The sequence below is a fragment of the Tamandua tetradactyla genome, chromosome 4 (assembly GCF_023851605.1).
Source record: "Tamandua tetradactyla isolate mTamTet1 chromosome 4, mTamTet1.pri, whole genome shotgun sequence".
NCBI classification, from domain to species: Eukaryota; Metazoa; Chordata; class Mammalia; order Pilosa; family Myrmecophagidae; genus Tamandua; species Tamandua tetradactyla.
Window position 1 is genome coordinate 114,144,883 of NC_135330.1, and position 72,089 is coordinate 114,216,971.

General features: G+C 40.2%; 1 long non-coding RNA gene across 2 annotated transcripts; it reads right to left on the reverse strand.

The window, feature by feature from the left end:
- Positions 1–9,333: 9,333 nt before the first annotated feature.
- LOC143679290 (uncharacterized) lies at positions 9,334–28,056 on the reverse strand. 2 transcript variants are annotated; one of them, XR_013173630.1, is made up of 7 exons: positions 27,738–28,056; positions 27,185–27,273; positions 26,892–27,029; positions 14,297–14,342; positions 13,204–13,516; positions 13,048–13,117; positions 9,334–9,474 (listed from the first exon to the last, which is right to left on the reverse strand). It is a non-coding gene; the product is annotated as an uncharacterized LOC143679290 (long non-coding RNA). The 2 variants fall into 2 exon arrangements; XR_013173631.1 differs by having other exon boundaries at positions 27,173–27,273.
- Between the last annotated feature and the right edge of the window lie 44,033 nt (positions 28,057–72,089).

A 72,089-nucleotide genomic window follows, 5' to 3' on the forward strand; every position in this document is an offset into this window, starting at 1 on the left:
GATCTGCATTTCTCTTATAGCCAATGGGAATGAGCATCTTTTCATGTGCTTTTTAGCTATTTGTATTTGCTCTTCAGAAAAATGTGTATTAATATCTTTAGCCAGCTTTATAGTTAGTTTGCTTGTCCTTTTGTTATTGAGTTGTATGATTTCTTTATGGATACAGGATATCAAACCTTTATCTGATGTGTGATTTCCAAATATTTTCTCCCATTGAGTTGGCTGCCTCTTCACCTTTTTAATAGTCTTTTGAGGCACAAAAGCATTTGATTTTGAGGAGGTCCCATTTATCTATCTTTTATTTGCTGCTTGTGATTTGGGTGTAAAGTTTAGGAAGCTACTTCCTATTACTAGACCTTTTTTTTTATTTTATTATTTTATTTTTTTACATGGGTAGGCACCGGAAATTGAACCTGGGTCCTCTGGCATCACAGGCAAGCATTCCTGCCTGCTGAGCCACCGTTGCCAGCCCCTATTACTAGATCTTGAAGATGTTTTCTCACATTTTCTTCTGGGAGCTTTATGGTACTGGTTCTTATAATTGTGCATTTGATCCAATTTGGGTTAATTTTTGTATAGGGTGTAAGATAAAGGTCCTCTTTCATTCTTCAGGCTATTGCTATCCATGCCCATTCATTGAAAAGAATACTTTGTACCACTTTAGTAGATTTGGGGGCCTTGTTGAAGATCAGTTGACCATAGATTTGGTGGTCTACTTCTGCACTCTAAGTTTGATTCCACTGGTCAATACTTCTTTCTTTGTGCCAGAAACCATGCTGTTTCGACCACTGTGACTTTATAATAAGTTTTAAAATCAGGGAGTGTTAATCCTCCCACTTCATTCTTCTTTTTTAGAATGCTTTTAACTATTCAGAATTTCTTTCTCTTCCACATGAATTTGGTAACTAGCTTTTCCAAGTCTTCAAAGTTGATGGAATTTTACTGGTATTGCATTGAATCTGTAGATCAATTTGTATAAAATTGGCATCTTAACTACATTTAACCTTCCTATCCTTTAGCTTGGAATGTCTTTCCACCTATTTAGATCTTCTTTGATTTCTTTTTAGCAATGTTATGTAGTTCTCTGTGTTCAAGTTCTTTAAATCCGTAGTTAAGTTCATTCCTAGATACATGATTCTTTTAGTCGCTATTTGGAATGGAATTTTTTTCCTTATTGACTCCTCGGTTAGGTCAATTGTGTAGAGTGATATTATTGATTTTTGCACATTAACTTCATAACCTACCACCTTGCTGAATTTGTTTATTAGCTCAAGTAACTTTGTTGCAGATTTCTCAGGATTTTCAAGTATGGTATCATGTCATCTGCAAATAATGAAAGTTTTACTTCTTCCTTTCCAATTTGGATGTCTTTTATTTATTTTTTTCCCTGCCTGATTGCTTTCATTAGAACTTCTACTACAATTTTGAATAATAGTGGTGACAGAGTGCATCCTTGTCTCATTTCTGATTTTAGGGTGAAAGCTTTCAGCCTCTCACCATTGAGTACAATGCTGGCTATGGGGTTTTCAAATATGCCTTTTATCATGCTAAGAAAGTTACCTTTGATTCCCACCTTTTGAAGTGTTTTATCAGAAAAGGATGTTGAATTTTGTGAATGCTTTTTTAGCATCAATCGAGATGATCATATGATTTTTCGCTTTCAATTTGTTAATGCACTGTATTACATTAACTGATTTTCTTCTGTTGAACCATCCTTGCATTCCTGGTATGAACCCCACTTGATCGTGGTGTATAATTCTTTTAATGTGGTGTTGGATTTGATTTGCTAATATTTGTTGAGAATGTTTGCATCTATGTTCATTAAGGAGATTGGTCTGTAGTTTTCCTTTCTGGTAACATCTTTACCCAGTTTTGATATTAAAGTGATGTCAGCTTCATAAAATGAGTTAGGTACTGTTCTTTTTTTCCTCAATTGTTTTGAAATTTTTGAGTAGGATTGGTGTTAGTTCTTTTTGGAATACTGGATAAAATTCCCCTGTGAAGATGTCTGGCCCTGGGCTTTTCTCTGTAGGAAGATTTTTGATGACCGATAGACTATCTTTACTTGTCATTGGTTTGCTGAGATATTCTACTTCTTCTTGAGTCAGTACAGCTTATTCTTGTGTTTTCAGGAATTTGTCCATTTCATCTAAGCTGTCTAGTTGGTAGGCATATAGTTGCTCATAGAATCCTGTTGTGATTTTTATTTTTAATTTCTTCAGGGTTGTGGTAACCACCCCTCTCTCATTTCTGATTTTTTTTAATCTTCAACCTCTCTCTTATTTCTTTGTCAGCCTTGCTAGTGGCCCATCAATTTTACTGATTTTCTCAAAACAGTCAACTTTTGGTTTTATTGATTCTTTCTAATGTTCTTTTGTTCTCCCATTCATTTAACTCTGCTTTAATCTTTGTTATTTCTCTTTATCTATTTGCTTTGGAGTTAGCTTGCTGTTCTTTCTCAAGTTCCTCCAGGGGAGCCAATAAATCTTCAATTTTTGTTCTTTCTTCTTTTTTAATATAAGCATTTAGGGCAATAAATTTCCCTCTCAGCACAGCCTTTGTCAAATCCCATAAGTTCCGATATGTTGTATTCTCATTTTCACTCATTTCCAGAAATTACTGATTTTTCTAATAAATTTCTGCTTTACCCACTCATTGGTTTAGAGTGTGTTATTTAATCTCCACATATTTGTGAAAGTTCTTGTTCTTTGGTGGTTATTATTTCCAGCTTCATTCTTGTGATCCGAGAAAATGCTTTGAATAATTACAATGTTTTTAAATTTATAAAGGCTTGTTTGTGCCCCAGCATATCATATATTCTGGAGAATATTCCATGAGCGCTAAAAAAGAATGTATAGTCTGGTGTTTTAGGGGTGTATCGATCTATATATGTCTGTTAGATCTAATTCATGTATCAAACTGTTTAAGTTCTCTATTTCCTTGTTGATACTCTGTCTGGTTGTTCTGTCTATAGAGGAGAGTGGTGTATTGAAGTCTCCTATTATTATTGTTGAACTATCTATTGCTCCCTTCAGAGTTGCCAATGTCTGATGTCCTTTGGAGCTCCTTGATTGGGAGTACAGACATTTATGATTGTTATTTCTTCTTGGTTAACTGTCCCTTTTACTAATATATAGTACCCTTCTTTGACTCTTAAGATGTCTTTACATTTAAAGCCTATTTTGTCTGATATTAGTATAGCTACTCATGCTGTCTTTTGGTTACAGCTTGTGTGAAACATCTTTTTCCAACCTTTCACTTTCAATCTATTTGTATCCTTGTGTCTAAGATGAGTCTCTTGTAAGCAGCATATAGCTGGATTATACTTCTTATTTCATTCTGCCAATCTATATAATTTAATATGTAGGCTTAGTCCATTAACATTCAAAGATATTACTGTAAAGGCATGTCTTGAATCCACCATCTTGTCCTTTGGATTTTATTTGTCATATCTATATGTTCTTTTCCCTCTTTCTCTTTTTATCCTTTAGGTTACCCTTCTTGGTACTCTTCAATTCCTTGCCCTCCTCCAGACCGCTCTCTCCTGTCTTTTGTTTTTTTTTTCGGTCAGCAGAACTCCCTTTAGTATTTCTTGTAGAGCTGATCTCTTGTGATATACTCTCTCAGCCTTTATTTGTCTGTGAAAATTTTAATCTCTCCCTCTGTTTTGAAGGACAATTTGGCTGAGTACAGAATTCTTGGCTGGAAGTCTTTCTCTTTCAGGATTTTAAATATATCATACCACTGCCTTCTCACCTCCATAATGCCAGTTGAGTAGTCTGAACTCAGTTTTATGTGGTTTCCTTTGTATATAGTAGATTGTTTTCCTCTTCCTGCTTTCAGGATTTTCTGCTTCTCTTCAACATTTGACAGACTATTAATATGTGTCTTTGGGTAGGCTTATTTGGATTTATTCTATTTGGAGTTCATTTGGCTTCTTTGATTTGCATTTTTATGTCTTTTATAAAGGTTGGGAAGTTTTCCCCCATTATATTCTCCACTAATCTTCTTAGCCTTTTACACTTCTCTTCTCTTTTTGGTACATCAATGATTTTTATATTTTTGTGCTTTGTTTTGTCCATTATTTCCCTGATTTCCAATTCAAAATTTTCCATCTCTTTTGTCATTTGCTCTTTTGTGTTTTCAAAATTAATTGTCCTGTCTTTTAGTTCATTTATTCTTTCTTTGCCTTTAATCTTTTTAGCCCTTTACACTTCTCTTCTCCTTTTGGTGCATAAATGATTTTTTATATTTTTGTGCTTTGTTTTGTCCATTATTTCCCTGAGTTCCAATTCAAAATTTTCCATCTTTTTTGTCATTTGTTCTCTTGTGTGTTCAAAATTAGTTGTCCTGTCTTCTAGTTCATTTATTCTTTCTTCTGCCTCTTCAAATCTTCTGTTGTGTATCTTTAGTATGTCTTTGATTTGGTCTACAGCATCTTTAATCTCTGTGCTATGTGTTATTTTTCTACTTATCCTTTCAAATTCCTCTTTATGCTCTTCTAGTGTCTTCTTGCTCTCCTTTATGTCATTAGTTATCCCACTGACTTTATTTAGTAAGATCATATGAACATCTTTAATTAGTTGTTCCAAATTCTGTGTCTCCTCCAGTGCTATAATTTGGTCATTAGATTGAGCTGTATCTGTCTGCATCTTCATATTGTTAGTGATCTTCTGTTGCCTTTGTGGTATGTTAATATCTTGATAGGGTTACTTTGTATGCTAATTTCCTTCTGTAGTCTATAGCTTTATACTTGCAGGATGGGTATGTAACAGGATGTGGGGCCTTGGGAGAGGCACAACAGTGCAGTGATGGGTTGTAGTATAGGTATAAGCATAGGACTATACGCTGTGGTCTGTGATCATTGGGTGTGGGTCATGGGGCTGTGGACACGCAGTGTGGGGGCCTTGGCAATGAGGTGCAGCTCAGGAAACCTCAGAGTACAGAGCAGGGTGCCGTGTGGGGAGGACATAGAGGCAGATGGGGAGGCTGAGCAAATAGCTAGGGCAGGTATGCGGGCAGGATGCAGGTGGGCACATGAAACATGTGAGTCATGGGTGTTAGGGTGTGAGGCACAGAGCACTGCAGTAAGGCACAGGGAAGTTAGGGTGTGGGTGTGTCCTTGCACAGGGAGAATGGTTCAGGGAGCCTAGGATGCAGATGCACAAGTGTGTATGTGGGAGCACAGGTCACGGAGGTTGTGAGATGTGTGTCAGGGGTGGGTGATGATGGGTGGGTGAGGCCCTGGCACAGGTCTTTTGCAGGGGTGAAGTGGGGTAGGGGTGCCCACTTGTGCAGGGCAGAGGCTATGTGGGACAGATGTGCCTGAGAGCACCTGCCAGATGCAGGAGAAGGACACTCATGCTGTGGGAGGGGGGGCAAGGGTGTGCACGTGTGCAGGGCAGAGTAGGGTGGGTGCAGGGGTCAAGAGGTTCATGCATGGATATGTGGGTGCCCTCCAGGGAGGATATGGCTATGTAGTATGTGGCTCTGGGGACAGGGCCCTGGTGTGCACGTGCACAGAGCTCAGGGACTGTGCCTGCTTGGACTGGGCGTGGGTGTGGCCTGGATGTGCAGGTCAGCTCTTGTTCAGAGCTGAGGGTCCGTGGCATGAATGGCAGAGTGTGCTTGCATGCGTCTGGGGGGCCAGATGCTGATGTGCATGTGCACAGAGCTCAAGGGTTGCTGGGCTGGGTTGAGAGACTGCATGGGCTGGGTGCAGGAGTGCCAGCTACCTGCTGGAATGCGATATGTGATACATGAAACAGCTTTTATAAAGCGGAGATTTATTAAGTTGCAAGTTTACAATCCTAAGGCTGTGAAAATGTCCCAGTTAAAGCAAGTCTATAAAAATGTCCAAATTAAGGCACCAACAAGAGATTAACTTCACTTAAGAAAGGCCGATGACGTTCAGGTTTTTCTCTCAACTGGAAAGGCACATGGCAAACATGGTGATGTCTGCTAGCTTTCTCTTCAGGCTTCTTGTTTCATGAACCTCTCCTAGGGGCGTTTTCCTTCCTCATCTCCAAAGGTCTCTGGTTGCATGGGCTCTCATGGATCATGTGGCTCTGTTGCCAAATGCTTCCCCTTTTAAAGGATTCCAGTAAACTAATCAAGGCCCACCTGGAATGGGGGGAGGCACATCTCCCTCTAACCAAAGGTTAATACCCACAATTGGATGTGTCACATCTCTGTGACGATCATCTAATCAAGTTCCCAACCTGAATAGGGTTTAAAAGAAATGACTGCTTCCACAAGATTGGATTAGGATTAAGACATGGCTTTTCTAGGGTACATAAATCCTTTCAAACCTGCACAAATGGTAATGCCAATGATTCAGTGTCTGAAATCTGGTTGCACAGTAGGGCAGGCATAAGGAAGAGAGTGTAATTGCTACTTTTTAATTCTTACTTTCCTCTTGTTGCATATATGAATTCTGAAACATTATCTAAATAAATTTTCCATCCTCGCAAAGATAAGTTAAATAGTTTCTGAGATCATTTTGGTCTCCAGCAGGCTGCCAGCCCCTCCTCTTATTTAGTACTGAGCTTTTGGGGCCAGCCTAGGGGGGAATTCCTTTATTTTTACTCTAGGGGTTACGTGGGAGTGAATCTTGCAGGCCAGAGAATAGGACTGCTCTGTGACCAAAATAAAAGAGAAAGACTTGTTTTGGAAAGAAGCTTTGGGAGGTGATGAATTCCTTTGCACCAGGTAATGGGGAAATGTTGGGCCCTCTAGTAAACACATAAATGGGTTACTTCCTGGAGCAGGAAGCACTTAAAAGTTGTGAGAATTCCCTGGCTTTTATGTGTCCTGATTTAGCCCTTTCTAAAGACTATCCTGTATACCCACATTCTCCCGAAACCTTGAAGCTTTAAAAATTTAGTCCCATTGTCGTTGTTCTGTGTTTCTCAGATACTTTATATCTCGGCCCAGGGAGCTATCAAATGAGGAATCCCTGCTTTTCTCAAGCAAGTTGGCTCCTGGAAATCTTGTCTCTTCAGTCCTGCTCCTGCTTCTTTGACCCCTTTTACAGGTCAGTAAACTCTAGGACTGATAGTATTAGAAAGTGAATGAAGGTAGATCTATCAGGACAGTTCAATTGGGAGTATTTCTTACAACCTTGATCAGTTTATTCATATTTTATGTTTTACAAGTTTCCTCCTCTCTCTAGTGAAGCCCCACAGTTTGGGTTTATCATTTGGCTTAGACCAGTGTGTGGTTTTTTAAAATAACTTCTCTTGAGAGAATAAATGATGGAGAGAACTTGTTAACAAGGTCCTGGTTTCTCTTGCAACAAAATAGCTCAACCCTGCATGCTTTTATGTGCAGGCAGCTTGGTGGACGAAGCCCTTCCCACCATAGGTTATTGGTGCTTGCTGAGGAATGACACTGTGGTCTGTAATTTGCAAGCCTTTCTGGCATCCACGTCCATCTGAGGTTAGACCTTGTCCAGCCGGGCAGGGGGCGGGTTTATGTGTGCTGGCAGCCCCTGGGCTCACACATGATTCAATAAGGAATCGTTTACCCAGTGGACGTAAAAGATATTCCAAGTGAATAAATTTTAAATAATTGGCATGGATTGGCTAGTAGCTAGGAAATGGGCTTTGAGATTAAGATACCCAATGGTGAAAGGTGTTTTTTGTTTTTTTAGCTATTTACTGTAGATAATGAAAAGGTAGAGTTTGCCCTCTAAGTGTCTATTCTCCTTCCAAATAGCTGTATCCAAAACTGTTCCTTCCCATTCTCCTCCCCTCCCTGCACTGTTAAAACAGAAACCGGGATGGATTTCTGAATACATGTAAAATTTGTACAAAATATCTTCTATGGAAATGATTTGTCATCTGTAAGCTTAATACCTGGGAGAAGTCTTGAGTAAGTGTAATCCCCATCCTTCGCGTTGGGGGTTTATTGTTTTGTACAAATGAATCTGATCTTTAAAGTTAAATATATATACATATATATGTATTTAGTAATATAATTTAGTAATTATATATACATGAAACCATTGGACAACAAGCTCAGCAGGTATAAAAATGGCCTGACTGGTGTCAGCCTATGCGAACAATAAGAATTACAAACCCTAGCTGAGAAAAAAGAAAAAAAAGGAAGAGGGAGAGAGAAGCAAAATATTTAAGTATTCCCCGAGCCAGGCAATGAATCAGCCGCGTGGCCTACAGGTTGTTGACACAGTTGGCTGGAGGTATCTTAAAGAGACGGGTTTGAAGCCCCAATTGTACAACTGCTTCAGTTGGTGTTTTTTGTTAGTACAAAGGGTCAGAAGGAAGCATGGCTTTGCAGATCTGCCCCACTCCATGACTTCATAGCCGTGTGACATTGGCCACCCACCAACCTCAGGCCTCAATTTTCTCATTCGTAAGAGTGGATAATGAAACCACTTCATGAGGGAGTTGTGAGGACTGAACATATAAGCATTTGTAAATTGCTTGGCACACGGCTAAGAATTCCAAAAACTCTGACCATGTGCAATGAATTATTTTAATTCACTTTATCTTTTATGTTTCCAAAGCATTTTTTCAAGTGGTCATTAACTCCTCATTGTATTTTTCTGTCATTATTTGCTTCCATGACGTCTTCTTGGTCATACACCCTGGGGGACGCTTGCTTAACAAAGTTTTCTACTGAATGAATAAAATTAAAATTCCAAAATCCACGGTAGTAAATGTCTAGTTATTGCAAGTGTGCTAGAAATTACAAGTGAGGTTGAACAGTTGCTCACTTCCAGCTCTTCAGCATCTAATCAATCAAGAAATATTTGTGGGTTTGCTTATATGGGAGACACTGGCCGAAAGTGTTAGAAAAGCATGCTCTTTGGAATCTGGCAGACCAGGGTTTCAATCTCAGCTTTGTTGTTTATCAGCTGTGTGACCTTGGGTACATTTGATAACCTCCCTAAATTTCAGTTTCTACATCCATCAAAGGGGTCTAATGAGTAGCACCTGCCTCATTTGATTATTGTGAAGATTAACTAGAATAAATGCAGCAAAACACTTAGTCCAGTGCCTGGCATATAGTAAGTGCTCAATAAATATCATCTAGTGCTATCTTGAAAATGTAGTTGCTGACATATTGCTTTGGAAAGGAACTGAGCTAGCAGTTCTGAGAAATATAAGAATGTCTATAACATGGTCTCTGCCCTTAAGGATACTGTAGTTTTCTTAGGAAGATAAAACAAATAAACATGAGTAAATGGAAAATATGTGTCTACCTATTGTAAGTATTATGAGTCAAATAGACAGAAATTCTCAAGTCCTTGGAAATAGATCAGTAAGGCAGGGTTTTTTTTTGCATAGCAGGTGAGAACTCTGCCTGCTGAGCCATGGTGGCCCGCCCAGTAAGGCAGTTTTATTTTTTTGTCATCTTCTGTCCACTTCCTCCTCTGTTCCCTTTCTTGATAACCACCATTTATGGCTGACCAATAGCTTTTCACCTTCTTCTTCTCCTTTCATACTTCTAAGATACAAAATAAAAAGTTCAGATCAATAGTCACAAACTCAAATGGCTTCACAGACCAGGCAAGTAATGCAAATGTGTGTAGCAACAGGGAATGGTGGGGATTGTGGCTAAATAAAAGATGAAAAGCAATCTCATACATTTAAAAATGTTGTGTTGATTCAACACAATCCAAACTACAGGTCACCAGCTTACAATCTTCGGCACAGTGTCTAGCTTATTATATAGTCTAAACAGTCTGGAAAACAGTGATTGAAGATACAAATAATAAATAACTGATAGATATTGAATGCATACTAAATGTCAAGAATTGTGCTAAGTAATTTACATTTAATTCTCAAAGCAAGCAAGGGACTATTTTTGTTCATTATTACAGCTAAGGAAACTGAGGCTTAAAGAGGTTGAATACCTTGTCCAAGTTTATAAAACTTTAAGTGGCAGGGCCATGATTTGACTCAGGCAGGTCTTTTTTGATGGTAAATTCCATATTTTTACTATTACACAAAAATTGAATTTTCTAAGAGGATAAGATCAGAGAAGGTTCCAAGAATTTGAGCTCCAAGTTGAAAGAAGGATAGAATGGGCATAGCAGCAAAAGTTCTTTATGTCACATTGTCCTTACAAGCTGCAGGATTTTTTGCTTTTGGCAATAATAATTGCAATCTCCTTTAAAATTAGATCAACTAAATATTTACTACTCTGGTCTCTTTTTCTCTCTGATCTTACCTCAATGATCTTAAAATATATAATACAGTAATAATAGCCTGGAAAAGAATACAAAGTTAGAGAAAGTGGCCTTGGTTGAACCTTGCCATATATATCCCAGGAGATTCCCAGGATAACTAACAAGCAGCTGTATTTTCTGATCTTTTACTTCATTAATATACATGACATGTTTGCTAGAAGTCATGTAGGAAATTGCCACTGTCTTGGATGGAAATTGGAGACAAGAGTGTAAATAGCCAGCTACCTTATCTTCCTAGCTTTCTATAAAATGTATCACCATAGTTATCTAGATGCTTTTGTAATGTTTCCAAGAATCTTTTGCTAAGGGCTTATTACACTGAGAGCAGAATAAGCAGAAAAAAGAAAAAAAGAGAAAAGTCTCAAGTTTTCCCGGAGCAGACTTCTACATGGAGCAATGCAGCCTGATTCATTCAGCAGGTCCTGCTGCTCTCCTGCAGATATCCTCTCTCAAAAGCACCCCTGGACAAAGATCCTGGAATGAGCTGAGACTCTGCATGAAAGGACTGAGAAAAACCCTAGAATGAGCTGAGAATTAACATCAAGAGACTGAGAGAACCTTCTCGACTAAAAGGGGGAAGAGTAAAATGAGGCAAAGTGTCAATGGCTGAGAGATTCCAAACAGAGTCAAGAGGTTATCCTGGAGGTTATTCTTGCGCATTAAGTAGATATCACCTTGTGGTTCAAGATGTAGTGGAGAGGCTGGAGGGAAGTGCCTGAAAATGTAGAGCTGTGTTCCAGTAGCCATGTTTCTGGATGATGATTGAACAATGATATAGCTCTCACAATGAGGCTCTGTGAATGTGAAAACCTTATGTCTGATGCTCCTTTTAGCTACTATATCAACAGAAGAGTAGAACATATGGAATAAAAATAAATAACAGGGGGAACAGATGTTAAAATAAATTCAGTTTGAAATAGTGGTAGGTGAAGGCGAGGGGTAAGGGGTATGGTACATATAGGTTTTTTTTTCTCTCTCTATTATCGTTTTATTTCTTTTTCTGTTGTCTTTTTATTTCTTTTTCTAAATCGATGCAAATGTACTAAGAAATGATGAATATGCAACTATGTGATGATATTAAGAATTACTGATTGTATATGTAGAATGGAATGATTTCTAAATGTTTTGTTAGTTAATTTTTTTTAATGAATTAAAAAAAAAAAAAGCACCCCTGGAGGAATACCACGGGCACCTGGCAATAAGCCAGCCTACCCCAGCAGACGGCTATTAGGTACACACCAAACATGCAGAAGACATACACAGCCATGGTGAATGTTACAGACATGTACGATGGTGGCTCCTTATCTCAAGGGGGTTACAGTCTAGAGAGGAAGATGCATTATATCTAGCCATCCAACCATGCACCTGTCTATCCATCTACAGATATATAATAGATGAAGACAGTATCCAAAAGGGATAAGAATATGTGTGCAGCTTTTAAGGCTTTTATATTGACAGTCACCTTAACTAACAGCTATTAAGGATATACATTTCCAAGACCATTTATTTTGGTCTTGTTAGACAGTAACAAAGAAAGTAAAACAAAACTATACTACATGTGATAAAATTGCATGGAACTGAGTTCTCGCTTGTCATACCAGAGACCCGGGTTTGATTCCTGGTGCCTTCCCATGCAAAAAAAATATGTATATATATATATATTGCATAGAACTGTCTGCAAGCATACATATGCACACACACATACACGTACACACATGAATGACTGTAGGTAAAACTGGTGAAATCTGGGCAGGCTACAGTGGTTCAACAGGCAAGAATGCTCGCCTGCCATGCCAGAAGACCCGGGTTCGATCCCCGGTCCCTGCCCATGTAAAAAAAACAACAAAAACCGGTGAAATCTGAATAAGCCCTATGCATTGTGCCAATGTTAGCTTTCTAATTTTGATATTATCCTGTAGTTATGTAAGGGGTTACCATTAGGGAAAATTGGGTGAAGGGTGCACAAGACCTCTCTGTATTTTTAAAAGTATAACGTCTAGTGAGTCTATAGTTATTTCAAAACAAAAAGTTAAAAATGAAAAAAAAAATCATACAAGAAAATAATGAAGTCAATCTCTACATATTGGTATAGAAAAATCTCTAAGACATTTGATAGGAAAAAATAATAATAAAATTATAGAAAAATATATGCAGTAAAATAGGTTTATATTAAAAAGCATAAACTAGAATTGCATATTCATATATACATATATATATATACTAACATATTTTATGCAAACAAATTAGAAAAACATCTTAAATGGAACACACTAAACTGGTAATAATGGAAGGGGATATGAAAGAGGGGGTAGAATTGGTAAAGTGGGTTTCAATTTATCTGATTATTTGGAGTTTTAAAAATTAGCTTGTATGCCTGCATTACTTATAGAATGAACAAAGGAAAAATGAAGTTCCAAAAACCCTTGAAAATGTGAGATTGCAAAGAAACAGATTGGTTAAGAGAGACTTTTGATGATTTCTTGTGTTTAGGAATAAATAAAACACAAACTTTCACTCACTAAAAGGAGGATCAAACTGTGTAATTCAGACAAAAGTTCCAAATACCTAGATGGTTTTGTGGTCAACTCTATGAGTTTCAGCTTTAAAAATATCCTTCAAATGTTATTTACTTCTTAAGAACTATGACTGCAATTCAGATGGCTGCCACAACGGGTTCTATATTGGCTAATTTTGCATAAAAAGAGCAAGATATAAAGAGAAACAAACACCTAAGTACAACTGACTACCTTAGCCCATAACATTAATAGTTAATTACCATTGCTTAAACCCAACATTGGCTCTCTATGAGAGTTGAGCAGAAAGCTTACCTAAATCTTTTATCCGAGTCAAAAATCTTTGGACATAAACATCGATCTATGTCTCCAGCAATGTGAAACTCTAGAAAGAACAGGTGAAGCTTTTGAATCTTCCATAATAAGAATTTTGCCTCATGATTTGTAACTTATCAGAGGAAATGAATTTACCTTCTGAACATTCCTAATTACTTTGGGGTGTTCATATTTATTGCCCCTCCAAATTCTTCTTACAGGAAGAAGTGCCACATGATTTGCTTAGCTCGAAAGAGGCCATCTGGTTGTCTCTTTGTCCTTGTTGACAGTCCTGGCAGTGGTCACATTCTAACTAGACTTGTCTGATGATAACCCTTATTGATTTTTTTCTGAGCTTTTCCAAGTATAGACATTTGGTTAAGGCTGCTAACTTAGGATTGTTTGGTGATCCATGCCAGCTTCCAGACATTTTAGGAGAGATCTCAAAGTGGATCAGAACCTTTATCACCTGAAAATTTTAAAGCATGCACTTATATGAGCAGTTTATCTTATTCCTGCAAAGGATAGGCCAAGCCTACTTAAAATTATGCTCAAGAGTCACCCCTAGAGAGCCTCTTTTGTTGCTCAGATGTGGCCTCTCTCTCTATGCCAACACACGGGTGAAGTCACTGCTCTCCCCTCTATGTGGGACATGACTCGCAGGGGTGTAAACCTCCTGGCAACGTGGGACAGAAATCCTAGAATTTCCTCAAGAAATTGAGGAAAACTTCTCGACCAAAAGGTGGAAGAGAGAAATGAAACAGAATAAAGTGTCAGTGGCTGAGAGATTCCAATCAGAATCGAGAGGTTATCCTGGAGGTTATTCATTTAAATATCACCTTTTTAGTTTATGGTGTATTGGAGTGGCTATAGGGAAGTGCCTGAAACTATTGAGCTGTGTTCCAGTAGCCTAAATTCTTGAAGATGATTGTACAACTGTATAGCTTTCGCAATGTGACTGTGTGATTGTGAAAAACTTGTGTCTAATGCTCCTTTTATTTAGGGTATGGACTGACGAGTAAAAAATATGGATGAAAAATAAATAAATAATAGGGAGTATAAGGGGTAAAATAAATTGGGTAGATGAAAATACTATTGATCAATGAAAGGAAGGGGTAAGGGGTATGGGACATATGAGTATTTTCTTTTCTCTTTTTATTTCTTTTTCTGGAGTGATGCAAAATGATCTGGAGGATAAAAAATGATCACGGTGGGGGGTACAACGGTAGCTCAGTGGTAGAATTCTCACCTGCTATGTAGGAGACCCGAGTTCGATTCCTGGCCCATGCACCTCCCTAAAACAAACAAACAAACAAAAATTCAAAAAATGGTGCTGTAATAACAGGATACTCACATGGAAAAAAGAATGAAATGTGACCCTGACATACAGCATACCAAAATAAAAATCATGGTATCAGTACACAACTATATGATGATACTGTCAGCCACTGATTGTACACCATGTATGGACTGTATGTGTGTGAAGATTTGCCAATAAAAATATTTGAAAAAGAAATTGAGAAGTAGTGCAAAACAAACAGAAAATAAAATGTGGAACCAAAAAAAGAAAAGAACAGTTTCTAAAAACAACTCTGCAGGTGGTTCTCTCATCACCCTTCTAACGTGCAGTTTGTGTATATGTAAGTGTATGTAAAACTAACTCTAGATATATGTACCAGAGAAGGATCAAGTCTGATGTAGCCAGACAGAAAATAAACAGAATGAGAAGGCTGGAGAAATTTTCTTGATTTGGAAAATCTTTGCCTTTTCAGACTCATTTTCCATGTTTTTTTTCCATTGGCATTAGGTAGAATTGAGATGGCATTAATAGCTAACTGCACTGAATGTCTTAAGTCTTAAAACAAAAACTTTTCTGTGTTCTACATTCACAGTATTTATCAAACCACAGTCTGTTTATATTGGAGGAAAAGTTCAAGTTTTGTGTTCCACTGACAAAACCACCTCTCTGGCATTCTTGGGGTCACTAACATAAGAATGTTGACTTCACCTCATTACCTCGGGAATGTTTTTTTTTAAGTATATGAATGAGACATGAACCCAAAATAAAATGAGTTTCTTTGATTTTTGCATAAACTCTCCAAATCAATATGGAGAAATAACTTCTTTCATAATTTCTGCCAATTAATTCACCCCCATACTGCAAACCAAAGATTCCAGAATAAGTGAAAGAGAGCGTGAGTGATTCAGACAGAATGTCTTCACCCACGAGACTCCACTGCAATGGTTTTTGGTTACCACTGGTATTTCCCTTTGTATGGACGGTGCCATTTACCTGAGAGACTGATGGGGGAATAGACGATGTTGCTTTCCCAGCAGCCCCTGCAGTCACAGTCCTTGGCTTTAGAAATGAGGGAAGCAAACCTGCCTCGGGACAGTGGAACCCACGACCCCATGCTTTTTCTTATCAAATCCTCTCACTGGCTCCCCACACATACAGAGCAGATTCCACAAGAAAGCATCTGCCCCTGTCTGCCTCTTTAGCCTCACCTATCACCACTCTTTACCCTAAACCAAACAGAGCTATTCCAGTTCCCCATAAGTGACACGTGTATTTTTGGTGGAAGGAGGGAGACGGGAAGGGTTGTGCTCATTTCTTATTCATGTTGTTTTCCCTCTTTGGATTGTTCTTCTCCTCTCCCATTGCAAAAAAAAAAAAAAAAAAAAGTCAGATCACATTCATCCCTTTTAAGGCCAAAGAACCTTTCTCAGATACTTCAACTGGGAGAAATGTCTCTTATTTTTCTTAAAGATATGCACCCTTCCTGCAGCACTTACTGCTTCTGTCTCATAATCAGATTATTTGTTGACGTATAGATCTGTCACTTATTGGTGTTTGTGTGCCGAACTGTATTTAGCAGAGATTTTGCAGGGACTCCCGTGACTATTTACTGACTCAAATCTCACATGCACCATGTCCAGAATGAAGCTCAGCATCTCTTCCCACCACTCTCACCCTGAATTTTTCCTCCTGAGTTTCCTGTTTCCTATTGTGGTGATGGAAGCCCCATGTGTTTCACTGACCATGCCAGAAAACTGAACCTCATCCTTTATCTTCTCTCCCTCAAATACCATCTAATCAATAATCAACTCCTGTCACCCTCTCCACTTTACGCCCCTGTTCTTTCCTGCCACAGTGCTGTGACTTTGGTATAGCCATTATGGTCTCTCATGGGGATTATAACAGCATTTCTATCTGGTCCATCTGTCCCTTTTCTTGCCTTCCTTCCATCTCCACCTAAATCCATTTTCCACACTCTCTAAAATATAGGTCTGATTATGCCACTCTTTTGCTTATGGTTCTCAGAATCTAGACTAAACTTCCTTAATTTTATACATAAAGCCCTTTATAATCTGACCCCTTCTTTCCTTTACCATTCATATATCACTCCTCAACTTCCCCCATCCAAAGTCCAAATTCTGCCTACACTGGGTGCATAGATTTCCGGAAAGACTCTTTAGGATTTCTACAGATGTTTCATTCAAATGTATGTTTTAAATATATTTTGGTTATTAAAAATTATAAGAAAAAGGTATACATTTTAATGTATTGTACACTGTACGGCTAGGTATTGAGGGACATCAATGCAATAATTTAGGCTGTCTGGGTAATTCTTTAGTACAGAACTTCTACCTTATATATGAATATACTTTATATATACTTGAAGTTTTGTAACTGTGTCATTGACTGGAAGAGATGGCAGTTTTTCACTGACTTTTTTTGTTTTTTTAAACTAGACCATGAGTACTGGTCTGCTTAAGTAAAAAGTGTGTATTATTATTGTAGAGCTCAGTTAATCATCAGACTCAGCTAAGGCTCATGGGATTGGCATATGCCTCACTACATGTCAAAGCATCCTATTTTATTAGATATTTTAGCACTTACTGTAACATTGGGGTGTTTGTGGCTGACTTAATCATGATTAATCCAAGCCATTGTTAAATATTGTGATTAAATTTTGAAACAAATCTCAGCTTCCTTCTCAAGGTTTTGGATTTATTCTTTCAAAGAGTTTACTATATTCAAAAGGAGAGCTGGTAAAAAACAGAAAAGCAAGATATGCCATTTGCATCTACTTCTATGTGCAAATCAGGGTTTTCTAGTTCCTTTGAAACGAATCAACAAATAATAAAAGGCTGAAACATAACCCAAAACACAAATGAAATAAATCATTTGGATGCAGAGATTGATATGAAGCAAAACATAACAGCTCATTTCAGTATTTATGTCCATCAAAGCTGTCTTGCTATTCTTACTGATTGATTTCATAATAAGTAATAAAATAATACAATACCATATTTGTTTTATATAGTTGGACTTCAAGATAAACTTTCTTTAAAAAGTCTGGTTTTGGGGGTGCAAGCGGTAGAATTCTCTCCTGCCATGCGGGAGCCCTGGGTTTGGTTCCCAGCCCATGCACTTCCCCCAAACAAACAAACAAGCAAGCAAACAAACAAAAATTCAACAAATGGTGCTGCAATAATGGGATACTGACATGGAAAAATAATGAAATGTGACCCCGCCATATAGCATAAAAAAAAGAACAAAAAAGTCTGGTTTCAGTGTTTTTTTTTTAAAGTGAGACTCATTGGTGCGTCAACACAGACTTTACTTTCTCTCAATCCCAGCAAGGTGTTTATATACTGTGTCCTTCTAGTGTGGATGAGAAAAGAAGCACCGCACATTTATGGCCCCATTTTCTGCTCCAGCCTGGATCATCTCTGATTCAAGTAGAGAATGTTAAGTTCTCAGAGCAGCTAAGGCATGGCCAGATGCCCAGCTGATGTCCCGTCTGGCTCTGCCCGTTCATTTCCCCATTGCTTACATCGCTTACCAGGGTACACCTTTGAGAAAACTTGGGTGCTGGAGCGCAGCCTTTTACTGCACTTGTCACCCAGTCCTCACAAAACACACCCACTATTGCGTTATTTCCCAATACTTCAAAGAACAGCACTTCTCTGCAGAACAAATGAACTGCAAAAACAGTCAGATTTTTTTTTTTTAGGATAAAGCATCCCACCGTCTAGTGGAATTATAGAATTTCCAGAATTCTAGGCTCTTCCTTGACCAGCAAGAAAATATGCATGTATTTTTGCTGAATTCTGTCTCCCTACGGAAGGCATGCTTGGCACTTGCAAGCAGCTAGCCTGGTCAGGTGCTGCTGTGGTCTCCTTGGTCCATAAAGACACACGTGGTGAGAAAGCTAATTCCACCGGGTTAAACTCCAACAAAACCAACTCACTGCTGGCCAGACTGGCTTTAAGAAATATGAGTTTGTCCTTGTCCTTTTGACCAGCATATGGATTGGAGGCCTGAGGGCTTTAATAATCATTCCATGAACAGAGCTGATGGTTTGGCTTGAGCTCCAGAGCCAGGGAAGTGAGACTTTATCTTTCTCTGATAAGATCACCACAAGCCTCATCAGGTAAGGATAGTGGCTCCAGCAGCAGATGGGGGGGAGGGGGTATAAAGGAGTCCCTCCCTTTACTCAAAATGCTCATGCGAAGCCCACGCATTTTACACAACAAAGCCCAGGGACTTCCCCACCCAAGGAACACAAGCTTCCTTCCTAAATGGGGATTTATTTATTTACTTCTTTCAAGGGCCTTGTAATTGGCAAACCTTTCCCCTAACTAAAATGCTGATCTCTTTCAAGATAAGGCACTTCTTTACCTCAGGTTTCTGCTTCTCCGGTTTTCCATTACCTTTAGTTTTATTAACTTGGTGGCCAGGTGTGGGGGGGAGGGGGGCGGGTGGCAGCCATGGAACAGGGTATCCCGCCCATCTAGGAATGTGGTGCCACCTAGAAATTTGGTCCTTTCCAACAGATTCACCCCTGTCTCCCATCCCATCCCCGTCTGAAAAAAGGAGACCAGGAAACACCTTAGGAGACCCTGAAGTTGCTCTATTTTATCCCTCTTGTAGAGGGGGTCCTTTCCTCTGGCTCTTGATTTGGCTCCACTTTGGCAGGTCTGTGGCTAAGGGGAGATTGGGTGGGGTCTGGGGGAGAAGTGGGGGCCAAGGGATGCTGTAGTGGGGTCAGTACTCACATGCCCTAAAGGTGACAAGCCTGTCAGTATCTCTCTGTGGTGCAGCCTCTTTCTGAGAGGTTTTGCCCACCCCTCCTCCCCATCTAGTGTCCCTCCCTCTCCCTGGCCGCCCTGCCCTGTTCTTTGACGTCTAGTAACAAAAAAATGATTTCCTGATTACAAAGGCTTGGTCCCAACGGTCCCAATGCCAGCCTAGATGTGCACGGGGCTTCATTAAAATTCATGGCATCAACTGTTGCTTCCTGGATTTCAAAGTTCCCTTCTGGGTGCATTTATCTAAAGAGAGTGCTGGCTGCACTGCACTGACAGCTTATTGGCTGTTTCTTCTTTTGCTTTTTTTTTTTTTAACCAGTGGAATTGTTGAGAACAGAAAATTCGAGACTCCAGTCAGCCAGGGGGTAATGTGCCTGTCCACTTTACATGGGGGACACTGGGGGCCCCAGAAGGGAAGCGGCCAAAGGCCAGACACAGAGAAGAAAACTGGATCACAGAATTTCTGAGACTCGAGTCTGCTGCCTTCGTGAGGCAATGAGCCGCCTTCTGGTTCTTGATCTTTGAGCCTTCACAAAGCTCAAAGCTGATGAGCTCATGCTTGCAATAAGCGCAAGCTTTTAATTGGAGTATAATTAATAATCGTCTGATAAGTGAATAACCATAGCAAGGATGATGTAATCCCTTTCCCCCTTTTCATTGGGTAGTGGCCTTATGAGGTGACATGTCAGGGTGTTCGATTCGATGAGTGGTCCATGGAACTATCATGGAGAAGTCATAACAGCCGTACATCTGCTGGCGGGCCTGGGGTGGGCCTGGCCCCAGGGTGCTCAGGGTGCAGAACAACGTGGCAATGTCCAGTGGGCACAGAGCGGTGCAGGTGGGGGGAGAGCTCAAACTGTCTCAGGACTCATGGACTAGGACACCTGCTTGCTTCTCACCAGCTGGCTGCAAGCGTGCAGGCCTGGGAGCGTCTTGAGGCTCACAGTTGCTAATTTTTCCTCCTCCTCTGCCTCCATTTCATTTTTTTTTTTAATTTTTAAATTTTATTTTTTTAAATACCAAAAAACACCGAACAAACACAAACATTCTTAACTTTTGATCGTTCCATTCTACATATATAATCAGTAATTCACAATATCATCACTTAGTTGCATATTCATCATCATGATCATTTCTTGGAACATTTGCATCTATTCAGAAAAAGAAATAAAACGAAAACAGAAAAAAATTCATGCATACCATACCCCTTACCCCTCCCTTTCATTGATCACTAGCATTTCAAACTAAATTTATCTTAACATTTGTTCCTCCTATTATTTATTTTTATTCCATATGTTCTACTCGTCTGTTGACAAGGTAGATAAAAGGAGCATCAGACACGAGGTTTTCACAATCACACAGTCACATTGTGAAAGCTATATCATTATACAACCATCTTCAAGAAACATGGCTACTGGAACACAGCTCTACATTTTCAGGCAGTTCCCTCCAGCCTATCCATTACATCTTGAATAACAAGGTGGTATCTACTTAACGAGTAAGAATAACTTCCAGGATAACTTCTGGACTCTGTTTGGAATCTCTCAGCCATTGACACTTTGTCTCATTTCACTCTTCTCCCTTTTGGTTGAGAAGGTTTTCTCAATCCCTTGGTGCTGAGTCTCAGCTCATTCTAGGATTTCTGTCCCACATTGCCAGGAAGGTCCACACCCCTGGGAGTCATGTCCCATGTAGGCAGGGGGAGGGTGGTGAGTTTGCTTATTGTGTTGTGCCTCCATTTCTTGATAGACCTTCTTTCCTAGAAAGAGAACAGAACAGGCTGATGTTCCTACACCACTGATCCCATCAGAGGGGGAGAGGTGGACCCCTGTTAATAGGAGTCATGAGCATCTGATGAGAATGGAGAAGCAGTCAATTCTTTGGGGAAAAAATCGAATCTCTTGGATTCTTGGAATTCTCATAGTTTAGTCTATAAGACAGAGTCCCCAAGCATACACATGCTTTAAAGAGGTGGTTAGAATGGGAGTAACAAAAATAAAAATTATTCAGGTGGCATCATTCACTTCCGCCCTAATGCTTCTTGGGCCAAAGAACTGAGATAGGCTGAATGGAACCCTCAGCTAGGAAAGATCTTTATTATTCTTATTTTACCTTTCATTCACAAACAATTTACAGCTTACAAAATACCTTTCATAGAGTCTGATCTCATTTGCACCTTAAAATTTGTCTGTGAGTTTGGCCAAGTTTATAAACTCCTATTTGCAGATGAGGAAACTGAAGTCCAAAGAAGCTAAGTGACCTACACAGAAAGTGGCAGAGTCAGCACCAAACCTGCCTTCCTACTAAAACAATACAACTTGCTTCATGGTGGACAGATTCCATAGTCTTCTCTCTTCTGGGAGCATCAAGTATTTGATTTCTTAAGTAGATACTAAATGCCCACTCTGTGTTGGGTACTGTGCATTGGGGAGGCAGCAGTGAACGTGAAAATACTTCTGGCTAGCTAATGCACAACAAGGGAATTTATTGGAAAGATCAGAGGATATCTCATGGAATCTAAGTAAGTTTTGTGTCTCCCGAAGCCTTGGGAAGTCCAAGAACCAAGAATTGGCAACCGGAGCGAGGAAATCTTCTCTTTCAGGCTAGGGTTTGGCCTAGACCAGGGTTTCTGCCTCCAAGTTCAAATCCCCAGCAGAGACACCTCCAGCAGGGCAGAATCATAGAGAGCAGACATCATCACTGGGCAGGCATCCTTGGGTTCTGGGGAGGTTTCAAGAAATCAATGGGTGCTGGAAAGCTGTACCGAAGAGTGGATTTTATTGTACAACATGCCTACCCAAGACCCTGGATGTACTTGAGGGAGGAGCGGGCAGGTAGGAATGAATGCTCCCCAAACTTAGTTATTGCCTGTTGAAGACCCTTCTCCCCTTTTAGTTTTTTCTCTCAATTTGCTCTCTTTCAGTAAAATTTCTGAAACAAAAATTTAAACGAAACAGTCTTTCATAGATACATTCTGAAACATATATGGGTGATAGGGTAAAATGTCTGGATTTTCATTAACATATTCCAAGTTAAAGGGGAGTTGGGAGCATAGGAATGGATAAAATAAGAACGGCAGTTGTTGAAGCTGGATGAGGGGCACACAGGGGTGCATTTTATGGGGGTTCATTGTACTATTCTCTCTACTTTTCTTTATTTTTGGAAATGTCTATAATGAAAATCTAGAAAAATGCAAAGGGATCACGCTGTTCATGGATGCCCCTTTATAGGCCCTTTTTCAATGAATGTGGTGCTCTGTATAGATTTTGTTGGCAATTCCATGCTCATCTTGTCATCTCCATTATTTGATTTTTCTTGAAGGCCAGAACTGTATCATCAACTTTACAGGCATACATTAAGGGTCTCTTTGGACTGAGCAATGCCTATTTGTTCAAGGTGAGCCAAGAGCCCTGGTATTTGGGGGTGCTTGCTTGGTATTCCTTCATGATCAGCGCTTTGCACAGGGCTCCACAGAATGTTCTGGGACTTGGATTTCTCTGCTTGTCCTGCTGACCCTTCTGTGCTGGGCCTTCTGAGATGGGACCACACCATCGGGAGAAGTGACTAGAGGCTGCATTCAGGAAGCTCCCAGGGTACTTTGCACCTGCGAGTGGTATTTCTTCCCTGGCAGCTGACCGTTGCCAAGTGGTTGATTGCTCTGGGGCCAGGCCAGGCTCTAAAACACATTTAGGAATCACCTTTATTTTTGACCCAATAGGAACGAAGGAAAAGAGAGAGGGCAGGTCGCGTGGGCCCCAGGTCAGCAGGGTTCAGCCGGGACAGACGGCTGGCAGCAGGTGTCCAGCTGTCTTTATCTCTAGCAGTTCCATTAACTCTTGGCAAGTTGCACTGGCTTTCGGCATTCGTGACATGCCGCTGTTGACACAACGAACATTACCTCATGTTCTTAGGCCTTTATATGTTCTCTGGGTGCTGTGGTGAAGGCAAAGTCGCAGGATTCATTTCCTCTATGTGCTGGGTTTGTCTGTGACAGAGAAACCGGTTAGTCCCTTTTCTCTCCCAGCCCCCAAGCCCTCCCACCAAAAACAGGCTGCCATCATTTGTCCTTTCTGGATTGATGTCGAGCACTTAATGTAATTGCCTTACAGGAAAAAAAAAAAGGATGAAAGAAAGAGAAAAACAGCTGAAGATGTATAGTGAGCCACGTCATGTCCACATATTTCAAAACCTGCCAGACTTCTTTTTAAATGCTCCTTTACAGGGTGAGAAATTCATTGTGTCCTGGCTGGGTGTCTTGTAACACAGGGTAAGTTGACATCCCATCTTACTCCAGAAACACAGCCAATGGCTCAATTCCTTCCTAGTCCGCCCTTCTCCATTCTCAACTGTTCACCCCACAACTTCCCAGTTGGCCCTCCTCCAGTGGGCTTCCACTTTTGATTTGGCAACTTACTCTGTGATTCTCATTTGCTGTGTGTGAAGAAATCATTAGTTAAACAGTTAACAGTCCACACCCCACCCTGGTAACAATTGGAAACTTGGTGTGCTGGTTTGAAAGGATGTATGTACCTTAGAAAAGCCATGTTTTAATCCTGATCCCATTTTGTAAAGGCAGTCATTTCTTCTAATCCCTACTCGGTACTGTATGTTTGAAACTTTAAATAGATCATCTCCCTGGAGATGTGATTCAATCAAGAGTGGTTGGTAAGCTGGATTAGGTGGAGACACATCTATTCTAGGTGGGTCTTGGTTACTTTACTGGAATCCTATAAAAAGAGGAAATATTTTGGAGAAAGGAGATTCAGAGAAGAATGGCATAGCTACGAAAAGCAAAGAGTCCACCAGCCAGTGTTGGAGATGAAGAAGGAAAACGCTCCCAGGGAGCTTCATGAAACAAGAAGCCAGGAGAGAAAGCTAGCTGATGGTGCTGTGTTCGCCATGTGCCTTTCCAGATGAGAGAGAAGCCCTGACCGTGTTCACCATGTGCCTTCTCACTTGAGAGAGAAACCCTGAACTTCATCAGCCTTCTTGAACCAAGGTATCTTTTCCTGGATGCCTTAGATTGGACATTTCTATAGACTTGTTTTAATTGGGACACTTTCTTGGCCTTAGAACTGTAAACTAGCAACTTATTAAATTCCCCTTTTTGAAAGCTGTTCCATTTCTGGTATGTTGCGTTCTGGCAGCTAGCAAACTAGAACACTTGGCTTCAGCCTCTGCTTTAGATAGTGTTCGTGCCATTCACGCCAGTTAATTTCTCAGTCTCAGTGAGTCAAGTCCTCAATCCTGGACCTTTCATTCACCTCCCCCTTCCCACTTCCATCCTTGAAGTTTGTTCTTTTTCCACAGGATGGCCCTGGCTTAATTCAGACCCATATTTGGCATGCACCAAACAATAGTTTCCTCCTCTCCCATACAGCCTCATAGCAGAAGTGAGAAAGACACAAAACCTTTGATAATTTGTTCTTGTTAAGCTATCGTATTATGCATAAAGCAAAAAAAAAAAAGCTTGGAAAAGTAAAACCGGTATAGATATGTAAAGGTAATCAGAGAAAACTTCATTGAGAAGAGGGTATTAATCATTAAAAGTAAGAAAGTGTGTATCTCTTAATCAATGCTATTCAGAATCTTAAGACACGCTGCATCATTGTTGAGGCTGAAAAGATAGATTACTCGCAAATGCAATGAAAAATATGAACAAAACAAAACAGTTAAGCTAACAATGTTGCATGTTTTACTTGGAGTAACAGTTGGCAGCTAAATGTTAGAATTGTACTTCTATTTGCTGCTTATCCATGGATGCAGAGTAAGCAAGACTGGCATTAAGAAAATGTAGGCAGGTGGAGGCACAAAAGGTGGGGAATCTATAACCCCAATGGACATCCCTTAACCGGAGTTAAGATTTCACTTATTTCTTGTCCCTGAGGGTTAGCCAGATTGTGCTCTGAAAATCAGCCATTCCTTGGCTGTTCCTTGCCTTTCTCCCGTTCAGCCTCTTTATCTCATTTCTGTGGTGTTCGTAGTGCTATTCTTTAGAAGGTAGTGATACGGTTATTATTGGTCCCTAGAAACTGCTTTTGTAGAGAAAAATCATGACACACACACTGTGCTCCTTGATCTGTCTATTCAGACCAGCTTAAATTTGCCGAGTGTGCTTTCCAACATGTGCCCACACACACTCACACTCCAACGTGTGCCCACACACACTCACACTCCAACGTGTGCCCACACACACACTCACACATGCGCGCTCCGACTTACCGCCTCTGTCCTGGTATCTTACGGTTAATAACTTAAAATCTGCATGGAATGGTCTCTTTTCTCCACATGTCTTAAATTAAGAGTTTGTGATGCCTCGTTTTATCAAGACACTGGGGTCTGGCTCAGAATAACCACTACGAATAAGATGTTGCCAGAGGATCAAAATAGACCACCCATATCCCTTACCACAGCCATTACCACCTGCTATTCTGGAACAGCAAATGGTTCTTTTCTCCAGCCAGTTACTGTCTGTTTCTTCAGACTGTCTGTCTTGTCAATTAATTAGCTTTGATCCTGGGGTGCAGTTGGAATGATGGGAAGTTCAAAATATGTTGAATGGAAGTAGGAGAAGTGAAAGTCATCGCAATACAGAGATACAGACGAAATACCTTGCCAAGTGTATTTTCCTCAACAGGGGCTCAGCTGGGTGGAGACCTCTGTCTCAGTCTGCCAATGCTGCTATATACCACACGGCAGCTTGGCTTAAACAGGAATTTATGGGCTCATGGTTTTAGATACCAGATGTCCAAAATCAAGGTGTTGGCAAGTCCATGCTGTCTCTTGGATCCTGTAGAGATCAGGTACTGCCTTGCCACAATCCTAGGGATTCCTTGGCTTGCATCTCTGCTTCCAACCCACAGCGATGTCCTTGGTCTCTCCCTGTGGCTTCCTCTGACTTCTGGCTTCTCCGGGCTTCTGTTTTTTACTAACAGGTTTTTACTGCATCTGAATTTCCTCTCTTTCTAAGGCCCCCAGTAATAGGGATTAAACTCCACACCAGTTCAGGTTGGCTGTATGTTAACTAATGACAACATCTTCAAAGGTCCTTTTTTACAAATAGGTTCACACCCATAGGAACATAGCTTAAGATTAAGAACATGTCTTTTGTTAGGATCATAATTCAATCAACACAACATCTAACCACGTGTCAGATAACTTCCTACACCACACATTGGAAGGGTGTGTGTCTTCGAAAAAAACAGGGGAGATGCAGTCACTGCCCTCATGTGACATACAGTCTAGTGGGGAGACAGACAAACAATAGTGCAATAATACAATTATTAATGATAGGTCAAGTCTGGGAAAAAAATTATATTCGGTGCTGTGTATGTATGTAACACGTTTCTGGGCTGGAGCTTCAGGGACACCGGTCTTTAAACATAGATGCTAGGACTTAAGGGAGACCTCACGATGGGGTGGGAGGAGAGATTTCACCCTACAGGTTGCTAAAGAAAATAGTTTCAGTTGGGGCTGTATTTTATGGAGATTATAACCTCCCTGGCAGAAATTTAACATCTCCCATGCCTCCTGGAACTTTGCCATAAGGAAATTTGGTAAGAATAGTTCTAACTAACAAAAATCATGACAGCACTAATAATTACTAAATGCTCATTGTGGTGCTTCAGCCATGATTTCAAAGTGTCAAATGTTACCTCAACACCGATCACTCTAAATAGCAGTGCACCCCCTCCCTTCCTACCCTCTTTGTGTGCTCTTCTTTTGTCCATAGCACTTCTCACCATCTGATGTTTTCTGTTTGCTTGTTTCCTTATTGTCCATCTCTCAGATTGGAATGTGACCTCCACAAGGCGAGGGATTTTTGCTCATTTAGTTCACTGCTGTATTCCTCAGAGCTTAAAACACTGACAGACACATACCTGGTGGCCAAGGAAAATATATTTGTTAAATTGATGAATGGATAGTTTTCATTTAATCCTCACAATATTCTTGTGAAACAAGTTCTGTTTCCCCTATTTTTGCAGAGAAGCAAACACTGGCACAGAGAGGTTAAGTAATTCACCCAAGGTCATACAGTCAGTGGGTTGGTCCAGTCAGGCTCCAAATCCAGGCAGTCTAACTCCAGAGTGTGCACAGCAGGGGGTTTCTCCAAACTGGGAACAGCTGTGGAGAAAGTACACCAATCTGACTCACAACCTTTCTTTGGTTAAATGGCATTCTGCTTTAAAACCACAGGAAAGTAATCTAATTCAGTACCGCAGTTTGAGATACTACTGATTTTATAATACAGGGATCATTGAACAAGTGGTATATAAGATCTGTCCCGGTTACAGGAAGCCTTGTGCCAACTCAGAGAACTTACAATCCAAACAAAGATAAGGAAATTTGAGCCATTATACACTTTCGGAACCTCTAATATAACCCATCGCTATCATCTTGGAATGTTCCTTACAGCTGATATCTTAGCAACACAGTCTGCTTACTAGGGACATTAAATATGGAATATGGAAACAGGATTTACTCTTTTGACTTGCTCAGTTGAATTAAAAACCAAAAGTTGCTTGCGTGTGGGATGTGTTTAAAAAAATGAAGAGATTGGAATAAAAGAAGGCAAATAAAAGCCATACCTCTATTCCATGCATTAGACAATGAACTCGGTTTTGGTGTATCCATTGCGACATACTTTTTTATCAATCTGTGCAGAAATTATTTTAGCTTTGAATGTATAAGACTCGCCCCTGAGGCCACTTTGACAATTTTTTCCTTCTGAAAGCTTTCAATAGTTTGCTTTCCATGGTGACGATGGTTTCATCTTTGTGTGTGTATATGGAATTGTCAAAGAAAGAAACTTGCTTTTGATCTTTAACACTTCGGTTTTCTGTTCTGCCCGCACATCCCTGAATCACCTCAGAAGTCCTTAACCTTTTTTTTTCTGAGAAACCTATTTACGGGGGTGGGCATTTGTGTTGTTATTTCTTTGCTCACTTATTACGTCATAATTGGTGAGCAATTCCAGGTCCTTTTCATGTGTCTGTCTCTATGCTTTCTTTCTGGGTCTATCTCTGTGTGTCTCTGAGCTTGTCCATGTGTCTTTCTCCATCTTAAATAAACCACACCCTCTCTCACATGCGTACACACATTTAGATTTACGAATTTTGTATTACGGAGGGCATGAACGGCTGTCAAAACTCATCAAGCTGAACACTTGAAACCTGTGCATTGACTTATACGTACTTTTTACCTCAAAAAAAAAAAAGGAGTTTTGCATTTACACATTTGTGGTAATTCTTAAGGCACATTTCAGCATCACTTGGGTGAAATTATGTGTCAGTCAACGCTCTCGACTACAGGTTGGGAAGGGAAATAAAACAAGTCAATGCTTGTTGCTATGAGAAGTGTCAGAAGCCACCGTTTTCACAGGTTACTGGTGCCCACATTTTAACTCCCATAATTCCATCACTATCATCAGCACCACTGGGAGCCCTAATTCCCAGCAGAACCTGAAAATCTGAGAGCAGCTTTCATCGCACTGCACAGCAATGCAATGAACACAGCAGGAGTCCAGCAAACGCCTTCTCGTGGGATGGTCTAGACAGATAATCCCCTTTTCCCTCACCTTCAGTTCCTCATCTGCCAAAGAGGAAAACATTTGCCCTACTTACTTCCCGGGGCTGCTACGACAGTCTTAAATTTAATTCAATTAAACAAATATTTTGTGTCCACGAACCTATGCCCAATTCTGTGAGCACAAAAGAAGGGAAAGGCATCCTTCCTGCTCCCATGGAATTTATCGGCCAGTACAGGAGGGAAGACCCACTACATATATTCACATAATAATCGCAGGAGATAGAATCACACCATCTAGGCAAAAGGAATGCTGAGCTACCTAGAGTCAAGGAAAGGGAGCGTTCAGTCTGGCTAGTGGCATTGGGGAAGGGTTTGTGGAAGCTGATGCATTTGAATGAGGCTTTAGAGGATGATTTGGCAGAAGGGCTTTCCAAGCAGAGGGATAATAAGAGGAAAGCACAAGCATCGGAAACAAAATAGTGGCCTGAACTGGGATTGCTACTCACTTTTCACAGTAGCCATGGTGTCTCAAGGTCATTGTGCTCAGAGCTAAGGCCAGTTTACCACCTTACAGAATTTGGGGGCAAGCATGATTGATGTTATGGTTTCTCCCAGTCTCAAAGGAGGTGATGCTACATCGTAAATGCAGTTCAAGAGAAGAAACTAAGGTTTAACTGTTAAATTCCCCATCTTGCAAAATCTTTCCTATTTCTGCCTCAGTTTAGCTACCCCACCCCCGCCCCCCGCCCATCACCACATCAAGTCTTAAAGAAGAATCGAAGTAGGCTCTCAGCCCATCCAGGCTAAATCTGGTCTGTGCTGATTTTGAGCTATATGACATGAAGCAATCCCTTTTAATCTATATAAGGCTTAAATACATCTGAAACATCTTAGGAATGATAATAATATTCATGGAGTCGTTGGGTAAGTTAGATAAGATAATGTACCTGCTGTAAGGCAGTCAAACTGTTATCTTATGAATCTTGTGGTGGACAATAGCCATGATTAACTGTGCAGATACAAAAAAGTTCTTTCATGAATAAAATAGATGCACAACACTATTATAAGGAATTAATAATAAATGGGGTATATGGGATAACATGTACCCATTGCAAACTATGGACTATAGTTAACGGTAATATTGTAATACGCTTCGTTGAAACATGTGTACCACACAATATTATGGGTCAATAATATGGGGGGGGCAAGAAGTATGGGAGGATAAGGGTTTTTTATTTTATTCTATTTCTTTTCTGGAGAAATGAAAATATTCTAAATTTGATCACGGTTGTGCACATGGCCATTTGATGATACTGTGAACCAGTGATTGTATACTTCGGATGGTTTCTCTGCTGTGCGAATATGTCTCAATAAAACCGCATAAAAAACGTTTTCTCTTGTGGTTATCATCTAGAGCAGGGGTTGGCAAACTGTGGCTGGTAGGCCAAATCTGACTACATCCTTTTGTTTATGTTTTGTCTATTCAGCTTTCCTACTACCCGGCAGAGTTAAAGACTTATATTCTAAAATATTTGCTATCTGACCCTTTACAGAAAAAGCCTGCTGACTCTTGGTCTAGAAAGATGAGAAAACCTGCTTCTGTTCCATTTACAAGCAGTTGGAGGCCTTTTGTCCTTGGTGGGCTTGCCGGTAACTTTCTCTCTTTTCTATTGGTTTTTGGCATCTTGTGATACACGCTATGCATGCCTTACCCAGCACCAGAGAAGGCTTCGTGTGGATTCACACATCTCAGTACCATGAACAACCCTTGTATCTATTTATAGTCTCCTGGAGTCTTGGATTAATAGATAAGGACCACACAGCAATTACGGAGAAGGTGGTAACAAATTCTGGCTCTGATTATTTATGATGTAATTTCAAACAGAGACTGCAGAATACTCTACAATGACAGAGAACTTAATATGTGACCAGGTGGTGCAGCGACCACACCCCAAAGACTGGACTGAATGAAACAACGACATGGAAAAGAAAACAAACCAGGGCCAGTGGTTTGAAATTCTCACAGACCTCTAAGGGCCCAGTAGAGTCCACGCCAGTCCCATTTAAACATCTATCTTTGCAAGCATCTCCAACATTATCACTATTCTGAGATTCAAGAAACTTAGGCAGATCGGGAATCCACTTCTGGACATTATTCTAGAGTTTCATTATTTGCTTAGCATGAAGAACACTGGGCTTGTGTACAGGAAACATTGTCTTGGTGCAGATGTGAACCGAAGCAGGAGTTCACCTCACCTCTCTGAGCATCAGCTTCCTGGACTAGGAGATCTCTTTGTTAGCTGTAAAATGTTATTAAATGGAGACAACTGAAGGCTGGTAAATGCATGTGTTTTTGTTGTGCATGGAGGGGATTGTTCTGTAAAGGAAATGATTGCAAGCTTTCTTTCGAATGCTAAGTGCAATGGGAAAATTCTCTAAAATGAGCTTCCGTTGCTACTATTTTCACCTACTATTCCTTGGACCATCTGGGATCAGTTCAGCTTGCTCAAGGAAGAGCAAATTGCGCTGGAATCCAGGATCTTGTCAAGGGCAAAGCATGAAACTGGGTACACTTCTCTGCTTTGATCCAAGGGTGTTTGTTCCTAAAATTACTGGCCAGGGTGATAGTCTTGCCAGGGAAAAGAGGTATTCTTTAATTGCATATTTGTTCATTTTAAAAAGTTCATTTATTTTTTGAGCTGTCACTGTTTTGGAAGCGCTGGATAATGCTGGGGCCAGCAAGAATGAATGAAACAGTCATTGCCCCTCAATAGCCTCAAATCCAGGCTTACAATACTCTTTGACAATTCCATCCTGATAAGCATGTTTTTTTCTGGTGATTGTCATCAGTGAATGTCTTTGACCTCTCCCCTGCCCTGACCCCAGAATGCTTCCTCACAGTTTCTGCATCTTCTATTTTCCCTCTCTTCCTTGTTCACATCTACTTTCAGAGTTTCATTCCCACTAAGGTGTATGAGAAACAGTTCAGAGAAATTTCCTTCCTGGCGCACTTGCTTCAGCGCAGGATTCAGTGTCCTCCCAGCCACACTTTTTTCTGCTAACCCTGGGTTTGGTTTTAGATCCCATCTGTCATTACCAATCAAGGTTGGCAGCTATGTTGAAAACTATTTATCATGACTTAAGCCAAGGCTGAATTTAGCAATCAGATAGCAAACAACTGGCTTTTGAGGGGATTAGAGGTGGAATAGGGGGGATGGAAGCTTCAAGGTCCTCCCCACCACCCTCCATCCTGAAAAGTTAGACGATGGAGGTAGCCCCAGGGTGGTAATCATCAGGTGGAAATGTTCTGTAACAAACAGGAAATCAGAGATGTCCTCCATCCTGCCAAAAACCTTGTCATTGTAGAAAACAAGGAATGTGGCATTTATATCATCATAAATATTCATATTAAATGCAGAATTCAGAGTGGAAGCATCAGAAGTGCCAGGAGGTAGTTCAAGGGGCTCAAATGAACACTTTGTCTCAAGACAAAGCTCACTTGAATTTTGTAGAACAACCTGATCGACGAGCTCTATTCTAAAAAGTTCTACCATTTTAAGAAGAAAAATGAACACTTTCATTAATGAAGGTTTAATTTGTAGTTGTATTATGGAAAAGAATCACTAGTTAAACAATATTTTATACCTTCAACAGTATTTAAATGTGAAAATACCCATTAAAAGTTGACAATCCACTGGAATTGACAATAGAAATACCTCCCTGATTAATGCTTGTGCTCATTGCCCTATCCTGATGGAGAGCTGGGAATGTGTCAGGAGATAAAACCATCCAGGGTACTAACTCTATCCTTGGCAGAGGACTTGGCATTTGCTTGGCTCAAGAAACTCTTTTCCTGCTGTATTAGCAATGGATCCCTGAAACTCTTCTCCAGATGTGGAAATCATTGTGTCACTTGTATAGAGGTCGGTGATTTTACAGATACAGCCACCTTGATAATCTTTGTACAAGCCAGTTGCGTTTTAAATGTAAAAGTCATATTTTTGCCTGACATCCCATCCCTTATATAAGAGTATCATATACTAGCAGTTTTGGTCATTTCCATGAATAATTAACTAGAGGACTCTTTAAAATTTCCAGTTCCCTTAAAGCTACATTTTTATAAGTGCTCGATTTTTTCCCCCTCAATAATTTAATGAGGGAGTTTTCAGTGTTTTTACCAAATAAGTATCCTTCTAGGTAGCTTTGTTTTTTTTAAAACAGAAGTAAAAAGTATAAATGGTTATGAGCTTGTAAAACACCCCCAATTATTTCGATCAGATTTTAAACACAGGCTTAACATCATAAATATACTCAACCATGTGGTTATTTCAACCAGCAAGCATGCTCTCTGAATCCTTCCTTCAAGGTACTGCCGTATTAGAAGACTCTCCCTCTCATGTCATGCAGAAAGAGCCAAAAACTTCTGCAACATTCGAAAACCTATTTTTCCCAGATGCGATTGTGGTAAAGTCAAATGAGCAATAGGTTTGGAGGTTGGATTTATGCCCCAGCTCTGCCAGCAAGCCAGGATTGCCTGTCACCTTTAACTTAAGTTCTTGGAGCTTCAATTTTACCTTCTCTGAAATGGAGAAAAATAACACCTTTCTCATTAAGTAGCTCATTCAATTAAATGATATTAAATGATGTAATCTTTGAGAAAAGGGCTCTGTAAAAACTCAATTGGAACAAATGTAAGACCTCATTTTCACTGACTCGCACTTGCATTTAGCCATCATGTATTAGTTATGTTACTAGTCTCTTCTCTGTTCAAACAATGCCCAAACATTAATGGTTGTTAATGAGCGACCTACTGGTCCTGCCCAAAGTCAGGCCAGAGAGACTCCCTCTGGTAGAATATTAACTGTATTTATTCTTCACTCCTTCTAGTGGGCATATATTATTTCCACCTGCCCAGTCCACATTTCCTTCTTCTGATAGCTGCATGCAGGTGTTCCATGGAGAACCCTTTCTTCTCTACTCCCTAATCATATGATTGGAGAAGGTTATCCAGTGGGCTTAAAGCCCGGACAAAGTACCATGTTCCTCTAGATACAGTGATTGATTCTGGAATGATTATAAGATCAAGCCAGGCAAATAAAACTCGATTCTGGGATTTGCTGGGGAGAGACTCTCGTCTCAGAAGCAGAAGTAAGAAAGCTAGGAAACAAGCCTGGAGGTTTACTGTGGGCTGAATCTACTGTACCAAGTCCAACACAGAGAAAAGCAGAAGATAGAGGAAGATGAATCCTGGATTACATTATTTGAGTCCCTGGATCCATTCACCCCTGAAGTCAGTTTACTCCTGTGCTTTTCAGTTATGTAGTCCATGGATTCCCATTCTCTCTTGAGATTTTGGAGTTGAGTTTCTGTCTCTTGCCCTGATGAATCCACTATGCTGGAGATGGCCTATCCATCTCCAGTGCATGGCCAGCCTACAACTTATGCTTGCACCACTGGATAAACAGAGTCCTGATGTCACTGCAGTGGCCTTCTGTCACACCCTTCTGGGTGTGCTAGCTTACCTAGCAGTTTCAGGATCCAGGTTTTCTCTCAGCACAGCAGCTTACAAAACTCCACCAACAGGTGAGCTTGTCCTTGTCCTCGTCCCAGGTTGCTACCAGTTTTTAACCTTAGGCCAGGATGAGCTTCTAATAAATTCTCCTGGAATTTTTCCCAGTGTCTTAATTCCTCTCTGACCCATCAAGACACAGATTTCTTACTGCTCACAAAAGACTAAATGTTGCCCAGTCCAACCCCCTGTTGGCTCCCACAGATTGTGGTGCCTGCCTGGGCTGGAGGTGAACTTGATCTATGTCTGAGTTACTTCTGAATTTAACACTGAATATGAACTCTTGACCATCACTCTCCTCCACCCTCAACAGAACCAGCTTTTCTTTCCAGTTAAGTTTTCCCTGGCTCCAACTTGGGCAGTTCTTACTTGCCTTTCTACCATTCTCTGGGAGTGATTTTCATAAGACAGCATTCAAAACCTGTCTTAGGAAATAATTCTCAAAACGTTCCCACTTTAACTATTTTTCATCTCTACATTTCTTCACATATTAAGATTTTGCCACTAAATGGATGTGCTTAGATAGAGGTACCCTGAGTCTAATTTAGGACCTTGAATGATAAGTATCTGGACCTAGAAATCATGAGTCCTTGGGACTGGTGCCTGCACTTGGTGAAAATAAATGAGGTTCTCAACTTTCTTGTTTCCAGTGCATATCCCCTACTCCCAACTCTGAAATCAGGGCTCACTTTGGAGCTGTCTGTTATGACTACTTAGGAATTTCTGCAATGGATTGATCCTGTCTCATTTAGGTCAGGGCAGTGAAGAACATGTGATTGAGAATGTGATATCATTCTGGTCCTGAGAAAGTAGGAAATGTGGGGAATGGTCCTAGAAGACAGGAATGACTTGATGCTCCATCCCTGGAACTGTTTTGAACCTTTCCAAGAAGAGGATTCTGGGTGTTGACCAAGAGGCCTTTGATGATTTTTGGTAAAGCTTGGGGCACATGAGTCCATTCATTGTCTGGAATTCTTCTCTCATCTTCAAGTTGGGCACATGAGACTTTCTGTCACCTGATGGGATGAGCGCTGGGTTCCCTGCTTGGGTGCAGGGAGCTGAAGACAGAGTTCCAGACATAGCCTGTCTTACCCCCAAGGTACCCTGGGAAAGGCATCCCACCCACACACTGAGTCAGCCCAGACCTCCTTCTTTCCTGGTGTCCTGTGGTCTTGAGCAGCCTCTGGAGCTCTTGCTCTATTAAGGGCCAATGGAGAAGAAATAGATCTGAGAGAGGAGTCCAGAATCTCCCCAAGGCAGCCTAAATCAGAAGAGATTGATTCCTAAACCAGAAGTCCTACAAAACCCAAACCCAAAGGGAACCCAATTGCTCTCCTTAAGAACTGACCAAGTGTGCCAATTTGAAAGGATTTATGTACCTTAGAACAGCCATGTTTTAATCTTAATTGATCTTGTGAGAGCAATGGTTTCTTCCTACCCCTATTAAGTTCTATAGGTTGGAAACTTGATTAGGTTATTTCCACAGAGGTATGACTCAGTCATGAAAATTAAACTTGATTAGATGGAGACATGTCTCCACCCATTCTATGTGGGTCTTGATTAATGGAATCCTATAAAAGAGGAGACATTTTGGAGACAGTTCCCTTTGACAACAAGGAGAGAGCAGCAGAACCAGACAGAATGATGAGAGAACCACAGAGCCCACCACCCAGCAGCCTTTGGAAATGAAGAAGGAGAATGCCAACAGGGAGCTTCATGAAGCAAGAGTCCTGGAGAGGAAGCTAGGAGATGTTGCCATGTTCCCCACATGCCTTTCCAGTGGACAGAAAAACCCTGAACTTCACCAGCTTTCTTGATTCAAGGTATCTTTCCCTGGATGCCTAAATTTGGACATTTTTATGGACTTGCTTTAATTGGGACATTTTCTTGGCTTTAGAACTGTAACCTAGCCACTTATTAAATTTCCCTTTTTAAAAGTCGTTCCATTTCTGGTATATTGCATTCTGGAGCTAGCAAACTAGAACACCAAGTGAGTGATCACCCAAGGAGCTCAAAGGGAGTGGGGGAGGTTCTGCACCTGTCACCTGGGGTCTTTCATTCTTTCAGGGACTGGGGAAGAGTGGGGCGGTAAGTCCTAGAGATTGGGCTATACCTGAAACATGGTTAATATTTTCCACATAAACAATAGATGCTGATTTCTCCCCGATACAGGAAATAAAGATTTATGCCTACAGGAAATTTGTTCTGCGTTTAAAAACAAATAAATAACAAACCAAAAACCTAGAAATGAAGTTTAGAACACACCTTCCGTGCAAAGCTAGAGACAGCCTGTACTGTACTTCTGTAAACTCAGGATGGTTTTGAACATATGGTAAGTGCTCGATGATGACTTTATGCTTGATAGATGAGTTATTATATAAAAGTTTGCTCATGTTCTTTTCTTTTGTTTTCTTTTTTGTACCTCACTTTCAGTTACCCCCAGGGTGTGACAGAGTCATCTTTAAAGGTGCATGATCCTTATGTACACGTGTGTCACATTTACCTTTCCTGAGAAAACTTTTGCTGCACTATATCTATCAGGGCAAAATTTTGATTTTTTTTTTTTTGAGAGTCACCTAAAGACTTGACTTTTAGCATTCAGGTAATGAAGTGCAGATTTTCTCTAAAGGTAAATTCTCCATTTTAACAAGGTTGCTGACAAAGGTCGAAGGTAATAAAGACTTTCAACAGTTTACAGTCTAAACTCAAGGTCCTGGAAAAAGTCCAAATGGAGAACGTTTTCTGATTATGGGAACACAGTGGTTTTATTTGATTGCTTTTCACAGTGTCCAAAAAACCCAGAGGGCAGCCAGGGGACCTGGCAGACGACGTATTCTTATGTTCTTCCTGTGAAGTCTCTTACTGCAAAGGCTGTGGGTGCCCTGTGGATTTGCCCAGCTCGCTGTGAGGAGGAGGCTCGGTTCTGGCAGAACAGAGGGTCATTCATGCCTCGTTCTTGAACTTCAGCATATTTTGTTTCCGAAAAGACAAAAAAACAATTATTGATCGCTGTGCTGACCTCAACTATGCAGTCTATCTTGGTTAAATGATATTTTCCAACCATTCTGTTGCCAGTTAAAAGTGACCCTGAACTTGTTGACATAATTTCAGTGAAAAGATGAACATTCAGAAATTGATATTTCCCCCTAGTTTTAGGTTTTTTGTTTGCCAACATGGGCCTCACTCCCTGTCTTATTTCCTAAGGCTGCCATAACCAAGTACCGTAAACTGGATGCCTTATAATAGCAAAAAAATAATCAACAAAAATGTATTCCCCAGCAGATCTGGAGGCCAGAAGGATGAAATCAAGGTGTTGGCAGGGCCACGTCTCCTCTGAAACCTGTAGGAGAGAATCGTTCCTTCCCTCTTCCAACTTCTGCTGGCCCCAGGTTTGGGGAGAAAAGACGCTAAGCTCTGCTGCCATCTTCAAAAGATTGTCTTCCCTCTATATCTCTATGTTCAAATTTCAATCTTCTTATAAAGATCCCAATTATACTGGATTTAGAGCCCACCCTAATCTGGCATAACCTCATTTAAACCCTTTACATCTGCAAATACCCTACTTCCAAATAAGGTTACACCCTGAGGTTCTGAGACATGAATTTTGGAGGGACACTGTCCTGCCCCTTCATTCTCTTTGCTAGCCCTGCTGTCTCTTGCCAAGGCTTCCTTCACCAGATTCAGTCACTCCAGCCTCCACTGCATATCATTATAGAGCACATTATCATATAATTAGTCAGCCAGGACCGATCTCTCGGTCTCCTCCCAAAGAACGCAACTTTCCTAAAGACATGACCCATATCTGACTCAACTCTGCCTCCTTCACTGAGATGAACAAGCACTTCAGACATCAGATGTGCTTGGTAAATGTTGGTTGCCTTAAATGTTGGAGTTGAACTGATCTAGACTTTGCCATCAGGAACTTAGAATTAAAACAAGATTCGGATGAGGAATTTTTCCTTCCCAATCTCAGCTTCCACAGCCCAACTTCTGGCTTCCTGTGGAAGTCCAAGGCTGCCACCAGACCCATAGGCCCTCCCGTTCTGCCCCTTCCTGAGATGCTCAGCTCCACTTGTCCCCAGACTCTTCTCCTAGGCAAGTAGCAGCTGCTTCCCCGTGTATTCCCTCTTATCCTCCACCTGTCTCGCCTGCTCAGCCTCCATTGCCCTGGACCCTGGGCCAGTCTCTAAGAAGTTCAGGGCTTCTGAGATTTCATCGTCTCCATAAATTATAGTAATCATATATATCTACCTGTCATAGAGTATCAGCAATGTACCATATAATGTGAAAGATGTTTTAAAATGTCTTATCTATTTACCTGGTCTCAAGCCAGAAACATCATTCTCTTCCACTTACTTAGTCTTTGATTTCTCTTAGCAATGTTTGTTGTTTTCTAGGTGCAAGTCCTTTTCATCCTGAGTTAGATTTTTTCCTAGATAGTTGATTCTTTTAGTTGCTATTGTGAATGGAATTGTTTTCTTGATTTCTTCTTCCAGTTGTTCACTGTTTGTGTATAGAAACATTACTGATTTTGCGGTGTTGATCTTCTACCTTGCCACTTTGCTAAATTCATTTACTAGCTCTAGGAACTTTGTTGTGGATTTTTCAGGATTTTCTGCATCTATATACAGATATCCTCTGCAAGTAGGGAAAGTTTTATTTCTTCCTTTTCAATTTGGATGCCTTTTACTTCTTTTTTTTGCCTAACTGTTCTGGCAAGAACCTCTAGTACCACGTTACTGTGGTGACAGTGGGCTTCCTTGTCTTGTTCCAGATCTTCAAGGGAAAGCACTCACCATTAAGTAGGATGTTAGCTGTTGGTTTTTCATCTATGCCTTTTATCATGTTGAGGAAGTTTCCTTCTATTCTCAGTGTTCTAAGTATTTTTACCAAGAAAGGGTGCTAGATTTTGTCAAATGCCTTTTCTGCATCAATTGAGATGATTGTGTGGTTTTTATCTTTCATTCTGTTAATATGGTGTATTACATTAATTTTCTTATGATGAACCACCCTTGCATACCAGGGATAAATCCCACTTGATTATGGTGTATATAATTCTTACCATATGTTTTAATATGCTGTTGGTTTTGTTTTGCTAGTATTTTGTTGAAAGATACTGGTCCATAGTTTCCTTTGAAGAACATGTTTTGCCGGGCTATCTACATATAGCTTCAAGTCACCACAGTTTTGCACACTGTGAAGGAACTATAACTGGATAATGAAATGGTGAGCACGTCTTTAAAAAGCACAATCATGGCGCTCCTCTCCAAGGGATGACATTAGTGCTGAACCGGGGATTGATGTTAAAGAGATTGGGGCAGGGAATTCATGTGCAGGGACCAGCAAGGACAAAGGCCCTGAGGAAGGACTGGGCTTAACACATAATTAGGTTATCTTCAGATCTCTGTTTCCTCTGCTAGAATTTCAGCAATTCCCTAATTCCCCTTCCACACTTGGCTTCAGGGACAATTGCCTCTTCCTTACTGGTTACTGGGCTTCCTGCTGAGTCCATGTCCAAATGTCTTCTTGGCTCACCTGGGACATCCTGTTATTTCCATATGCATTTTTGAATTTTTTAAAAAATACAGCCTAAATCCCACCTCTGCTTAACTCATGTTGGCCACTCTAGTGGATTCATTTTGTACTTCTGTTACCCTGGATCGTTTTACCATATAAAACAAGGATCATCACATTTGCCTTAGCCTCTCCTGGAATTTGTGAGGCTCAAACAACTTAGCTAATTCAACAGATTTCCTAGTGCCAGGAACTGGGCTAGGGCTTGGGATCCAAAGAAGAACAAAGGTTGGTCACTATTCTATGAAGCTTATATGCTATGATAATTATACTCACATTTTCAGAAAGCTCTTTCTAGCAGCAGTGTGGAGAGTGGGCTGAATCCAACAGCAGTGTGAAGAGTTGGCTGAAGGGTGACCAGAGATACAAGGAAATCAATATAATGTAAAAAAGTAGGTATATGTGTGCATTGATGTGTTTATGCAGATATATGTATATATGTGCATGTGTGTGTGTGTGTGTATGCATGCATGTGTTAGACAGATGCTATTTCTGCAGGACCAGCACCTCTTTCCTATTTTTCCTGGAAAGAACACCCCATCCCCCAATTTTATTGATTAACCCTATGCTGGTTTGAAAGGATGTATGTCCTTTAGAAAAGCCATGTTTTACTCTAAATCCCATTTCATTCTGTGTTCATACTGTATGTTTGAAACTGTAATCAGATCATCTCCCTGGAGATGTGATTTAATCAAGAGTGGTTGTTAAGCTGGATTAGGTGACGACATGTCTCCACCCATTTGGGTGGGTCTTGATAAGTTTCTTGAGTCCTATAAAAGAGGAAACATTTTGGAGAATGAAGGAGATTCAGAGAGAGCCAGAGAAGAATGACATAGCCACAGGAAGCAGAGAGCCCACTGGCCATAACCTTTGGAGATGAAGAAGGAAAATGCCTCCTGGGGAGCTTCATGAAACAGGAAGCCAGGAGATGATGCCGTGTTCACCGTGTGCCTTGGCAAATGAGAGAGAAACTCTCACTGTGTTTGCCATGTGCCCTTCCACTTGAGAGACAAACCCTGAACTTCATCAGCCTTCTTGAACCAAGGTATCTTTCCCTGGATGCCTTTGATTGGAAATTTCTATAGACTTGTTTTATATTGGACATTTTCTTGGCCTTAGAACTATAAACTAGCAACTTAATAAATTCTCCTTTTTAAAAGCCATTCTTATTCTGGTATGTTGCATTCTGGCAGCTAGCAAACTATAACAGATTTGGTACCTGAGAAGTGGGGTACTGCTGTGGTTTGCAAATACCATATATGTTGGAACAGTTTTTTGGATGGCTAAGGGGAAGCTTTTGGAGGAACTGTGAAGAGAATGATGGAGAAGTCCTGGGGTATGTGAAGAGACTGTTGGTGTAAACAGAACCACTGCCAATCTGGACAAAGGAGGACATAAAAGGGACAAATTGGAGTTTGCAGAGTGAGAACCATGGAAGCTCAGGTCTGAAGCCAAGAAACTTCAGCCAGGAGAGTGGACCCACTCATATGCATGGAGAGGGTGAGTTTTCCCTGAGGGCAGAGGATGAATCTCCCATCTCATTGCAGTGGAAGAGTTGTGCCGCCTCAGGCCTTGGAAAAGGTACAGCATACTCCTTGGGGACTGGGGAGAGCCTGGCTGCCACCACATGGAGGAGTTGAGTGTGTGCCCTGGAAATGGCAGAGAGCCCAAGTATGGCCCCAATGCCTGGAGAGAGTGGAGCCGAGAAAGAGGTGTCCTTCCACTTGAGAGACATGTGCTGTCTCTCAGGAGTGTTTTCCTTCGGCATCTCCAAAGATCTCTGGCTGTGTGGGCTTTAAAGCTTTTTCCAAAATGACTCCCTCTTAAAGCACTCCAGTAAGCAACCATCTAATTTCCAGCTCCATGGAAACCTCAGTGTTTCCCAAGGTTGATTTGGAAAGAGGCGGGCCACTGCATAGGCCCTGGGAAAGGGTGGGACTGCCACTTTCTAAAGCCGAAGCATAAATGACTTTCAGACTTTGAAATCCAATGGTCTTTGCCTTGCAGGTTTTCCTTCTAATTTCTCCCTATGATCCTGTGACCGTCTCTCCTTTGCATATTGGCACCAGATATCTTGTCTTGAGATTCATAGGTCCACAGCTAGCAGAGAATTTTTGCACCTTAATGTTGTTTACAGTGATGCATGTAGTTGCCAAGTTGACAACGGGTGGAAATGTGGTAGTTAGATTCAGTTGTCAACTTGGCCAGGTGAAGGTGCCTAGATCTATTGCTGTGGACATGAGCCAATGGCATGTGAACCTCCTCTGTTGCTAATTACATCTGCAGTCGGCTAGGAGGCATGCCTGCTGCAATGTATGATGTTTGATTTAATTGGCTGGTGCTTAAATGAGAGAGCGCAATGTAGCACAGCCCAAGCAGCTCAGCATACCTCATCTCAGCACTCGCAGCTCAGCCCAGGCCTTTGGAGATGCAGAAAGGAATCACCCTGGGTAAAGATATTGGAACCCAGAGGCCTGAAGAGAAGGCCAGTGGAGATCACCCTGTGCCTTCCCGCATAAGAAAGAACCTAAGTTGAAATTTAGCTGCCTTTCTTCTAAAGAACTATACGTCAACTAAATAAACCCCCTTTTATTGAAAGCCAATCTATCTCTGGTGTGTTGCATTCCAGCAGCTAGCAAACTAGAACAAACCCCTTCTCTCATTTTTGTTCTATATGGTTGAATGGGATTGATCCCACTCCTAGTTTCAAAGGTGGGCATGCGATAGTTCTTGACTAATCAGCACCAACTAATCCTAAGACTTTTGCAAGAATGAAAGGGGAGAGAGGCTCTATTTTCTCTGAGATTATTGAAAGGATAGGCTGGCATTCTGGCAGCTATCTTGCCACCATGAGGAGAGAGCCTGGGTGAGAGTGGAGTTCCAACACAGAGGAAAGCAATCCCAAGAGACTGAGGGAAGGGTCATGATGAGCTCTTGGATCTAGGTTGGCACTGTTGGACTTCCCAATTATATGAGCCAAAAAAAAAAGTTCCCTTTTCTGTTGAGGTCAGTTTGAGTGGGGTTTTCTATTACTTGTGATCCAAAGATTCCTAAATAATATAAATGAGGAGACTGAGGCACATTTAAATTACTTGCCCAAGATCCCATAGCTAGTAATTAGTAGAGCTTACTTTAACTCCAGGTAATTGTATCTCAAGTCTTGCCCTAGGTGGCATCTCTAAGGTGGGTGTGAATGGAGAGGAATGAATGGATTTGAGAGAAGTTTAGAAAGTTGACTCTATACAACTTAGGGACACAGTGAAGGAAACTTAAGTGACAGGGAGATGGTGGTGACATTCACAGATAAAGAGGGAATACATTTGAGGTGGAATGGGGCTGGAAGTGAGCCATTCTGTTCTGGATGTTTTGAGGATGAGGTGGCTGTGGGACATACAAATAGAGATGCTAAGATTGCAAGTGAGCAAAACATTCTGAGGTAAATTCATTCAGTCTTTCAGCAAATATTTATTGAAGAGCTCTCTGTGTGTGCCATTTTGAAGCTATTATGTACCCAGGAAAGCCATGCCCTTTAATCCTCATTCAATATTGCTGGGTGGGATCTTTCTGATTGTTTCCATGGAGATGTGGCCCACCCAATTGTGGGGGGTAACTTTTGATTAGATGGTTTCCATGGAGCTGGAAATTAGATGGTTGCTTACTGGAGTGCTTTAAGAGGGAGCCATTTTGGAAAAAGCTTTACAGCCCACACAGCCAGAGATCTTTGGAGATGCCAAAGGAAAACATTCCTGAGGAATATTTATGAAATGTGAAGAGAAAGCTAGCCTTTCCAGATGAGAGAGGTGTTCTGGACCCATCGGCCTTTCTCGAATCAAGGTTATTTTTCCCTGGATCCTTAAATTGGACATTTTCATGGCCTTAGAACTATAAACTTGCAAATTAAAAATTCCCTTTTTTAAAAGCCATTCCATTTCTGATATATTGCATTCTGGCAGCTTACAAACTAAAACACTGTGCAAGGGGTGGGCTGCAGTGGCTCAGCAGGCAAAATTCTCGCCTGCCTTGCTGGAGACCTGGGTTCGACTCCCGGTGCTTGACCATGCAAAAGAAACAAAAAAACAGAAAACATTGTGCAAGGCCCTGGACTGGGCGAAAGAGACATATGAAAATGTTCTGGCTTCACGGCACTAATGTTTAAACCCGTGTCATCAGTGTATGAGTGATCTTTGAGGCTTTATAAAGGTATTCAGTGATTGTATGTAGGGTAAAAATAAGCAGACACTTAACTTTTGTATATTTCAGTCTCTGCATCTGTAATTACCCCATAGTGGTGTTGTAAGAGCTAAGGGAATTAATACATGTATTAGAATAATTCCTGGTGCACAGTGAGCCTGAGAAAGGCATTAGGCTATGATGATGGTTAGGATGTTGTTGATGCTGAGAGTGAAAAAGTTGTAAAAAGCCAAAAATCTGGCAAGAAGTATCAGAAGAAGTTGAGGTTAATGCATCACCTGAAGTTAAGTTGTGATTCCAGACAACTGGGAAGAAATCAGAAAGGATACACAGTTGGACTTTAAGGATTTAGCCTTGGGATAGTTGACACCATACAGGGAAATCCTAAGAATAGAACATTTTTTGGCTTTCAAATGCTCCAATGTGATGGTTTGAAGCTATTACGTACTCCACAAAATCATGTGGATTAAAGCTAATCCTTCCTGTGGGTGTGGACCCCTTGTAAGTAGGATCTTTTGGTGCATCGGATCTAAACTTAAGATGGGACCCACCCCATTCCCGGTGGGTCTTAATCCTCTTACTAGGAGTCCTTTATAAGAGAGAGAGAAAGAGAGAGAGAAAGCTCCAGAGGCAGAAGGAGAGCCAGGGAAGCCAGAAGCTGGAAGCAACGAAACCCAGCAGAGAAGGGAGAGGCCAGCAGATGCCTTCACTTGCCATGTTACAGAGGGTCCAGGATCGCCAGCAGCCTGTCTTCAGGAAGAAAGTATCATCTTAATGATGCCTCAATTTGGGCATTTTCACAGCCTCAGAAATGTAAGCTTGTAAAGTAATAAATACACACTGTTAAAAGCCAGCCCATTTCTGGCATATTGCATTTCGGCAGCTTAGCAGACAAAAACATCCGGTCCCTATTAAATTCATTGTTAATGAATGTGCCACTTAGCTAGGTGCCAGGGATGCAAACATGGACATGACATGGCCCGTTTCACTCAGTGAAGGCTACGTCCTCACGGGCACCACCATTGGCTCTGACTCCCTGCCCACTCTGAATTCCTGTTCTTCGCACTTGTAGTTCTCTCTTCATCAACAGACCAGCATTACTTAAAAATGGAACTCAGCCATGTTCCTTGATGGACATGCACACACTCCTGCCCAATATTAATGTACAGCCTTTATATGGTGGCTTAATGCAAAGTGTAGGGAGGTGGGAAGAATCTACTTCAGCCATCTTTTCTCTGACCTCTCAGTATAATCCCAAGGGCTACCATTTTTCTGTATACTAAGCAATGCAACTCTTTGCAAACTCTCTCCAGAGGTATTTCCAGGCCTCTGGTTATACACCAAGGTTTTAACAGAAATTTTGAAGTTTCACATATAACAGTCTAAGTTCTTAGATACTTGCCATCTTCTACCTAGTTCCTCAGATATAGATAGGCTATAGATATGGGTATAAAAATCTTTATACATAAACTTAAACATATAAACATTACTAGCTTGAAGATGGTATATGCTCTGAATGTGGCCTGCCTTTTTTCAATTAGAATTAGATTTTAAACATTTCCAATGTCAATAAATAAGATCTAGCACATGATTGCAGTTGCTATATAGCATTCCATCTATGGGCATATTGTAATTTTCTTAAGTGTTTTTTGACATTTATGTTGTTTTGTTACCAATGCCTAACTATTATAAATAATTCATGGATGAATGTCTTTGTGCCTATGTATTACTATATTCTGGTACCTAGAACAGTATATTAGTAAATGCTCACTAAAATATTTGTTAATTGAATGCATGAATACGTCAACTAACGTCCATTCCAGGCACTGGTGCTCCCTTTCACACTCTAGCTAATACAAATTCAAAAATTTTTTAAAAATAAAAACTAAAGTTTTATGTATTAATTTGCTAAGCTGCCAGAATGCAATATAGCACAAATGGAACAGCTTTTAAAAAGGGAATTTAATAAGTTACACATATACAGTTCTAAGGAAATGAAAGTGTCCAAATTAAGGCACCACTAAGAGGTTACCTTTACTCAAGAAGGGCTGATGCTGTCTGGAACACCTGTCAGCTGGGAAGGCACATGGCTGGCATCTGCTGGTACTTTGGTCCTGGGCTCTGTTGCTTTCAGTCTCTGTTTCCTGTGGGAATTCCTCAATTGGCATCTGTGGACCTTCACTTAGCTACTCCAGCACACAACCCTGGGCTCTGGCCTGCTGAGCATCTCATGGGAAGTCACACGGCAACATCCATTAGGCCCTTACCTCCACATGTCTGGGTCTTACATGGGCTCTGTGAGCAACTGCCCTTCAAGTGTTTGCAGCTGCTCTGCTCCGAACTCTCTCCAAAATGTTTCCTCTTTTAAAGGACTCTGGTAAACTAATCAACACCTTCCTGGAATGGAAGGAGTCACATCTCCCTTTAATCAAAAAGCCACACCTAAAAAAAAAGCCACACCCACAAATGGGCATGCCACATCTCTGTGTTGATAATCTAATCAAAAGTGTCCACCCTACAGTATTAATCAGGACTAAAACACGACTGCTCCCAAAAGATTAGATCAGTATTAAAACATGGCTTTTCTGGGGTACATAATAGCTTCAAACTGGCACATCACAGAACTGTGTAAATTATGAACCCGGTTGTGATTTACATGAGTTTCAGTTAACATGATACCATACAAAGCAAGGACTGTTTTTATTGTTTCCTTAGTACAAAAGTGATGCATATTCACTGGAGGGAATTTGGAAAATACATGAAAATAAAAGCAAGAAAGATAAAATCACTTGCAATTCCAGTACTATTCAGAGTTAATCATTATCAACATTTTGATAAATATATTTTAAGTCTTTTTTTATGTGTGTTTGGGCAAATAAATGCCTTTTATTGATTTCTACAAAAATAGGAGGGTTAATACCATACGTGATGTTTGTAATAAGTTTTTTCCATTTAATAGATATATTGTGAAACTATCCTCATATAATGAATTCTTCTTTTTTATGGTGTTTATCAGGTTCCTGTATTTATATTGTACGATAGACTATAGTGCTATCTCCCATTGTTGGTCAAATATGTTGTTTCTAATTTTCTTCATTGTAAGCAAGGCAAAAAGCTATGAATTCTTATTAAATTATGCTTTCTAGTAGTTCTCAAATGTTGCACTATAAAAGATACATTCATTTAATATATATATATATAATTTTTTTTACATGGATAGACCCGGAGTCTCAAACCTATGTCTCCGGCATGACAGGTGAGAATTCTGCTACTGAGCCACCATAGCACTGCCTTTTATAAATGTTTTTAAACCACAAATACAACCCTAACTACAGTTTACTTCTGGAGAGAAGATGGGGAAGAAGGGTGGGTGAGACTTTAAAAAAAAAAATTAATTGATACATTTTTGTGTTGCTTGAAAATTTCACCAACAGTGTGTATTAATTTTATAATTAAAAATAAAAACATCATAAAAAATAAAAAACCGAAAAATATTTTTAGAAAATTTATACTATTACCTACATCTTGGTTTCTAACACCATTCTCTGTTAGCAAGGAACTAAGGTTTTAAAAAAAAAGGAATGAAGATTCCTTGGAAAACTGGCTGACTCTAGGATTGGGGCAGGGAAAATATACGATGACCCTGGACCATCGTGCATTGTGAAAAGGCAAGGAAGTGTCCAAAAAGTAAAAGGATGGGAAAGATGAGGCATGTCAAAAGGACACAGAAGCCAACCTAGTTGAGCCCCTGATAGCCAAAGTTAGGATATTTTGAGACATAAAATCATTTGTAAACCATATATCTGATATGGTAAAACAATAAAAAGGCAAATAATTCAATTTTTTAAAATGGGCAAAGAATTGAATAGCCATTTCTCCAAAGAAGATATACAAATGAAAGCACATGAAAAGATGCTCAGTATCATTAGCTTTTAGGGAAATGCAAATTAAAACCCCAATGAGATACCATTTTACACCCATAAGAATGGATACTATTAAACACATATAGAATAACAAGTGCTGGTGTTGATTTGGAGAAATAGGAGCACTCATTCATTGTTGATAGGAGAGTAAAATGGTGCAGCTGCTGTGGAAACCAGTTTGGCAGTTCCTCAGAAAGTTAATTATAGACCTATCATATGACCCAGCAATCCCACTTCTAGGGATATACTCAAAAGAATGAAAAGCAGGGACTTGAAAAGATATTTCATAATGGTATTATTCACAGTTGCCAAAAGGTGGAAGCAATATAAATGTCCATCAAGGGGAGAAGGGATAAACACGATGTTGTACACATACACTATGGAATATAATTGTAAAAAGGAATGAACCCCTGATACATGTTATGACATGGATGAACCTTGAAGACATCATGTGGCGTGAAATAAGCCAGACACCGTGAAGACAAATATTCTGTTATTTCACGTATATCAATTAGAGTAGGCAAATTCATGGAGTCAGAAACTAGAATACAGGTTACCAGTGTCCAGGCGCTTTGGTGAAGGGGAGTTAGGGTTTCATTGGTACAGAGTTTCTGCTTGGGATGTTGGAAAACCTTTGGTAATGAGTGGGAGGATATTTAGTAGCACTGCATTGTACACTTGCAACTGGCCCAAATGATTAATTTTAGGTTATAAAAATGTTACCAGAATAGAACCGTACAACACAAAGAGTGACCCCTAATCTAAACTATGGACTGTACTTAATATTAAAATTGAAATGATAATGTTTCATTAGTTATAACAAGGCAACACCCTAAAGCAAAGTGTTAATAATCGGGACAATTGTCTGTGTGCGTGTGTAGGGAGATGTATGGAAACTGTACTTTCTGCGTGATTTTTCTGTAAACCTACAATAGCGCTGATCAGAATTTTTTTTTTTTTTTTTTTTTTTTACAAGGGAGAAGCAAACCTTTATAGAAGCACACTCCAGAGCAGTTTCCCCAAGGGAGGACTGCAGCACTTGCGTCAGGGAGGTAAACTCACAAAATGCATATTCTTAGGCCCACAGTCTTAGGACAGAAGAGCCTAGAAATCTGTATTTTCATAAGAGTCATTGATTCAGAGCCTCACTACTCAAAAATGGGGTCCCTTGAGGAAGCTGGGCCTCTCAGACTTGAATGTGCATAGGAATCACCTGAGAATTTGCTAAAATGCAAATTAACTTCATTTCTAGTAAGTTCCCAGGTGATGCTGTGGGGTCACGGCACATATCTGGAACAGAAAGGATCAGAGCTGTGCTTCTCAGACTTGGCTACTCACATTAGAATCACCTGGGTGCAAGCCACTTACATCACAATTTCTCCAGCAGAAAAAAATTTTTAATATTTAAATAAAGAAACATGGTATTGTAACCCAAAGGAGAAAATAAATATCCATGAGTCCATACTACTGTCAATAAATGATTGAATAAATAAACAGATGAAGAAGATACAACTCTTGCTTTCAGAAAAACTCCAAACAATCTATATAGATAGTGTCTCTTCCAGGAGGTAGAGAGTGATCCTTTCTCCATCTCCCCTTATACACTCCTTGATCACAGTGAGCTGTACTTAGTGCCATGCTTCCAAAGAGTAGAGTAGGTTTGGGTGGTGTTTCGGTGTGCTAAAACTGCCAGAATGCAATATATCAGAAGTAGACTATCTTTAATAAAAGAAATTCATTAAGTTTCAAGTTACAGTTCTAAGGTCATGAAAATGTCCAAATTAAAGTACCAACCAGAGGCTACCTTTCAGAGACAAGGCAGCTGACATTGGGCTTCTGCTATCACATGGGAAGGTACATGGCAATGTCCATTGTCCTTCTCTCCCAGCTTCAGGTATCTCCCTTCTGCATCTCCAAATGACTATGTCTGAGTTTTCTCCAAAATGTCTCCCCCAAAAGGACTCCAGTAAGCTGATAAAAGTTACTAACTCTTCCTTTCAAGCTGATGAGGCTACACAAGAGAGTTGTCAGCTGTGACTGTCCTGCTGGGAGGGGTTCTCTGTGACCCCATCAGCTTCAAGGAACACAAACCCACAACCCGGGCTGGCAGGGTATGATGGTGAAGTTCGTGTGTCAACTTGGCTGGGCTACAGCGTCCAGTTGTTTGATCAAGCAAGCACTGGCTTGATTGTTACTGTGAGGACATTTCATAGATGGGTTTACATGTGTAGTTGGTCAATTGCATCTATAGTTGATTGCATTTGCAGTCAATAAAGGATACTGGCCTCAGCAAAGAGAGATGTCTCCTCATTCAATCAGGATTTCAGAAGCCAGAAAGAATAAGTTTTGCCTCTACTTCAGTCAGCCAGCTTCTCAAGAAATTCAACTTCACCTTCATCAGTTTCCAACTTGTTGCCTGTCCCCATGGTCACATGAGCCAATTCCTATAATAAATCTTTCTCTCTATGTACACACACACTCACATACACACATCCTGTAGGTTCTGTTTCTTTTGAAAATCCTGACTAATATGCAGGGTTTCCCCACGGCCTCCTTCTGGTAGTGCCCATTGCTGGGAACCCTTGGAAAGTCCACTTCAGCAGGACACAAATTGGCTATTGCAGCCCCGCTGCATTCCTCAGACACACCTTGGATTTAGCTGAGAACTGACCTCAGAGTATCCTCTTACAGCAAGCCCCTGGGGTCAGGAAACATTTCAACTCTATTGAAGGCATTCTTCATCTTAAAGAATGGGACTGGAAGGGAACTTTACTGTTCTTCTGCTGAAGGGGTGGAAAAGGGGCACACATCTTGGTCTCTCCACAGCAGCATGGCCAGGTAAAGCTGGTGAACCTTGTTCACGCCAATGCAGTGGGGCAACTTTTGATCCTACTCGTTCTAATTCTGCTAGCAGGAGTCCAGGTGGACTTTCTCTTCCATAGTCACCATCCCACAAACACCCCCATATTTGGGGGCTGGATACACCCTCCATATGGCCCACCCTGTGGGAGAGGTGAGAGCTCCATCTGCTTTCATACTCTTTTTACATTGTGGGCCAGGAGAGAGAGGAGAGGGTCCAGGAATGGTTGGAGCTGGCTTCTCAGGAAGACAGCCTAGAATCTGGGTCATGACATAAAGGTTTGGTGAATGTGTTGGTTTGAAAGGATTTATGTGCCCTAGAAAAGCCATCAATCTTGTGGAAAAACCACTTCTTTTAATTCCTGTTCAATAATGTAGGATGGATACTTGATTAGGTTATCTCCATGGAGATGTGACTAACCCACTTGTGGGTATTAACTTGATTAGATGGAAAGGTGATGACACCTATTCCAGGTGGGTCTTGATTAGTTTACTGGAATCCTTTAAAAGAGGAAGCATTTTGGGGAGAGAGAGAAAATGAAGGCAGAGCCACTAGATGAGAGATCCATGAAGTAGAGAGCCCATGCTGTCAGAGACCTTTGGAGATGAAGTAGGAATACATCTCCAGGGGAGCTTCATGAAACAAGAAGCCCAGGAAGAAAGTTAGCAGACATTACCATGTTCACCATGTCCTTTTCAGTTGAGAGAGAAACCCTGAACATTATCAGCCTTCTGGAACCAAGGTATCTTTCCCAGGATGCCTTAGATTGGACATTTCTATAACCTTGCTTTAATTTGGACATTTTCACAGTCTTAGAACTGGAAACTAGCAACTTATTAAATTTCCCTTTTTAAAAGTCATTCCATTTTCTGGCAGCTAGCAAGCCAGAACTGTGAACTTGGCTCTAACCTTCCAGGTTGTTTATGGAATGGCTAGGGTTTCCAGGCAGAGAAACAATTCACGACAAGAAGGTAGTGGCATGGAGATGAGAGACCCGTCAGGCCATCGGGATGGAGACAAGACCCCTGGCAGCAGCTTGTGGAAAAGTACACTGATAAGTTCCAGCTCTCCAGAGAGAGTACTCTGGCCTAGGGTGGGCCGTTTTTCAGGCCCCAAGCAGCTGTGGTTCGGGGCAGGGTGCAGTGCCAGTGGGGAGCCAGACTGCCAAATGGGAGCTGATAAGATTTGGTCTGTGGGGCGGGTTTAGGGAGAAATGCCCTGACTTCAGGGAACCTGGGTGCCAAGAAGCTTTCCGCAGGCTCCAGGATCCTGGATGTAGGGCCGCCCCACATACACCCACCAGAGGGCAAGGGCTCTGGGTTAGGAAGCAACAAGGCCGGGTAGGATTCAGTTCGGTGGCCTGGCAGCACAGAACAAGTCAGGTATCCTGGGGGGTGTGGGACATCCTTCCCACCAGATTCTCTTTCCTACGATGGGCAGTCATTCCTATGGATGGAAACAGATAAGGTCTGCAAACATCCAGGTGTTCTTGTTGTTCTTGTTTAATATCCAATTAATTAATATCCAATAGACATACAGAGACTATGTATGATGATAGATAGATAGTGTGCTGGTTTGAAAGGATGTGTGGACTCTAGAAAAGTCATGTTTTAATCAAAATCCCATTTCGTAAAGGCAGAATAATCCCTATTCGGTAGTGTATGTTTGAAACTGTAATTAGATCATCTCCCTGGAGCTGTGATTTAATCAAGAGTGGTTGTTAAGATGGATTAACTGGAGACATGTCTCCACCCATTTGGGTGAATCTTGATTAGTTTCTGAAGTCCTATAAAAGAGGGAACATTTTGGAGAATGAGAGATTCAGAGAGAGTAGAGAATACTGTGGCACCACAAAGCAGAGAGTCCACCAGCCAGCAACCTTAGGAGATGAAGAAGGAAGATGACTCCTGGGGAACTTCATGAAACAGGAAGCCAGGAGAAGAAGCTAGCAGATGATGCTGTGCTCGCTATGTGCCCTTCCAGATGAGAGAGGAACCCTGACTGTATTCACTATGTGCCTTTCCAGATGAGAGAGAAGCTCTGACGGTGCGCACCATGTGCCTTTTCACTTGAGAGAGAAACCCTGAACTTCATCAACCTTCTTGAACCAAGGTATCTTTCCCTGGATGCCTTTGATTGGGCATTTCTATAAACTTGTTTTAATTGGGACATTTTCTCAGCTTTAGAACTGTAAACTAGCAACTTATTAAATTCCTCTTTTTAAAAACCATTCTGTTTCTGTTATATTGTATTCTGGCAGCTAGAATTCCAGCAAACTAGAACAGATAGATATGTAGATGATAGATAGATAGATAGATAGATAGATAGATGATAGATAAATAGATGGTAGGATAGATGATATACAGACAGACATGCACATACACAGAGATATACTCATTTCTATAAATAGGTCTTGTTGTAGCCATAGTAGATGAATTCCTAAAAAGTTGCATTTAAATCATATTTTTGTAAGCAATTTCTACTTGAACTTCATCAGGGCAGCATCTCCTGATAGATCTCTATGTTCTCTTTCATTAAATATGGGAGATACAAACTCAGTTTTGTTTTTATTGCCAGGAAGCTAAAAGCTAAATTTAATATCGTCACTTCCTTTCTCATCTAATACAATTGTTTTCTTCTTCCAACCCATTTTGTTACTTGACTTCTGTATTTAGATCCTTGATGTAATAATTTTATGGATAGTTGTCATATGCAATTTTCAATGCGTGTGTATAATGTATAAGTAACAAATAAATGAGTTGAATTTTCTAGAATCTTCAAAATATGTACAAGGGATGTTTGCTAATTGATGGTTTACTACATTCTGGAAAAGCAGAAGAGTTCTGTTTTATCACTAATAGGTTATAAACATACCCTATTATAGAGCCCACTGGATAGAGGTTTGAGTATCTTGACCATCCCCTGTGGTTCATGTCTCAAAGTGTCTGCACAACTCTTTGTGAAGGGCTATAATCAGAATTCCCCCAGGGCGGGAGAGAACTACTGGTCTCCAAATGTAGGCGGCTGGTGCCAGCATGGCTCGCTTTGCAACCACTCTCTCAGCTGTATTTGCAAACGGACCCTAGGAATGTTGGCCACATCCTCCCTGGGCAATTCTGACAATGGTGTGGCAGTTCTTTATCTGACCCACTTGGTCAACGAGGCGCCTTGACTCAAAGATATCAGGGAAGAGAAAGACCTGCAGTGTCCCTGAGTCCATTTCTCAGGGAGGGCCCGGAGGGAGAAGCAACTCGATCTGCCCCTGCCCCCTCTCGGGAGAAGCCTGTGATGAAATCTCCTCTCTATCCCTGGAGCAAGCCATTGGCATCACCGTCTTAGGAGCAACCAAATTAGTTGCTCATTCTCGCATCTCTCCTTTCTTATCTTCATTCTTATTGTGTTCTTGGAGATCACTGGCTGGGGCACAGATGTGATCAGAAAACCTTTCACAAACATATTGTGAGACCATCAGCTAAAGTGTGACCCAGTGTTGGTAACATCAGTTTGGGACTGGGTGAGTGGAAGCCACACTGGGGAGGGACTGAGGTCTGGAAGGTTCTGCTGACACTCTGTGCCATGGAGTTGGTTTGGCTCACAGTGCTACACCTTAGGAGGCTGCCAAGATGAGGGGCCACCTAGCACAGTTCTCCAGGCAAGGAAGCATTGGCGCAGAGTGATTGGCTTTAGAGCCATAGTCTGCATGAAGCAGAGAACAGATGCACCAATTCTATCTCCTCTCTAAAGAAGCCTCTAGTGCTGAGCCATGTTAGGCACAAGCATTTGCTTCCAGGCTTCATTTCATAGTCCAGAAAGGAAAAGTCCTGGAGACAACCTGGTAACGGTCTTAAAATAAGTAAAGGACCAACGTGGGGCAAAGAGATTCAGCTTATCTGGGTAACTTTTGAGGAACAGAACGAAGACATATGAGTGCATGTTAGAGAGAAACAGAACAAGGTTCAAAATAAGGAAGGAGTTTCTATCCCATAGAGTTGTTAGAAAAGTGGATTGGGCCAGTTTGAAAGCAGTGAACTCTCTGTCCCTAGGAGTGTTCTGGCAGGGAGTTTGGGTGATCTTTGTAGGCAGATTGATGGGGTTTGAACTGATAAGCTTGTAGAACACAGTGAAAATTCCACAAAGACTCAAGGGAGAGAAATAGTGTGACAATGGGTGACTGCTGCTCTGCCTTGTCAGCCACAGTTTGGGGCCATGCAGGTCCATGCCCCCAGAAGATAGAAAGGTCAATTTTGTCTGGGTTAGAGCAAACAGGAGTGGCTTCAGGCTCTGCTCGGGTGCACTGGGCATCGCGTAGGAGTAAAAAGATCCCATAGATTAGGACTCATTCACCTTGGCACACCAGTGTCCCCAGCTTGGATTTTAACCTGGTCCCCACCACCCAAGGCTCAGCAATGCATGCTTCCACTTGCTGCCTCCTCTCAGATGCAGGCTGTGGGGAGAAGAGACACTGTACTTCAAGCCACCAATTGTCTTGAAATGTGCCACCCCATTAACCTCATACTTTAGCTACATCTTGGCATTTAATGTTATAGGTTGCCTAAGCCCATTGATGTCCGAAACTAAATTCAAACTAATTTAAACAAAAAGAGGCAATTATGGTCTCTTGGGAAATCTTAGGGTGAATCGAGGTAGCTGAACCCAGGAACCCAAATAATGTCATCATGATATCATTTTATACTACGAGCTCCCCATTTCTTGTATTTCTTTCACTTTCATTCCCCCTCTTGGACTTTGACCTCCAAGATCCTCAACTTTATATTGTTTTCCAAGCTGATGAACATTAAGAATTAAGAGAGCTTCTTTTTTAATCCTTCAAGAAAAATCCTGGGGAGGGCCCTGCCTACCCCTGCACCCATCACTTTAATTAATCAGCCTCAATCATGTGATTTTTGCAATCATGCAATTTTTGATGCAGAGCATGGTCTCAAACACACCCAAGCCATACTGTCTAGGAACAGGGGACAGGTTATTCTGTACGGAGATCCTGAGCAGATAAAAACCATCTATCAGCAGCCTGAGGGAGATGTCATACAACATTACACACTCCCTGTGATATTTGATGGATTACTCTGAAAAAGGAAGAAAGGCTTTACACTTCCAATTTTAGAAACAGAAATACAAGGAGGGATGGAAAGATGAAATACAAGCCCTGAAGTGTCCATAGACAGATGGAATGACCACTTTCCATCAATGCTGAAAAGCAAGGTGATGGCCAGGTAGAAAGAATTTGAAAGCACTGAAGTGCTCTTCAGATCTGAGAACAAGCCTGTTCATGGCCACTCACCTGAGTTTTCTTAGCTTGGCCTGGTCACTGACCCCCTTTCTGTCAACCACACAATAAAATGAGCAAAATGACTCATTTAATTCTAGTTTAGTCAACCTTTCCTATTCCACTGTTTCAACTTTGTGGCTGCAGTATCAGCCAGTGTGTTGCCCAGCCACTCCAAGCCAAGCTCACTACACTTCACAAATTCATTGTTACAGAAAGCACATCTTTCTATTATAGCAGCAAGCCTTAGACAGCTGAGCTGAATCTCCAGTCACTACACACTGATAGGGCCAAGTCACAAATTGCTGTGGGATTTATTGAAAAAATATCAGTGAAACTTAAAGCTGTTACCCAAAGCATGAAAAATTGAGGAATAGGAACTTGAGATAAAGATTCTATGAAAGTAGTTCATTAACTTGATATCTAGATACAAATTAATGCTAGGAGACTGAAAACGCTATTAAAATCTTGACTGAATAATAAAAGATGCAACTTCAGGAGATGAGGGTGTCGGTGGAATTGGGTTATTAGAAAGAAGCCAAAATCAACCTTGCCAAAGGCTATCCTTGTCTCCTAATCTTTTAGAGGCCAGATACTGAGCAGATCTTCCATCAGGAAAATGGGACCAAGAGAAAAGGGAACTCTACCTTTTTTTTGCCTTGGACCCCCTAGCAAGCAGAAGAGGTGACAGAGAGCACACAAGGCAGTTAATTCAACATTTCCGGTCCTCAGTCACTCATGGTGTATCAACCAGTGAGCAGTTATCAAGTCCAGTGTCAGATAAAGGTCTAGAGGAAGATGAAACACCAAGAATAAGATTTCATCAACAGATGAAGTCAATGAGATAACTGGAGTTTGGTTTGTATATTTAGATACCACATGAAGTGTATGTGAACCAATCAGTGCATCTCAAATCTGGGCAATCAAGGGTTTGACTCTTTGTCTCTTTAGGGATCTAGGAGGTGTCTGGGAAGAGAATAGGAAAAGAAGCCTGCTGCTAATGTGACTAAAGTAAAGGTTACAGCATGATTCATTATTATTAAAACACCTCAAAACTTGGTAGAGAACTCTAGGGAAAGTTGAACCAAAAAAATATTTTCCAACCACAAACATCCATTTTAGGGGATCAAAAGACTTCTGGTTCTGGTCATGACGCCGTAACAAGAAATAGGTTACCCTCATGCCTTAAATAATTAGAAATCTGGAAAAATAAAAATAAAACATGGGACTGTATAACAAAGTGAACCCTGTTGTTGATGATGGACTGGGGTTACTAGTACAAGAATGCTCTTTTATGAATTACAACATATATACAAAACTAATACATGGTGTTAATAATAGAATGGTGCATGGGAAAGAAAAAAAAACACCTAATGTAAACCATGAAAAAAAGAAAAAGGAATGAAGTTCTGATAAATGTGACAACATGGTTGAACCTTGACATCATGTTGACGGAAATAAGCCAGACACAAAAGGACAACTATTGTGTGAACTCACTGAAATGAAATAATTAGAAGGCAAACTCACAGGTTCAGAATCTAGAATAAAGGTTATTAGGAGATGGTGTGGAGGTAGGTAATAGGAAGTTAAGGCTTTTAAGTTAAGGCTTAAAACATACAGAGCTTCTGTTTGAGACAATGAGCATTTTTGGGTAATGTATAGTGGTGATAGTAGCACAACATCGTAAATGTAACTAACAGCACTGAATCTGAATGTGATTAAAAGAGGAAATTTTCGGTGGTGTATATGGTACTAGAATAAACATTTAAAAAAAAAACCCATGGAACCACACAACAAAAACAATAAACCCTAAGTTAAACTATGGACTGTGGTTAATAGCACAATTATAAAAATGGACTATCATCAATTGCTACAAATGTTCCACACTAATGCAAGGTGTTAATAATAGGGTGGTATATGAGAATCCTGTATTTTATACATGCTTATTCTGTAAACCCATGACTTCTCTAATCATAAGAAGAGATAATTGAATGCTTAAAGTGAAAAATAATCACAGTGTATTATAGGTTTTATAACATATGTTGAAACAAAATATATGACAGTAGCACAAAGGGGAAGAAGAAATAGAAGTATGTTGTTGGAAGATTCTTACACTATACTTACAGTGTTCTAATATTATTTGGAGTTAGACAGTTAAAGTTAAAATGTATTTTATAAACCCAATAGAGGTCCAAAATAGATTACGCAGATTGAATCCCATTACACATACTCCAAAGTGCTATTTCAATGGTTTTATCATTGTGCCTCTTGTTATGCCTTTAATTTGTTGTCATGGCATAAATTTTAACCTGTCTCAGTGGTTCAACATCTGCTCCTCTATTTTTAAACATTGCCAAGTAACAACAAAGGAAGCATTTGCAGCCTCATGCTGGTCTCACCAATCTAAATTTGATACCATGGAATTTGTTGGTGCAGGCAAACTACGTGAGGATTCCTTTACTTGCAGTAATGCTGGCTGTGGGCCATTTCTGTTTAAATGATGGGTTTGGAACAAACAGTATTTACAAAGGGATTCTGCTACTTACAAACAGTACTACTTTCTGTTAGGGAAAATATGTAAGGTCTGTGACTTAAAGGTTCCACATACATTGCAAATAGCACAGAAAAGAAATATACTTCTCCAATGCCCTTCCTCATTCATTTGAGAAGACTTTTGGAAACAACGTTGGAAAACTTGCTTACTTAATAAATAGCCCTTCTTGTCAGATGTGTGGAAAAAAAATACTGACCTCATTATTTTCCCACCAAGGCATCTCCCTATTCAAGGCTATGAGTGGGGCATATTTAAGTAAGTAAGTAAGATGTGTTACTTAGGGGCTGGATAATTTGATAAGTGGTGTAATATGTTAATTGTAGCATAGAGCTTAGAGAAGCAAGGTATATAGTTGATGAATTCATGTAGATAGAAGGCTAGAAATCGCACTTTTAGATTTATACTAATGAGCGTATGGTAAAGAACAAGTAGGGAATTCAGAAAATCCAAAGACTATTCCACTTCAGTCATTTACTAGATAAAGTACTATCACTTAACCTCCCTGGACCTTTGCTTCTGCACTGAAGTGGAATAGTATTTCCCTAAATGTAGTGCACACCATTGGTGATACACCAGATTTTTGATGGTATATCAATAAACTTTTTTTATACATACCTATCTATTTTAGAAAATATGACTATATATAGCTATGTTTTATGAATATCTTGATTAGAATGGGTTAAAAACATAAAAAGCAAGTCAAAATAAAGACAAATATTATGTAAGCAATAGTCCAGAAACATACTTGCATAAGGAAGAGTTTCAGCTTAAAATGGTGTGTTTAGAAGGTTTTTTAAAAAGCTGTGTACAGGGCGGGCCACGGTGGCTCAGCAGGTAAGAGTGCTTGCCTGCCTGCCATGCCCGAGGACCTGGGTTCGATTCCCGGTGCCTGCCCATGTGAAAAAAAAAAAAAAAAAAAGCCGCCCCAACAGTACATGATTTGTACACAGAGGCACACATAAAATGGTAGCAATATTACAACAAGAAAATTTTGGAAACTAGAAACCAGGTAGACATGAGAACTGACCTGGCAGCTTTGAGAAAGTTGAATCCTGAGCCAGCAGTGCAAGCTGAAGAGACACACAATTTGTACCTCAGAACCCCTAAAAATCCCAGGAATTTGTAACACTAGTTACCTCTGGAAGCAGAGGTGGGGAGGGGAGGTAAAAAAAACAACAACAAAAAACAGAACGACTGTGGTGGAAAGTTTACTTAAGATGGATCAAGATGCTCCAGATACCCCCTATCACTCCACATAGCCAGAAATCTCTCCTTCCTACATCTGGTAGTTTATTCTCAGGACTGGGAGAAACCAGGCAAAGATGAAGCCCAGATTTCTGTTCTCTAAACAGTACAGAAGTAACCAAAAGTTTACCTGCTGAATAGGTCAAGCCCATGATATTGAGGCTTGCTAGAAGCAGAAACTTCAAAATGTGAAACTGTAACCCATATCAAACTCTGAAATCTGTGTATAACTAATTTTTATGCTGTACTTTGACATTTATTGCTTTTTTGTATATATGTGGTTTTTCACAATTAAAAAAATGGATGGGAAAAAACTTACATATGCTGAATGTTAAGAGCCAAAGCATCTTCTAACACCTGGCTCCTGAATTCTGGCTTGAAGCACGTTAAGCAAGAGATGAGAAGATTTTTTTCTAAGAGTTTCACTACTCCAAGAGAAAAAACTGGAAGAAATATACTTTCTGGGTTTCTGAATGAAGTGACCCTTCTGGATTACTCTATACAGAGGCCAATAGCTGACGAGCTTCTCTTAACACACAGAATATGCAATCAGGTGCTTCATACTCTACTCTTAAGTATGAGGAGATATCCAAGAACCACCAGACATTTGAGGAAATTCCCTATTATGAAAGATAGAGGCAAAAACAAGCATGCAGGGAAAAACTACTGGATAAATTGTGTACATCCACGCAATGGAATATGATCAAAACTAAAAAGGAACCAACTACTGATGCACGCAACATCACAGATGAATCTTAAAATACACGTCCTTAGTGAAAGAGGCCACAAACAAAAAGAGTACATACTAAACAATTCTGTTTAGATGAACTTCTAGGAAATGCAAACTAATATATAGTGACTAAAAGCAGATGAGGTTTGCAGAAGAATGAGTTACCAAGGCATGCTCAGAACTTTTTGAGGGTGTTGTGTTTATTTCCTTGATTACAGTAATAGTTTCACAAATTGTATATCTATGTTAAAACTCATCAAATCACATACTTTGAATATACACAATGTGATGTACTTCAATTATGTCTCAATAAAGTTGTTTAAAATGAATATTTGATAGATAGCTCATTAGATATAGAGATAGACAGACAGTCAGAGAGACAGGGACAAAAAGATGATAGATAGGTAATTCTCACATCCCTTCCCCCAACAAAAGAAAAGCTGTTTAGAGGAAACAGAAACTATGTATAAGAAAACTTTTAAAAGATAGAATTATTGTATTCAGAAAGAGAAGACATTACAACCATTTAATAAGAACAAGATTCTTTACAATGAAAGGAACGTTCAAAGATAAAAATAGTGTCCTTGGCAATTAAAAATGTGAGGACAGAATAGAAAAAATTAAAAGAAGGTATTGGAAGATAAAGCTGAGGAAATATCCCAGAAAGAGCAAAAAGACAAAAGAAGACCAGTTCAAGAATTCCCAAAACAGTGAAAATGGAGGGAATGAGATCATCAAAGAAACACTACCAGAAAACTTCCCAGAATTGAAGGGCATGAGTGTCCAAATGAAGAGAGCCACCAAATCCTGGACAATAGAGGAAACCAGACACCTGCTATGACACATCACAGTGAAATTTCAGAACACTGAGGGCAAGAAAAATCTTAAAAGCCTCCACATAGGAGTTCTTACTTAAAAAAATCAGCCTAACCTAATAAAAACTTCTACATCTAAATAATGTAACAGTCTACAGGAAGTTTGGAAACATGAAAAAAAACTTAAAAAGCAATCAACCAAATCTAGGACATACAACATTCCAGGACAAATGGACCTGTTTCTCTAAAAATAAAGGTCTGAAACCAAAGAAAGGTAGGGGAGAGAGGAAGAGTGGGCTGTTATAGAATAAAAGGGATATAACACGTCCACATGTAATGTATGGACTTTGTTTGGATCCTTATTCAAATGAACCAACTATAAATAACATGTTTTCAAAATAATCAATGAAATTTAAATATAGACAAGGTAATAAATGATGTTAAAATTATTATAAAAATTGTTAGATGGCTATGTTGGGAAAAATGTTTTTATCAGTTAGAGATGCATTCTAAAGTTTGTACAACTGAAATGACAAGAGATTGGGAAGTTTGCTTTAAAAGATACCAGCTCTAAAATACTTGCGCTATCCTGGAATTTACACCATGGAGAAATGCCTACAAATTCTCAAGGGAAAAGCTTCCAAACTGAAGTTCTATGCCAAGCCAACTATCAATTGTGATGGTGCTTAAAAAGACATTTCAAATGTTCAAAGTCTCAGCATTTGACCTCCTATGTGCTCATTGTCAGAAAGTTACTCAAGGATGCTCTCTGCCAAACTAAGGGAGTAACCCAAGAAAAAGGTTCACATGGGAGCCAAAAAAAAAAGTGAAGGGAGTTCTCAGTATGAAAGTGAGGGGAGGTTTTAACATATAAGAGGCAGAGAGAGCAACTCGTGCATGTTACAGTTGGTCAGAAGACTCTGGGAGAGCTGTTCTTTGTTTTGTTTTGTTTTCAGTTATTAGGTAAAGATGATTTCTGGAATGGTTGGGACCAGTGGACATATGCCACAGCTACAAGGCTTTGCCATTTCCATATGAGAGGCTACCCTTATTCATCTACCACATAAAATGAGATAAGGCATGTAAAATACCAGGTGCTAGATGAACATTTGCTACCTATGCTTGCTCCACCCTCCCCCTGGGAAAGGAGATTAGTGGGCAATTTTGTCTGATCATTTCTTGGGTTGCTGGTACTACAGCAATGGCTGGGATGTAGAACGCTTCTTCAACAAAGCAGATCTTATGGCTGGAAGAGTTTAAAACTATATCAGAAGAAAGGAAAATCAATGGGGCTCAATATACATTTGACACCTGATATTTTGGAATGTTCTAGTGCCAAGAAGAGTCCTTATTTCATGTGATTTAATAATAGTTAAAGGTAGCTGTGCCTGGGCAATGTGGGTCAAACTAGATGCAAAAGCCCAAGTCAAACACTTACAGGAATATCCTTTATCAACAAGGGCTACCCAGACTCCTATAGAAAGTCAAGGGACGGTAAATGAATTGACCTTTTTCATTCTGCCAAAATGGTTTTTCTCCTGTGTACTGGTAAACTTTATAGTTTTCACACATGAAGACACTGCTTGTGACATTGTTACATTGTCATTACATGGAGGAATTGTTAATAACAATTTTTAAATGGAGAAAAAGGCCTCATTAACTTTTCCATTCTGCTGGGATTTGGATTTTTTCTTGGATTATGTGTTTTTCATAAGGCACACCAACTCACCCATAATTCACGTATTTGTTGGTCTATAAGGACGAAGTGTCCAAGATTCGAAGAGAAAACTGGGTGGCTGGGGATGGGACCGAAGGTGGGAGACTTGCTATATGCCCTGTTGTAACTTTTGAACTTTAAATGAAAAGTTGTGTAAAATTTTCCTATTCAAAAAAGTAAGTATTAATTACAGAAATTTTTTTAAAAGAAGACTTTGTTTGCTGAGTGGCTCATCTTGGCTGCTGAAGTTTCAGTTGACATGAACTATACTTTGGCAACTTGGAAACTTCTTTTCCTCCAATTCATTGAAATTATGCTCTTCTTGTTGAATTGTGGCTTTCTTGGAGTATTTCAAATGGCATATATTTTATATTTCATGTTTTTTTTACCTCTTCTGTTTTGGATTTTGGTTTGCTTTCGTTTTTTTTTTTAAACTACTGCTGAAAAGACCTCCCCCACCCCAACAAAGCCGTACAGTGTTTTGTGTCAGTAGCACTAAAGTAGGCCAAGCTTTAATGGGACCTTGGAGTTCGCCTAGTCCCAGGGCTCCCTGCTCAGCCCAACCTGACCTGCTCTTCCCCAGGTTCTGCTCCCACTGGCCACTTGGTTGCCACTAAAAAGGAGGTGAAGGAAGAGCTATGGCCCTCAATGCTGTTTGCCATGGTGACTAACTTGGGGCTAAATGGAGTCGGTTAAGCAGAATTCCCTGCATTCCTGAAGTTGACTCACTTCCATCCAGTCCCCTTGGGCTGAGGTTGGAACCTGATCTGTCCAGAGCAGTCCAGGGCACTGGGACCATCTAGTCTGGACCAGACTAGAGTTGTTTTCAGTCTCAAGGAAGTGGGACCAGCTTGTTCCATAGCACTTTCACAAAAATGGCTTTGATATCCTGAGATGGGAGAGGAAATTCAGAAAAGAATGTCCTGGATGGATCTGAGGCTCTTCTGAGGACCTTGATAGTAACAGCTCCATCAAGCAGCCTCCTCCATCTATCCCGGGACTGGCCTCCTCCGTTGTCCAAGGTACAGTGGGAAGAAGGCTGTCCTTGGAAGTGCCATGAGCTGGCACCTAATATCACCCAGTGCTTTGGTTCCCAACAGACACAATCCTAGGTTCTCTCAATTCCTGCAACAAGGCTAGCTTAGAGACGCAATAATATTTTTCTTAAAGTCATCTGAGCCTTTTAACTGAAAGATTCAGCAATGTGTACACCCCTACATTTCCCCTGTCGGGGGGAACATGTATTGGTTTTATAGATCAGTAGTCTCTAAAATGAAATGTCCATACCTAGTGGGTGTGCAAGATAGTCTTTTGGGGCACAGTAAGATGATATTCAAACTTAGATTTGGTTTTATCGAAAATAAGACGAAGTTAAGCTTTATTGATGTTTAATAAATGAGTTGAAACTGGCCTCTTCTCTCAGCCCACAAGGCAGAAAGTCAGGCATTCAGGAGGATAAAGGAGGAAACCTGAAGGAATTCCACACAGTGGAGGAATAGACAGCATTTTGTTTGTTTTTAGCCTCGTGGACACTCTGAGTTTATATATGGTGGGGTACATGGATTTCTGGGCTTTGAAATCTATTTCTGAGACAATGGAACCTAAAAAGAATTGGTGAAAGCCATGAAAATATTCCTTTTACAGACTCAGAGATTTCAGCTAATAACGTAATACAAGCATAAACAAGAAGAATATGGAGAGCCAACACCTCTCTTATTTATCTGTCACATGAGCTAAAAATAAGAGCAGTCCACATCAGTCACATGGCTCCAACTAAAAATGTTAGTAAGAGCAGAGTTAGGGCTATTTTATCTCTGTACCATCCTTTGGGAATTTATATTTTTGAATATTTCTAACATATATAATATCAATATTATGTTACTATATTAATATGCTATACAATTGTATATGTATATGGTTTGACAAATAGATAAATAGTTCATGAGTGAGCATGCTCAGATATTTTCTTTTACTGATAGATGTGCAATCAAAATGGCTTGGAGACCACTGTTAGAGAGAGGCAAAAGAATATACTATTATTTCTCCAAATCCACAAAGCAAACAAGTAAGAACCAGAAATAAGTCCTGTCCTTCTTGAATCCCAACTGCAGCAGGCTCCCACCTCTTGAGATCTGAGAGCAAATGATTCCCTAAACCGCCAACTTGTTAAAATATTCTTTCTATAGGGTGTAAGACTTTGTTGGTTTGACCAGGGTAGTATGATACCCCGATATATTCCAGAGTAATTTGGGCAGTGAATAAAGAAGTATTTGCAAGTTCCCTTTAGGGGAATGGGGAGAAAGGAGGAAATATTCAACTTCCCCATTTGGAGAATTTCTCAGAGGAAACAGTGAAGACAGCCAAATCAATAGGCTGGGGCCTCGATCTTAGGGTTTTCCCCTAGGAAACTTATTCCTGCAAAGGATAGGCTAAGCCTACTTTAAATTAGGCCTAAGAATCACCCCCAGAGAACTTTTTTTGTTATTCAGATGTGGCCTCTCTCGCTAAGCCCGTGCAGCAAGTGAACTCATTGCCTTCCCTGCTATGTGGGACATGATGCCCAGGGGTGTAAATCTCCTTGGCAACATGGGGCAGAAATCCTGGGATGGGCTTGGACCCAGTATCATGGGATTGAGAAAGCCTTCTTGACCAAAATGGGGAAGAGAGAAATTAGGCAAAATAAAGTTTCAATGGCTGAGAGATTTCATACAAAGTCAAGAGTTTATCCTGGAGGTTACTCTTATGCATTATATCGATATCTGTAATTAGCTTATGGTATACTATAGTGGCTGGAAGGAAGTACCTAGAACTGTTGAGCTGTGTTCCAGTAGCCTTGATTCTTGAAGACAATTGTATAAAGTTATAACTTTTACAATGAAACTGTGAGATTGTGAAAACCTTGTGTCTGATGCTCCTTTTATCCAGGGTATGGGTGGATGAGTAAAAAATATGCATAAAAAGTAAATAAATAATGGGGGAGGACAAAGGGTAAAATAAATTGGGTAAATGGAAATACTAGTGGTCAATGAGGGGGGTGTTAAGAGGTATGGGATGTATGAATTTGTTCTTTTTTCTTTTTATTTCTTTTTCTGGAGTGATGCAAATGTTTTAAGAAATGATCATGGTGATGAATATACAACTATGTGATGATATTGTGTTCCATTGATTATACACCATGTATGTAAAGTTTCTGCGTTAAGATTTATCAATAAAAATATTTAAAAAATTGTTTCTAATATCACATGTGAGTTAAATCCATGAGGCGGTAAAATAATGCCACAGAAAGAACCAAATTTCTGGAATCAAACTGCCCAGAAGTAGAACTGGCCCTGCAACTTACTAGCTCAGTGACTCTGAAATTCAGTTTTCTCATCTGTCAAATGGAGGTAAATCACCTCACTGAGTTGTTATGAGAGTTAAATGAATTAATAAGTACGAAGGGTCTGGCACATGGTAGCCCCCCTTCCACTAATTATGATTGTTGTATTTAAATTGTCATTCATGAATTTTACTCAATAGAATGAGATTGGTTCAAACATGGCATAAGCCAGGAATCTTGTAGAAATAAATCATTCCCTCTGTCTCCGGAATACTCACATGGATAACACCCTCCCTGGCCTGGGACATCTGCACTGAAATTCTGCCAGCAGTTGACACTGAGCCCCTAGGATGCTTCATCCAGCCAAGAAGAATGTCTGGTTTCCATAACTTTCTAGGCAAGACCAACTAACCAGATGACTGGAATCAGATCAGAATCTCAAGAGCAGAGCAAGATAAAAGTGGGACTTTGTAAACAGAAATGCAATACAAAGCACAGAAATGAAAACTCAACACATCAGTTTTGGCTGGTTGGGATTCCCAGAGAAATCTGTGATGAAAATGGGGGATGGATAGAATAAGGGAAGTTGCCAGAAGTGGACATTTCAGAAACAGGGGTGGGTCTGAGGGTATTTTTATCTATGAAAGGAGGACAAACTTTTAAAAATGATGAGCAAATGATTATAAGAAATCTATTACACTAATACAAGCTGTTAATAATAGGGTGGTATAGCAGGAATCCTATATTTTATGAATGATTACTCTGTAAACCCAGAACTTCTCTAATTAAAAAAAGAAAAATGAGCAATAATCATGGGCAAAAGATATCAATAAACACTTAGTCAAAGAAGGCATACTGTTGGCAAATAAACACACAAAAAGATACTCAACATCATTAGTCATTAGGGAAATGCAAATTAAAAAGTGCTAGTGAGGATGACTCTCACGATTTGTTGGTGGGAATGCAAAATTGTATAGCTACTTTGGAAAATGGCTTGTCAGTTTCTGATAAAGCTAAATACATACTTACCATCAACTCAGCAATACCACTGCTAAGTATTTAACCAGGGAAATTGAAAACTTATGTTTCCACAAAACCTATTAATATGTTTATTGCATATGGTTGCCAAGAGTTGGGAATGGGTGAGGGATTGATTATAAATGGGCAGCACAAAGGAATTTGGGGGGTGATGGAAATGTCCATATGTTACTAGAGTGGTGAACTCATGACTCTACACATTTGCAAAATCCATAGAACTGAACAACACAAAGAATGAATTTTATGTGGAAAAAAAAAAGATCAACTAGGTTACCCAAGGAACCCAAGATGAAATGAAAATTGCATTGCAAATGAATGACAACCATGTCAAAGGATGTGAGGAAATTACCGGTTATATTAGAAAACAGCATTTTTACTGTATACTTTTAAGCTAAAAACAAACAAACAAAAAAGAGCTATACACAAAAACTGTGCTCTAGTTAACAAATTTGTCTCTCTCAGGGTATGTGTTGGAATTCTGAAACTACTTTGTATATTAGGGTTAAGCAAATGAGTAAATATGTTGTAGATAACGAGAAGCAGGCTTCTTAGGGCTAGAGAAAGAAGTTAACAAATAAGCAAAGGAAATATACTAGAATGAACCCCATGAGGCTGGATTGAATCTGAGGTAGCAGTATGAACTCACATATATATTTGTGTTTTTAATTTATATACAGATAGGTCAGAATTTTTCAACTTCAGTCCTATTGGCATTTGGAGCCAGATAAGTCTTTGTTGTGGGGTGCTGTCCAGTGCATTGTGGGGTGTTTAGTAGCATCCCTGACCTTTACCCCCTAAAAGCCAATAGCACCACCACCCCCTGAATTGTGACACACCAAAATGTCTTCATATATTGGCAAATATGCCCTGAGGGGGTACAACATTGCCTTAAGTTGAGCACCACGGTCTTATGTAGCTGCAGAAATAAATATAATTGTGTATGTGCATACCAGCCTCCAGATGGTATTTCCAGGCTCTGTTTACTGACAGGCTAGAAGCAGTGGCACCCCGTAGCAATGAAGCACACCTACCACCCAGATCTTGGTTCCTAAACACCATTCTCCAAAAAAAAAGGAACCAGGACTCCTTAGAAAAGTGGTTGGTTCCAGGACTGGGAAAAAGAAAATACAAAATGAGGGGGTGCAAGGGTAGTTTAGTGGCAAAATTCTCGCCTGCCATGCGGGAGACCCAGGTTCGATTCCTGGGGCATGTACTTACCAAACAAACACATAAACAAGCAAGCAAACAAACAAACAAAATTCAACAACTGGTGCTACAATAAGGGGATACTCACATGGAATGAAATGTGACCCTGCCATACAGCATACAAAAAAATACAAAATGAGCTTGGGGCATCTTGTGGTGCTACAAAATAAGGATGTGCACTAAACACACACACACACACACACACACACAAGAATGGGGGGTTGTTTAAACCTGAAGGAACTCAAAGCTCAAAGCTGGAACAATTTAAGCAAGCAAATCGATATCAATAAGACTGGATTATAACTCAAAAAATAAAATAAATATCCATAAGTCTCTACTGATAAAAATGAATAAATGAGACAGAAGGTACAATTATTTCTCTTAGAAGAATTCCAATTAATAAATGTAGAAGGAACAAAGGAAACCCATTAGAACATGACAGAAATAATTGCTGCAGGTAAGAACCACTCATGAATGCTAAAATTAGTGAGTGAAAGTTTAAGGAGAAGCAGGATAGTAGTGAAAGCTGGCAGACACCCTTTTGTCATCCCTGGTACTAAGATGTGTAGTCCCTGCCCTGGCACACTGAGAAGAGCACCTCACATTTGTGGCATACCTTCCCCAAATCTCTGACCTCAATCTAACCAAGAGAAAATATTAGACAAACTCAGATGGAGGGATATTATACAGCATACCTGCCCATGGTCATCAAAAGTGTCAAGATCATAGAAGACAAGGAAAGAACAAGAAACTGTAATGGATTGGAGGAGACCAATGTGCTGGTTTGAAAGGATATATGTCCCCTAGAAAAGCCATGTTGTAATCTAAATCCCATTTCATAAAGGCAGAATAATCCCTGTTGAATACTGTATGTTTGAAACTGTAATCAGATCATCTCCCTGGAGATGTGATTTAGTCAAGAGTGGTTGTTAAACTGGATTAGGCGATGACATGTCTCCACACATTTGGGTGGGTTTTGATAAATTTCTGGAGTCCTATAAAAGAGGAAACATTTTGGAGAATGAAAGACATTTGGAGAGAGCAGAGAATGCTGCGGCACCACGAAGCAGACAGTCTGCTAGCCAGTGCTTTGGAGATGAAGAAGGAAAATGCCTCCTGGGGATATTCATGAAACTGGAAGCCAGGAGAGAAAGCTAGCAGATGACGCTGTGCTCGCCGTGTGCCCTTCCAGATGAGAAAGAAACCGTGACTGTATTCCCCAAGTGCCTTCTGACTTGAGAGAGAAACCCTGAACTTCATCAGCCTTCTTGAACCAAGATATCTTTCCCTGGATGTCTTTGATGGGACATTTCTACAGACTTGCTTTGATTGGGACATTTTCTCGGCTTTAGAACTGTAAACTAGCAACTTATTAAATTCCCCTTTTTAAAAGCCATTCCTTTTCTGGTATATTGCATTCCAGCAGCTAGCAAACTAGAACAAACAAGGAGACATGCAATGTGCAATCCTAGTTTCAATCCCGGAATATTAGAAGGACATTAGTGAAAGAATCTAATTCACTAATTAGTTTCGTAGTAATGTAGTAATGTTCCTACCTTAATTTTGCTAATTTGAGCGGTGTGTTCTTTGGTGTTAATTACTTCTAATGAATTGAATGTCCAATCCCATTATTTACAGGTCCATCAAACAGGCAATATTGTTTCCTACAAACCGAGGACTTGATATAACTTTAAAAAGATGCTTTGGCATAAACAACAAGAATTTATTGGCTTATGGTTCTGAGGTTCCAGGAGGTCCAAAATCAAGGCACCAGGAGGCAATGCTTTCTCCCCAAAGCCTGTAACGCTCCACTGCTGTCTGCTGGCAATTCGTAGGGTTCCTTTGCCTGTACCTCCGCTTCCTGTCCCAAAGTGATTTCCTCTCTTTTTCGTGTCTGTGACTTCCTAGCCCTCTTTATTAAGACCTATCGTCACTTGGTTAGGCCACACCTTAAGAAAAAATAACATCTTCACTTTGCTTTGTGTGTGTGTGTGTGTGTATATGATATTTTACAATAATAACAAAAAATGGTAATAAAAAAACTATAGGCAGCTATAGTAATATCAGATAAAATAAACTCTTAAAATAAAAAATTTGAAAATATTAGGTAACATAGCTCACTACTATAGCAAAATTGATATTTGTAATAACTTTCTACTTGCTAGTTTGAGAACGTGCACAGTTTTGATAGTTAATCAAATGACATTTGAGATAGTGTTTAATATTTAGAATTTAAGGAACTCTGATATCTGTATCTGTAGATTTTTTCCTTCCTTGCTTTAATTTTAGATTGGTGTATGAAACATATTCTACAAACAGGCTTTACAATGATCATTTAGATATTTTATTTAAATACGACTATGGGTAAGCTAAAATATCCATTTAGGTGGTTCAGATTTTCATGTTAATTGCAAAAACATTTGTATCTTTATATTTTTCTGAAATCAGGAAAATGTTTAGTCACATAGGTCATTACTATGGCAATGTTGATATTTGTAATAACTTTCTATTTGATATTTTGAGAACATTCACAGTTTTGACAGCTCATCAAACGGTGTATTTAAGTTAGTGTTTATAATTCAAGAATCTTTGCCATCTGAAAAAAATTAAAAAAAATAAAATAAAACATAGTCAAGACTATTAGAGCAAATTGGGGGTGGTGGTGGAATTCTTTATATTGATTCTGTGAACACTAAAAATAACAAAGAAAATAATTGTTTTTTATGTATAGCCAAGTCATTCAATCAGTTTTAACCACATCTGTCTCTAGCATGATGCTGAGAGTATTTTTCTGAAAAAAAATGAATAGTTTTAATGTTTTTATAAACTTGCCTGTACTATTCCTCCAAATTGCATCTTATGTACAATAGAGTTGAAATTGTTGGGGGGGAAACCAAAGCAGCATCTTCAAGAGGTCCTGCTTTCAGTAGGTTCACAGCCACAGGAATGCAGATTAGGGTTAAGAGCATGTTCTTCCCAGAATGTATGACTCAATACCAAGACTGCTGCGTGGTATTGGCGGTTCACAGCTTACCTCTCCAAGCTTCAGATTCCCCATCTGTAAACAGGGATAATCATTGTGAACCAAATTATATCACTCCCCCCCCAAACCCCAGCACACACCCCCACCCAGGGGTGTCTGGTCACACTTAGAACTACAAGACCATGTCTGATCTGATCCCTGGGTTTTACCCAACCTCGTACTTGCTCACTTTGCTCCAGCCATACTGATCTCCTTGCTTTTTCTCCTACACTTGCTCAGTCTCACTTGGGGTCTTTGCCATGGTAGTTCCCTCTGCCTGGAAAGCTTTGCCCCCAAATTCATGCACGGCCCATTCCTTCACTTCATTCAGGTCTCTGCTCAGAGTAACCTTCCCTGACCAACCC